Here is a 72,089-nt window from a genome sequence, read left to right on the forward strand (position 1 = left end):
AACATTGAACTAGTTATTAAGTAATGAATATTTCATCACAATGATGTCTCAAAATTGTTCGCAACTGTTATAATATTCTAGATTGAAATGTCAATAAAACTTATTTTCATGTTGGGTATATACTGCGCTTGATTCAACATTCTTATAGTGTTTTTACAGCTATTTTCGGATATCGGTACAATTATGGGCAATTTAAAACGGTGCATAAGCATAAGTAGCTTCAATGATTAGCGTTTAAAGTAAGCATTATGGTGTAAAGCTATGGAATGGAAAATACCATATTTGAATTGAAATTGCTGCTTCTGTTTAGTGAAAGTAGCAAACACAATCTATAATATACCGAAATCAACATTTTCCTCAACATTATCGACGTTATTATTTGAACAATATGTAAACGACATTACAATACCAATACACTATTATCGTTAAAGGAATATGCACGAACAACACATACATTTTACAACCTGACTAGAGTTAAAGATATTACCCCCATTTAAGGACGTATGCTACAGTTTTAATGAACATTTTGCTATACCTATAATATGATAAGTTTTGGTATTCAGCTAGAACAAACTGTTGTGGATAAAAAATAATAAAAATAATGGGTCACCGGTGTTGTTATTTTTTTATTCGCACTTGAACAACAAGCCTGTTTCAGCATAGGAACAATTCCCAAATACGGTAATATAATAAAAAGTTGAGTAAATTAATGAAAAACTGTTGAAAACTACATCAATTTCTCACACAATATATAATACTGATTTAGTTTGACTGCAAAAAAAAAAATAAACATGAATCGATTGATTCATGTTTTTTTAATCAATTTTTAAACAAAAACAAAAACAAAAACAACAGAAGTTCACATATGACAATTAATTAAGGTACCCCTAATGATTCCCCGCGATTTATTTACGATCATTGCCGATCTTCAATGATCGGTTTATTTCCGAGTGATGCATTTATTTTTTTTTCAAACTTCGAATTTTGATATATGTTTACGTAATTCCTTTAAAATACATTATTTTCACAATAAATATTGACTTTGATCCAAATATCATCTGAAAAATACGATTTCGCGATTACTTCAAAGATCGACGAGCCTTTTTACTTACCTGTTTACTTATGGATATCTAATTTAAGCTGGCACTAATGTGAAGTTGTCGTGGTCGAGTGGTTAAGGCGATGGACTAGAAATGTTTTGGGATCTTCCAGCGCAGGTTCGAATCCTGCCGACATCGCATACTTTTTGCGACGCGTTTCAGTTCTTTCCTAACGTAATTTGATTAATATAGCATATTAGCTATGTTTATTGTTAAATATGTTGAATATGTTTATGCACATCCTTCAATTTTTAAATATTAAACAACGTTATGGCTAAATTGGGTGATTTACTGCTGAAAATACGAATGATGCATGTGCATTTTTATTTTTATTTCAAAAGTAAACGGTAAATCTGTCTATTTCTTGGTATTTTCGCTGTATATAGTGTTTCTATAAAAACTAAGTTTAAAATATAACTTAAATGATACTATTTTGAATTTTATGACACTTTGTTTTCAACCGACCCATTTTTACTCGGCTGAAATCACTTACATTTCATGGCGCTCTTCCATAGATAAAAAAATGTAAAAAATAAACGTCTGTAAAAGAATACTTATTTCATCTTGTTTAAACTTTAAAGACCTTTACTGCATCTGTACACACCAACTGCATGCCCATATTTGGAAATTTGAATGAATTATGGAACTTTTATATACCCCAGGGGTGAAAATAAACTGGACAAAAGCCGAGCGTGGGGGTGGTTTTGAAAAATCGGTATTTTTTTTAAAAAGCATGGAAAGCCTACCTACAAATGTGCAGGTAGTTCAGTGAAATTATGCTGATTAAGAAAATAATTAGTTAGATTATATTTGGATATAATTGGTATTATATTTGGTGACCCCATTAGGGGTGCGCTACCTTAAGTACATAAAAGTCATTTTTATTTTTACATGCCTTCCTGTACCTAGATTTTTGTCCCAATTTACCCAAATGTTTAATGAGTTATCACTTAATAAAAATATAAAAAGAAAAACATAGGTCAACGTGGTCGTTTGTTCAAACAACAGTTTAACTGTATGTAGTAAAACACAATTTAACAACACAGTTGGAAACCATGTACATGGTGCAGGTCAAAACACATACTAGTACATGTTTTTGAAGTACAATGTATGTCAATGCCAAAGTAAATTTATATGTAAATAAAAACACAATGTATTTGTAGCAAGATCAGTAAAAGTAGGTTAATACAGCATACAACTTAAGACATGATGTAAAAAATTAAAGGGGCATATTGACGGTATTAGTTTTAATTCTTGACATGTCTTGACCGATGTTTTATGTATGCCCATGCAAAAGTAGATTTAAAGTTAAATGTAAACACTAATTATGTTGTAGCAAGATCAAACCAATATAAGATTATACGGAACCAAACAAAAAACAGATAATTGTATACAATTAAAGGGACATATCACTAGTTTTTGTTAGTCTTCACACGACTTAAACAATGTATCGTCGTATGCAAATGTAGATTTGAATATAATGAAAATACAAATTATAAATGATATGTATCGAGTTATTACATTAGGTTAATTAATTATTCAATTCAAAACAATATGTATACAATACAGTTAAAGGGGCATATCAACGGTATTAATCGTGATTCTTGACATGACTTTACCTATTCACGGCAAATCTTTTGTAAGCATTAATGTACATGTATATAAACGCAGTACCATACTATTGGAATTGCTAGGAAAATATATATGAAAAACAATGTTATCTTACAGTTCGTGAACGATAAATACCTAATCCAACTCAAGTATTGCATTATTGGGACCACGTTTACATATTACACACACGTTTGCATGTGAATAGAGATACTAAAGAAGTCAATTATGACGTATATGTAAAACAATCATTCACTATCTACATGAACTTCGTTATGTATAATAAGTTTTTAAAAATTATATAATTCAATTAGTTATTGATTACGCCACTGGTACAGTAATGTTATAATACTAAAATCAGTGTTTTGTTTATAAATCTACAATGACTCACATATTCTAAAGAACAGGATACATTTAAAGACCGTACGCGGGTAGTTTAAACTATTTTGTATTACATATAGCATAATGTTTGCTAGATCCATCATTTGCTGATACTAAAATGAATTGAAAATCGAGGGTGGCGGGGTTTTCTTATTTGTTTTATTGAGCTTTGAATTAAACGACTATTTCAACGTGTGAGTTCACATCGCAAATATGCCTTAAAGAACAAAATTTAGCAAACAAGTGAAAACTACTGTTGAAAATAAAAACATTGTCTGTGTCAATTTATATTATTTCAGATAATAAAACATCAAATGGATACCAACAAAGTTATTTGGAAAATTAAACAATGTATAATTTCTTACTTTCAACTTTTAATACCTTACCAATTAACCCAAATAGCTCGTGGGTTATCAACAAGAAATAAGAAAACAGTCAAACAAGCAAATTCGTTGAATTGATATCCCCGCCACATACATTTTGGTTGTGACAGAAGGGCGGACGAACTGACATACGGACGGACAAGGCCAATTCTATATCTCCCTCCGCTTTTAGAGAGGGATATTAACAAAGTCACTAGGCTCTCTGTTCACATTTAAAATTCAAAGTACAACTCACAGTCAAACAATAATGCTAAGTTCCAACACATCACGACTGAAAATGAACTAAATAAATACATACATATCCGATCTTGTTTGCTCAATATAATGCGGGGTATTGTTTGTGTCAACTGTAAGAAGAGTATATCTTATTGAGAATCCTGTATGTACTTTTATTTTAAATGCTGTTTCCTCCCCATTCCAGAATACGGGCCTTATCAATTATCCTTATGCTACACGTGACTGGTTGCATTTCAGCGCGTCACAAAAAAAAGAAATAAAAATTTAACAATATTTAGGTCGAAACATTTAGTTTGCATTGCATTCGTTTTATCTGATGTTATGTGTGAATTATCAATGGTTTGCACGTGCGGTACCAGCGTAGGTTCAAATACTTTGCTTAAGCAATTGACCAGCCTGAAAATGCCTTAGTGTACATCAATGTTTGTTTTTTTTCATCAATTGCTTACCAAATATAAACAAAATGTTTGATTTTTTTCGAATCATATTGGGCAGAGTGAAATAAATTAAGCGAAAAAAACATTTATATTATCGAAGTATTACTATATGCACGTTCGGCGAGATGCAATCACACCCGCATATGGTTCAGACGTATCAGAGCGTCGTGGATGAATAATTTTAAATCATCAGATATTCTTTGATGTAAATTATCTCAAACGACGCTACATAAAGTTGATATCTACAGTCCTTGTTTGAGGAATTAAAATGATAAAAGTGTTTCGATTTTTTTTATGGCATAACATGAAACGTACATAACGATTTTGATTATAGTTTTAATATAAACATATACTTTGATGGTATTTTTAAATATACGATGATTTAATAACATATTACTTAATTTTAGAAAAGCTATCCGTTTTAAACAAGTGATTTTGCGAAACAAACATTTACAGTCATAAGTTAGTATTGACTGTGTTTCCTTAATGAGATTCATGCTCGTTGTTACAATCACGCGATAAAAAAGGTTTGTGTGGACGTAGGGATTATTCTTATTGTGTAATTTAGGGGCTACACATTGTGTATCAATATTCTAAAAATTCATAATACTTTATTTCTTGGTATCATTCCCTTACTGAATATGCATCCCGTTTTTACTCGAAAAATCCGAAACAGCATACACTCATTGCGCAACCGGTGTAACAGTAAAAACAAATTTGCGTAAAACTAAACTGCCGCGTACGTCATTTAGTAAAACTGTTACATCGTGCGTGGGTTTATACCAATTAACCGCATCTAAGTAACACATGTATGACCAGATCTATTGCCTAGTTGTGTGTGACACATTAATAAACTAATTGTGTTTAAACGGAGTAGCCACTTGTAAGTAACACATTTATATAAAACTGGTTTAAACCCGATTTCAATTTGTAGGTGACATATGTATAGCCTCCCTGTGTAACGCCTATTAGCAACGTGTTACTCAGAAGTTACTTCGTGCACAATGACAACTGATATGAGTACATTCGTCATTAAAAGTTTACGTTTTAGCTGTCTTCATTTCATTTTTCGGGAATATGTTCTAATAACGGTAATTAACAGTCGGTACGATCATGTAAATGTTAACACACTGTCGCACTAAATATCATCATATGCATGCTGTGTATTTTGCATGTTTGTAATTATAAGGTAGTAGTCGAACAATAGCCGAGTTGATAATGGCATCTATGAACATATTTTTATTTTAGACGTCTTTAACATATATGCAGAAAACGTCACATACACAAGTTGTTTTGAAAATGTAAACTTTGTATGCGTTCTTCACAAAGTTAAATAACACACTGCCTTGTAGCACTCACGTGAGCTACGGAGTCAACGAACATTCCTGTAAACATACATGTAGTTTGGCTGAACCAATGATAAAGTCATTTAGATTCTGTGTACGTAGGTGAACGAATGTGTCGGCACATACTGGAATAATTATCTTTTTGAAAATGGGTCTTAAATGTGAGAGTTACATAGTTTTGCGTTATGAAAATATGACGAGTAGTATCGGCTGCCTCGGTTGATAAATTATGAACAAAAGTCAAATATGACGAGGTACTGTAGTATAAGTTCCATGTTTAAAATAGATTACCTCATGGAATGAATCAAAAGCTTTCCGGACATATAATGTAATGTAACATTTAAAGTTTTAAAATGAACGTAAGGTTTTACTGTATATTTCTGTAAAATGTTTTACCTTAAGGGATCAGATGTTTGCACAGTGACCTTTTAACGTAAGAAAGATTGGCGCAGCTCGTTGATTTAACTCTCTATCTTTCTCTCTCCCGTCACCATATATCAACAAGTCCTTGGGTCCAAGTACAACAATGCCACGAGGGGATGTTGGTCAGTGTCTAGGAAAACGGAGAGTCATCTGACCTTCTCCCAGTTACAAATGGGAACAAGCAAGAATGCGTCCTGGCCCCATACAGTATTCAGCTACATGTGTTCTAACCATGCTCAAAGACGCCTTCATGATGTTGGTGTTAATCTGAGATACCGCGTACATGGCAAACTGAGGCTCCAGGCAAACACCAAAGTTATGACAGACATCATCCGAGATCTGTTCTTTGTTGATGACTTGCCTCTAAATGCTGTTTCAGAAGCCGATATGCAACTCTATGTTGGCATGTCTTCCAGCGCCTGCACACACTTTGGTCTTACGATCTTAAGTCCAGCCCGCGCCTGGAAAGCATTCCATTGTTCCCAGCATCACTGTACATGGCCAGAGACTAAACACGGTGGACCGTTCGCGTATCTATGGTAGCACACTCTGACAGAAATGTCAACATCGATGAGAAAGTGAACATCCGCATAGCTAGAGCTACCTCCGCCTTTAGAAGACTATACCCGAATTTTTGGGACACCCAGACCAAGCTGAAAGTATTCAGTGCAGTAGTGCGTCCTACTACGCTGCTATATGCATATGAAACCGGGACAGTATATCAGCACCATGCATGGAAACTGAACCAAGTTTACACAACAAGTCTCAGGAAATACTCGACATTATGTAGCCGAACAAAACTATAGGCACATATTCGTTGGCTATGGCAGGACTTCCCTGCATAATCAACATCTTGCTCCATTCCCCTTACGATGGGTAGGTCGATGTCTGACGATAGGCTACCCAAAATAGTTTTCTATAGCGAGCTGCAGTATGGCCAGTGGTTCCACGGTTGGCAAAAGAAACGCTTCAAAGACACTTACTTTGAATGCCTAACTTTAAGCGTCTGCAATCACCAAAGACACTTGGAAACAATCCGTTATGAATCGCACCACATGAAGAAGCAGAGAAGAAGAGGCAAGCGCAAAAGGCCCGCGCTGCAAACCCAGCTTGAACATGCATTACATACAACTAAAGGTTGCGTTATATTAACTGATTTACAATCAAATAAAGTGTAATAAGTATGTGTGTTCAAACATGGCTGAAAACACATACTCAGCGACATAACGCTTGTGTAATAATATTGCCATTTTACAAAACATTTAAGTGTTTAATTAAGAGAATTTAAATCACGGTTTTGTGTTTATTAAAAACCGCGTACTCAACAGTTTAACAATTTTGTACTAATATTGCAATGTCCACTTTAAGTTTCTCTCATAAAAATGTTGTATTGTTTTAAGTAGATTTAGTAATTTGTAGGAACAATACGCTCCCGTATTTTATGATTATAATTAATAATACTGTTTTATTTGTGCACATAAAATATCAATACAATCAACAGTCACAATATTTAACAAATCAGATATATCACAGATATATATATGGTTCATACTCTATCACATTTTATCACAATTTTTGGTCAATATTACATTGTATTTAATTATAGAAATATAAGTGCACTGGATTACCCGTACAGTTTTGACGATAAATCGTACACAACTTATTTCCAACGGGGTCCAAATTATTTTCAACAAATTCGAATATTTAACACTCAGTTCTTATAACCCGGTTTCATACGAAATTGAAATCACATACAACACCAATACTTTTCTCAACTATAAATTAATTGATATAAGTCAAAGCTTTTAAATCATGCACGAATTTCAACGCAAAAAAAAACTACGCAAGCGAAAAGCAAATTTTGCTTATACCTGCGCAGTATTTAGTGATAATATTCACACATGAAACAATTTAAAGTTAATAAAACATTGAGCTATCGATTCCGAAACGTTGAACACAATTAAATTATGGGCTTTGAATGCTTTTACGTTTTTTACATGCCGATATACCTACCTTAGCAATTCAAAATTTTATACCACGGAACATCTATTATTCTTTGATATTTAATTGCATTTTAAGCATGATTAACAATTCCACAAATGTATATAACATGTGTATACATTACTTAAGAGCCAATATACAATGGACATCATTAAGTTTTGGCGTATCGTACTCAATATGTTCGAAAAATATTTCCGCTAAAGATATGTTTGCCGCCATTTTGTTATGCTTCCTGTTTATTCTTCCCGGTCGTGAGTTGGGGCCAAGGCATGAAGTCATTAATAAACGTGTTTACTGTATTCGCTATTACTGATTTCAAACACAATTTAAGTAAAAATAATCCGTCAAATATGCATGCCGTACAAGGATGAATTCAATGTATACAATACGTGTGGCATTTATTTGCTTCGATCAATACAACATCTTATTGTAATTTATTATCCTCAAAATAAATAAAAATGTTGATTCGTTCAAAAGATCAATCATCGCGTAGGTTTTGACCTCCCTCCTTTAAGGGAAGGTAACCACTGCGAAATGTACCACCGAAATCCACTGTTTATTAACTAAATATATATGGTAATGGACATCTTAATAAAAAAAATCGTCTAAAACTATTTATGGCCGTGCGACTCAACTTCTAAAGGATATAAACAATAGTCACTATTTGGTAATATTTACAATAAATACATTGTTTTCGAATTTCAAAGTTAAGATAGCCGATAGTTGTTTGTTCAAGGCTTCTTTAGAGTTTATTTGACGGAAGACACTTTTTATATGCAAGCTAAATGAAATGATAGTCGAAAGTTATTCGAGGTAATTTAAAATCATTGACTCGCTTAATAACAAATATATTGATAGTAAGAGCCTTATTTTTGTAGCAGATTTATTAGCATTTTGTATTTCCTTAATTTAGTTTTGCAGATGACTCACCTTTACACACATATACAATGTAAGTACAGTAAATGGATTCTTGAAGATGTACTAAGGTCGTTGCAATCCACACAATCAAGCGTTAATGTGTTGTGTTTATTATATTAATAAGTTTGCATGTTTATAGAAATACGGAAATAAGTTACGCATGTGCATGTTTTTTATTTAAAAAACGTGGTTTCTACTATTTCAATTTGAACGTAGATCCTACGATTCGGTTGTCGTTCCAATTGTTAATGGGTTTTTTATATCTAGTAATACCAGAATTGCGTTTACCACCTTTGCTTATTTGAAATTGTTACCACATGGCCTAAACAAAGTAGATTACTATCTGTAATGTATAATATTTTGTTTTAGAAACTACGGACAAATGTGTCTTAGTGTTCGTGGAACTCCCAAAACCAAAATATCAGATACACCCTTGCAAAGTGAACTCGTTCTTTCGTTAGTTAGAATATATACACGAAGTCAGTTTCGAAAGCAATAATTTACAATACCTCGCAAAATGTCATTTTCATTGCAAATTCTTCGCCTTTCGCTGCAAACGTCCGAGTAACATGCCATATTTTGATTACCTCATTAGTCATAGTGAAGGTACTTCGACATACACTCGTCACATGTTCAAGTCCGAAGTAGGTGGTTTGTTTGCACATTAGTAATCCTTTATTTCCGCAGACACATACATAAAAGAGCATATGCACGGAAGTATGAATACACACTGGTCGGACCGAACTAAGACTTACACAACTGTAAATTTTGTAGTATAATAACTATAACATGTACATACCTTTCGTTTAAATCCTCGTTCTCAACCAAGTGTTTCATTGATCCCAGTGGTCCTGTGTATCCTAATTCGATGCAACCATAGAAAAAGTCATAACACACTATACCATTATATAATATATTTTGAGCGATTTTACTTTTTCTCAGTATCTGCTTAATTGAAGAACCTTTCCTACGAACATGATGCAATGCAATTTGAATGTGGGTTGGTTGTAATATAATTGCGTTGTGCATTTCTTTTTGTAAAATATCCATTTGTAACGATGTCAGCAAATATCGTGTGTTTACATATTTGGGATGCCTAGCTATGAATATGTATATGATATATATGGCTTAATATGCAATTTATTGTGCAAATGATTTGTCCTGTTTGTAACTTTATAGAAACACAACGACGAAAATATTGATAACAAATGTGAAATTCACGTTACAACAGTTTTATTTTTCAGAAGTAGCCTTAATATTATCATTTCGAAAGTTATTTACTTACTTGTTTGCTGTATTATATATAGAAAGGTATTTACTAAATTCGTCGTCTGACTGGTTGTCGTTGCCACATCCCACATGACATATAATTCGAACCATATGAGAAAAAATAATAAACGGATGAGGAATAACTGGTCTCTCGTAAAATTCTCGCACAATACTGTAGAAATAAAATCTCCATATCTTTTCCGACCGCTCTTGAATAGTTTGGAACGTGTAGCTTGAAACAAATGACACACATGAAACCATAGTATTAAATCTTATATTTAAAATCAAATATTCAAAACGAACTATGCACTATTTAGATGCTGAAACAGTAATATGGTATTTGAGCGACACTTTATACATAACTGTAAATTAATTGTAAACTACAAACTCAAATTATTCACAAAAGATTTGCGTGCACTGATTATTACTGATATAAAAACTTACCTGAACATAGCTATCAGGAGGTTGATCAAAAGAATGTTTGTCAGAAACATGTATAATGCTCCCAGAACTGGGACCAGGAACTTGGATTCAGGGCATCTCATATCATCATTATCACGCCAAACACTTTCATTTCTAGTACAACCGTTCTCATCACCTGTAGAATAAAAATACTTGGTTTAGATTGTGTAAGCGTGTAATCTAATTGTTCGATTGCATAAATATTGTTTTTGTGTAAAATAAACATATACATTGCACACGCATGTCTTTCAATATTATTATATTTTCTGACGTGCGTTTCTTGTTTTATTTATTTTTTAGCAGTGACATAAATAACCAAGCTATGTAATATGGATCTTTTACACCCATTATATCTGCTTCTTCCTGTTTTTGCGCGATGATGATCTGAAATATTAACTTTATGATGCTATATTCTTAAATCTTTTTCTAAAAAGAAGGGATGTAGTTGACACTTGTTCGTAGTTTCATTTCATCGTTCCTCAAAAGGTTGTAACTCTGATGCTCTGGTCTCTTTCCTACCATTGAGTAATTAAATGGTAATTAAATTCAATGCGTTTTAATTCCCTTTTTATTATTGTTTAATTTGAGTTGCAATGCTATGATTTTACATTATATTTACACTTATATGTATCATGAATATTGCTTGGCCAAGTGTGAGGTTGAGCACTCTAAAACCGGTTTAAACCCCCAATGCTTTGCATTGACCCTTCAAGGCGGTGACCCAAGCTTTATTCTTGTATGTGTTTATGTTGCTAGCGGGGCTGTTTTCGGAGAAAACCCGAGCTATTGTCATAGCCAGCTCGTCGTCCGCCGTCCGCCATCCGACGTCCGCCGTCCGCTGTCCGCCGTCCGCCGTAGGCGTCGTGCTAAAACCTTAACATTGGCCATAACTTTTTAAATAGTGTAGACAGCACCTTGACATTTGGCATGCATGTGTATCTCATGGAGCTGCACATTTTGAGTGGTAAAATTTCAAGGTGAACATCATCCTTCAAGGTCTAGGGTCGAAAAAACAAAGTCAAGGGAAGAAATAAGCTTTAAATGGACATAGTTATCTGACCTGCCCACGTATATATTTTTGTTAAATAAATCAAAGCGGCGCAGTAGGCGGCATTGTGTTTCTGACAAACACATTGTGGTAAAAGGTCAAGGTCAAGGTCATCCTTTACGGTCTATGGTAAAAAATACAGATTTAAGGGAAGTAATAAGCTTTAAAAAGGGAAAAAATATTCAATATTGAACATAGCCACTTTATATATTTGGCATGCATGTTTATCTCATGGAGCTGCACATTTTGAGTGGTGAATCTACAGTCACGGTATTGGCTTTTAATTATTTGCTACTAAAAATAGAGATTTGTTACAGACAATTATTTTCAAGGGAAGTAATTCATATAATTATAAATCTCATATTATATATTTCCTTACCAAGAATTGAAGTTCTTTTCACAGTAACTGTACAGATTTATTATTTTTATTATTTATAACCCAAATGATTGATTTGCCAAAGTTTTTTTTAATTATATATTTTTAATTTCTTTGATGTTAATTACATACCTGTGGACTTATGACCATAGATTCATGATCATCTCTGGCTATGATCTCTTTTAAACCACAGGCCTTGGTTGTCAGTGATGTCTGACATGGTCATAATTGACTGTGAGACCCTTCCCACCTCCCCCCGGTTGGATTGGACAAAATTCAAGGGAAGTAATAACCTTTAAAGGCAGATGATTTCTATACCTGCCAAATGATAAATAGAAATGTTATTTAAATGCGGCGCAGTAGGGGGCATTGTGTTTCTGACAAACACATCTCTTGTTGGGTCACTAGGTCAAAGGTCAAAGTCACTGTTACCTCTAAAAAAAAAAAGTTCTCAAAAGCTTTCGCAGCCGAGCGTGGCACCCGTTATGCGGTGCTCTTGTTTTGTATTGTGCTGTTTTGAACCGTTTTGGCAATTGGTCACTTGCCTAAAATAAAGGACCAACTAATTGTATATAATGAGAATGAAATACTGCTCCAGAAGCTGGAGTTTAACTTCTTTATATTTATTCGTTATGTTCGTGTATAAGGGTATTAACATGCAATAATAAAAATAATATAAATAGGTAACTTTTTAACGGAATATTGACTAAATTACGTAGGCATCAGTGTATGCATTTTAAATTCATTAAATTATATTATTGTTTGCAAAAAAATACATCATGTCTACTCTCTACGGGATTTCAACAAAATGAATGGATTTAAATATTAAATATTCAAATTAAGACAATGCGATACATGTTTTGGCCATACTTTGCATAATGCAATAAAAAAAACAACTTCTGATAAATTGTCATATATGACTTTTATTTTAATTGGCATCAAGACGTGTTTTTATTAAACATAATTTCGAACGAAATATTATCTTGTACTGAGTATTTATTAATGGTTTCTAAACTGAAACTGAAATGTGTGTTAATATAGATTCTCAGTTGAAAAGTTGTTATGAAAATATCCAAAACATGTCCCTATGACACTTGCGATCGCTGGAGAAATATTTATTCCGTTACAAATTAAGTAAAGAGTACTACATGGGCAATATCAATAATGGGACGGTTATGTAGTAGCAGTTTATTTGAAGTTTGCATTTTTTTCTATGCAAAACAATTACTCCCAGTAGAAGAATTCGATAAGTAATTTATAGTATAATTAAGTACGGTATTTGTTTTGATAAACACTTCTACACAACATACACATTTTATCATGGCATTTAACACACTAATCTCAACATATATGAAGATATTTATGCAAGCCTAATTATTTTGAAGGGTTTTAAAAATAGTTAACACACCTGTCAAAACTTTCGATGTATATATTGGTATCTTTACCAATGAAGCAATTTTTGTAAAAACATGCCCATCTTTCACATATGAATTTTAAATGATATCAATTCGCTCTCGTAACGCCCTTCTGTATCATCAGCCGAATGTAATTGGTAAGAACATGTTTATTTATAAGCGCCATGCGAAAGATTAAATATAAACGTAAGTTCTGAGTTTTAACGTTAACATATTACCTGCACATAGTACCCGTATACGTCGAAGACAGAACCAAATGTTCAGAGGAGGATTTAATATATTTTCAATGAAATCTTTGGAAATGGTTAAAATGATAAATATGTTACTCGAAATCGTACCAATCCATTGCAATTTTACATAAGTGACCCTTGTATCCTTGATATATAATATACTTAGCTTTAATTCAATATTATGTGCTTGTCTTCATATAGACCATTAATGCAAGTAAAATGTGAACGCTTAATGTGAAAGCTTTTCAAACATAAATTCTTACGATTTTGAATGAACATGAAGGTAAGATAATAACGAAAGGGCGAAGACGGTATAGGACGAGACACAGTCATTACTATAAACTATATACCGATTGATACCGACGCATACCTATAACTTTATAAATAAACAAAACATGTATACCTTCAAGAATTTCTAAGAAATTTTCCCCATAAATCTGCCAGTATGGTACGTAGAAGATCCTTTTCAAAAGTTGTAGCGATGGTCGTGAGTTTGGATAAAGATTTGCAGTGTACATGATTCCGAAGCTTAGCAAAAATATCAGGAACACACGTACAAACACTATCAGATCGATAATCTGAAAACCATGTATATTTGCTTATAGTACATCGTCATACATAATGCCAAATATAACATGTGTGTTTTACAAAATGTATTCATTAGTTTTTTAAAATAAAACTTGCAGTACCATTTGTCCTAGCATGATAATTTTCGGCCCCAATTTCTCTTCTACGAGGAAGCCTTGCAGAGAGCGCACGTAAAACATTGCTACTGTGAGACTGAAATCAAATCGTTGGACAAATATAGTTAAAACTCGAATTTTGATCAGCGATTGTCTCTCGCTGTCTACAGGTTGTTAAAGAGAGTTTCATAATAAGAAAAATCCATATAATTCAAATATATAGTTTAAACGACTTTTCGATTAAAATAATAGCATTTTGCGATTTTACTTAATATGACACGTCTGTTTGAAATTTGATAATTTGAACAAATTAACATTAATTTTTTATCTGTAAGCAGCTGTCTCAAAAACACGATACGCACAGCTTCTTTATTTTAATTGATGCGTACCTATACAAATATCGAACAGAGTCGAATTCGTCATCCCCTTTTACAGTTAATCTCGCAATAATAGCAGCAATACCAACAATGAACATAGCCATGTCGTATTGGTTCCAGTAAGAAGCAAACCAATATCGGAGTTTCCTGATCGCTGTACTCCCATCACTGCTGATTAACTGAAGTGTAGATTCGCGTGGTAGAGTATATAATAATTCTAAGTTCTGAAATCTCGTCAACAAGAAAGTACTTAAATCACTTCATCGTGCATCAAACAGTATTTCTTAACTATGGAATAATTTAACAGTAATCTATTTTACTACGTGTTTTATTTTTATTGACAATTTTTTTGTTTTGTGGTTTATTCTGGGCTAGAAGTGATGTTAGATTAGCCATTACCTGGTTTAAACCAAATGCTTTGTACTGACCGTTCATAGGTACTAAAACAACATTGAATAACTGTTCTTGTTCAATTATTTATTTTTTTAACGTTACCTGCCTGAGCTCTTCGCACAGTAAGGTCAATGTCCAGACCCAAATGACATACTCTGAAGCAGTGACACGTACTTCTAACTCCACAAGCACAACGTATGAACACAGTCCCAAGAAAATCAGAAACGATATCTTAAATATAATTGATATATCTATTTGCCAATTAATTCACATTATACTTGTAATTTGGTCATGGTAAATATATTGCCTATTTGACAAGTATGATTAAGGCCGCCGTTGTGTAGTGGATATGGTGTCCGCCTAGCGACCGAGACGTCCCTGTTTCGATCCCCACTGATGGGGTGTTATTTAAATCTCCACCAACGACACCGAGTACTTACTGTACCCAAGAAACATACTCGAAAGTGTTCCATTAGCCTTAGGCTATCGATGCCATCAAGTTAAATGAAGAGGTTTAAACTAAATATAATTAAACGTTATGTTGTCGTTAATGTTAATTTAATCTAGCTACATATTGTGTTTGAAAAATAATGTTGATGCATCATGAATTTATCTAAACGTCTTAATACATTATAAATTTCATGTGTTTGATTTGTTTTTATATTTCGAGTTAATATACACCAGAGACACATCAAAACAAATGATACTCGTATATTAAATAAACACAAAGTTCATAACAAAACAAAGATAATCAAGAAAAAATTAACTATGCAATTATACAACTTACAGTATTTGTTGCATAAACCGATATAGGGGCAGTATACAAGTGATACAAAGCATCCAATGTACCCAAACTGTCACCTGCATTCCTTGAGTCGCTTTTGGTTTGATTCTTGTGTGATGCATCCTGAGATTTCAAGAAAACGAAACATGTTTATTTTAATACAGAGCGTAAATTAAATAGTGTATTAACGCGAGGAAAGGTAACTACTATAGCTTTGTTGATTGCTTATTGAATTGAGGTCAGTATGATTGAAATATATCAAAAAGCAATCAATAGATTCGTTTGAATCATTCTTTAAAAGAAACGCACGAGTCGCAAACTAGTCGCATTGACATTTTGCAGCAAAACATCTTAATCCGCGAACGCCAAAATGGTACTCTTTGTCGGCGAGTTTAGTTTCTTTCAAGTGATTTGCTAATGTTATATATGATCTTATTTGTCGATGTACTTATTTTTGTATTTTAACAAGTGCCATTTCATAACAATCTCGTACTGCCCTCACGTGATAATGCATATACATGTTTAGTTTGTACATTTTCAAATTTAATTTAAATATGAAACATATGAAAAATGAAAACGAACACATCCAAACAACTGTCAATGATTTGACCTGCTATAGCGCCTTTTCAATGATGGGATTTGGCAAAATACATTAATAATAAGATATTCGAGATCTCGTTGACGTGTTTGCGCGAAACGGTTCAACCATTACATTTATTCTAAATTGCAAGCTCATACTCAAGTTGCACTATCTGGATCTATAAATGATGAAGAAAAATATATATCCATGTTGATTATTAAAATATCATATTATATATTATATGAAAAGTGCAATCCTTGGCAGGCTACATAACATAATCCTCAAATACTCCGTCACTAAACACTGTTTTGAACGAACATCGCATTTAAATCTTAAAACAGAGGTAATATTGTACAGTAATATCATGTATATGCCGTTTAAAACAAATATTTAATTACGCTAGAAACACAGTGAAGACAACATGCTCGATATAAACATACTATGGGTGTATACCCCGTTTGCGCAAATAAGCCAAGTATTTATATATATTTTCAACCCCGAACGGCCACCGGAAAAACTTTGCGAAACCGAAATTTCGCAAACTTAAGTACCCTTTTTCTTAAAGAGTTGCTACTTTGAGACATAGTATGCGATAAAAGTCTTATCGTTGATTAATAATTGGTTATTTTCACTCAAAAAACGCGTTTTCTTCACTATGAAATTTATCAGCAAAGTTGGGGTTCCCATGGGATTTTTGCATTTTCCCATGGGATTTTCAATTTTCCCATGGGATTTTTTCTCCCATGGGATTTTTTTCTCCCATAATTTGCAAATGGGAGAAAAATCCCATGGGATTTTGAACATTTTAAAAAACGTGTTTTATTTGCGTTTGCAAGTATTTTAACGTTATTTAAGGACTGTATATTGGTTTTATGCCAATTATATATAAAAATATATAGTAATAAAAAAATCCCATTTTAAATTTTTTTTCTTATTTTGAGAGATTTATTCATGAAACTTTCAGAAACATCATATTTTATGAAATGATGAACAACTACGATATTTTAATGCGTTTAGTCGTGTTTAAAAAAAAAATCCCATGGGATTTTTAAATCCCATGGGATTTTTTTCACCCATGGGATTTTAAATCCCATGGGATTTTTTTCCAATGGGATTTTTCAGTTTCGTAAGCCGAATAAGTTTCTTAATGCGAAAAACAACAATAAAGGAAATACTAATTATAATTTTGAATAATAAATTGAATAATATAAATAACATGAATATTTTTAAAATGAGTTACAATTAAAGGTTTATGCTGGTAGAACTTATCATTTCTTGTTCGAGCAGATGGTTGAGTCCAATTGGTGAGTATGCCAGCTTAGAACCAGTATAAATGCATCGCAGACAGACAACGCTGTCATACTGTACACACCGCTGAGTAACAATCTTTATTGCATTTCATTTTGCAACAGAAAATGAACTCCGTAGTATAATTGATCTTATATATGCCCTCTGCTTTTGAAAGCGTGCAACACATTAACATAACAATAAGTCCATGCCAAAAACTATGTGCAAATTCCATTCAAAGCTATATACACATTATAAAGGTCAGATGACCCGCGTCATGCGAAAATGGGTCTTATGTCATATGCGGCCAAAGTTGGTCCATCCTAGCTTGTCCAACCGCGCAGTCTGGTCAGGTACTACGCTGACTGATATATAAAGTCAAGCCATGATTCGTGGTCTCATATCCAAACTCGGTAGCTCCTGTGCGAAACTTTCACCGGAAACGACGGCACCGAGACGGGCGCTCGAACTTTGCGGATGCGCGTTATATGTTATATATAATAGCGCGATGTGTTTTTTCTTGCCTCAAATTAGTAAGCCCAATCAGCGTTTTATTGTGTTCTTTGCTTCTACTATTAACAAGAACTTCAACTGATACGAACATGAATTTTATTTTAATATGTTTATTTAATGCTCGGAAAACTCATTGTATATTTAGACTACTACTTATAAAACAAAGTCGGGTTTTCAACATCTGTTTTCGGCATATAAATTGTTATTCCAAACCAGATTTTACGCACTTTACTGTACAAAATACCGTTAGGGCCACCGTGGTTACTCATTAAAATCCAGAGGGCGAGAATGCGAGAACGCGAAAGTACGATGACGACAGTGCGACAATACGATGGCGACAATGCGTTCGTACGATTGCGAAAACGCGCTAGTACGATGACGACAATGCGACAGTGCGACAATACAATGGCGGCAGTGCGATAGTACGGGGGCGACAATGCGATAGTCATATCGTACTGTCGCCGTGGTATCATCGCAATGTCGCCATCGTTCTATCGCATTGTCGCCATCGTATTGTCGCACTGTCGCCATCGCATTTTCGAATTGCCGCCATCATACTATCGCGTTATCGCATTGGCACCATCGTACTATCGCACTGTCGGCTATCGCCATCGTATTGTCGCACTGTCGTCATCGTATTTTCGCACTGTCGTCATCGTATTATCGCACTATCGAACTGTAGTATTGTCGCCATCGTACTATCTCACTGTCGCCATCGTATTGTCGCACTGTCGTCATCGCACTGTCTGATTGTCGTCATCGTATTATCGCGTTCTCGCATTGTCGCCATCGTACTATCGCATTGTCGCCATCGTATTGTCACCCTGTCATCATCGTATTGTCACATTGTCGCCATCGTACTATCGCGTTCTCGCGTTCTCGCCCTCTGGATTTTAATGTGTAACCACGATGGCTCTAACGGTATTCCGTAATACTGCTAAAGCACAGTATGATTAGGTCACTCCCAATGCTCAAATCTCTATGTCTATTTTAGTAACAACACATGTCTATGGAAGGATATTTAGGTAAAAGTTACATCATTCGTGGTGAATATTTACATTATGACTGATGCTTATTCTAATTTGCTTTATGACAATTCCAACATGCTTGTTGTCTATTCGTTTATACTTGATGATTGCTGCAACATTACATCATTCATGAATAATATTTACATTATGCGTGATGTTTATTCTAACATGCTTCATGACAGTTCCAACATGCTTGTTCTCTATCGGTTATACTTGATGATTGTTTCAACATGCTTGGTGACTATCCAATGTTTGTGTGTTCATTATTCCTGAAACCAGTCATAATCGGTTTTGCCACTAAGCGTCATTAACAACGGCAGTTAGCAACAGGCAGTAAGCAGAATGCAAGTTACTAAATTATGACATCAGGTGGCGCGCGTTTATTTTCCGTATGTTGAATAAATTACTTTTCGGAAAAAAAAGCGAAAACATCCGAATCATTTTGACTAGTAAACTGAATAAGCTGAATTAGTTCCCTTCGTTATATAATCTCCATTAAACTAAATACGTTCATTATTGCCATGAAGACCAGTAAGTTTACACAATGAATTGACTGCCGTGAATGTTTTTGATATTTGTAAGATGCAATTGGCACTCAAGAAATTATACATGTATTTTATTCAGAACATAACGGGGCTGATGAGTTGGAATTGTGGCCCTTCCCTAGTCCAAATAATTACAGTAGACGTAATCTACCGATGTGCATTGCATATCGACCTCATATTTATAAAGTAGCCCAAACCCCCATTGCCACAGACCTGTGCGTGAAACTTTCAGATTTCTCTAGTCTGTTTACCATGCTATAATTACAATTTCTATAAACACATATTTATCATTTTATGACTATATAATGTCTGTGGTATACAGAGAAACCTGAAAGTTACAAGTACTCGTGTCTAGTACTGTACAACTATTGTACTCCTCGTTGAGAAAACAACTACTTCATCTACATGTATTAAAATATCATAAAACATAATTTTCAATCAAGTTGGAAAAAATCAATAAATAAATGTCATATAAACAGGTTTGTCATGAACGTTGACGTCGCTCTTGGTTACCAGAAAAATTCCCACGCACGGATTTCAACCGTCATTGTTTACAATCAATTAAGTGCATAAGTACTTGAATTTGTATAGTGTTTTTTAAAAGTGTCCAGCTACAGGTGGTTAGCGTGTGGCTATAATACTAGTTAGTGAAAACATATTTTGGAATGATAAGTAATCATATTATAACGAAAAATCAACTTTTCCTTAAAAAAATAAGTTAAATATATATTCAACAAGGTATCCAACTCGAAATCATCCGAAAACGGGATGCATCGTTTTAAACAGCCATTACTTCATCAATTTTGCAGCGATTTTCACGATCTTGGTCTTATTCAACGCAGAAATAAATTTCCTTTCTGGAAATGTATATGTCTTGCAATATTTTTACAAATACTGGGTCAACTTTTAAGAAATAACACGATACACAACTCGCGTGATCCAGCTGTGATCGATCAGACACTATTCATGACTGAAATCTTCACGGGGAAATGGGCATTTTCCCTGCAAAGTTCACGAACCTCGATACCATAATTCAATAAAACGTATGAAAAAAACATTCTTACCGTGCTTGCCGTAGAATTATGCATCAAAACTAACTGTCCAGCGCATTTTCAAACCTTTGTTTACATACATTTCAACCAACTGACATTTTAAACACAAGAGTGATTTCATTGCTCCAATGCGGAGTTGTGTCTTTACAACTGGAGATTTAATTCATAAATACGGTCTGATCGATCACAACTGGGTCAAGCGAATTATGTATAGATTTATTTCTTAAAATTTGACCCAGCATGTGTAGAAATATAACAATATATATACATTTCCTAAAAGGAAATTCATTTCTGCGTTGAATAAGACCGGGTCATGAAAATCGCTGCAAAATAAATTTAGTAATGGCTGCTCAAAACGATGCACCCCGTTTTCGGATGATTTCGAGTTGGATACCTTGTTATATATAAAACGGTAGTGATTTATTTTATAGAAAATTTGATATTTCGTTTTAATATGATTATTTATCATTCAAAAAGATGTTTTCACTAATTATTATCATAGCCACACGCTAACCACCTGTGTGTCCAGCACGTGTGCCGGGAGAACAGGGCTTAATGTATTTTTTGTTAAGCTCTTTAATATTTATATCCAATCTGTATGACAAAATGTCGGTGAACATTATTCCGGTGTTAATTTTTGAAAATATTGAGGCATTCGTTAATTATGGATCTAAAACGGAACATTAATCCGCAAAAAAAAACACCGGGCATATTGCATATTAGATCGGACACATGAAATTATTTCGAAAGAAAGCAATAAGAGTTTCAATTCTACATGAGTAAGTCTCGCTGTGCACGATTACGCTCTTACTGCTCGTATATATTTGACTCTTGGCAAATACCTAGTGTTTTATTTTGCTTAATCTAAATTGTGTCATGCATCTATATGTACTTAAAGCAGCATGACCAACAGCTCTTTCATATGTGAAAGAGATTGACACGAAATACCTACCCATCTATAATAAAGTTTATATGTGCACTTCAATATTATAGTTTTAAAGCATTTTATGTGGTGCAATATAAAAGTACTCTAGTAAATTTGAAATTATGTAATCGATTTCCTCTCAACATACATGCAAAGTTCCAGATAACTTTTTCAGCAAAATCTTGGTTTACACTCTATAATAATCCAGCCTTAAAGTCTATTATTAATTCTTCTTTTTTTCAGGTAAATATAATTTTTGGCACATCCGCATTTAGGTTTATAGTCTAAGAAGAGCTCATGACAATTGCCAGGTTACAGCAGACTTTTTGCGATAAAAGGACCAGATAAAGGAAAACGTTCGGCTTTTCGACTGTTGTAAAGATGGTCTGTTATTCATAATAACGTTAAAGTGCTGTTGATTTCATAATTGTAATGAGGGCCTAGACGAGTGGGAACTCATTGATAAAATGTTTACATAATATGCATTGATATTGAGTTTTACGCATGATCACACATTTTGAATTCTTATTTTATTTTTCCAATGTGTAACCGTACGCACAGAATTTAAGTCTACTTTTTTACTAAATTTAATTCAATTTTTTACGACTTTAAGCGTCTTATCTGGAGCTCTGCATACATGCATTAGTAGCATATATTGAAATATATCCATAGACTTTCTTTGATTATTGAAGGTAAATTACTGTACAAAAATTATGGTTAGTCATTAACCAAAAAAAAGTTAAGTCTACAAACACGCGGTTAATTTCGGTTCAGTAGCAAATATCTTACAAAGGTGCGCAACTTCTCCTATAACATAAAATTTCCGTTATACGCAGTAAATTTCCGTAGTCCTCCGTAGCATTTCGGAATGACTGTCAATTGACATCATTGTATCATGCATGATAGTATGTTGCTTTGTGCTTGGGTGAAACTCACATCTTACCATCGCGTTAATTTATTAAACGCATTAATATTTGATTCCATTATGCACTGCGCCTATTGCACAAGTCTCTCTGCACAAACCAACATACACATATGCAGCATGCAATTAACGAACACGAATGTTGCATCTGTACACATGCATGATACCATTAAGCAGAATGTAAATAGACATTGGACATCAGGCAAGATGTAAGTGTCATCAAGCATGAAAAGGTGTCTACATACTAATTGAAAGTACCATCAAGAATCATGACACAGTCACAAAGAAGGATGTAATTTTTACCTAAATACCCTTCCATATTTGTCGGCACTGTGTGTTTGCTTAATTTTACTGAAGAACGTCTACTGGTAAATCTTACAAAAAAAGTGATAAATAAGACTGAGTAGCAATTTTTTCGGCGTTGCTGTTTAACGTCAAATTTGGCCTTTCAACGAACTTCTTAAAAGCCCATTGAATTTTAATGAAGAAGTTTCCCGCTTGTAGGTCCGAATGAATTAAATCAAATTTTGCAATTGGCAATTTGATAGAAATCCCCATAAAACATTGCACATAGCTTTCTGAAATAAACAGGCCACATTGAACGCATTCACGATATCCAACAGCTCTCTTTGCAAAGACCTATCTAGTGTTTCTTGGCCGTGTAAGATCTATAATTAGAACATCGTCACCTAAACATCTACTAATAAAAGAGCATATTTTGGGGAAACAAATTCAATAAGAGTATAAAACGTCCACGATCAATAATGTGTAGTTTGTTAAAGATATCACGGCAGTAAAAACATAGCACTTTAAAGAGACCACAATCTGGTACATTTGGTCAATTGTTGCGTCCGTGGCGGACAATACATTTTTAAAAAGAAAGCGTACAAAAAAGCAAACACAAAGTTCTTCGTAAGCTTGTTTTAATCTTAAAAACACATAATCGACAGTCATTCCAGTCAAATACAATACTAACAGTCAGCACTCTAGAGATCAAAATTGCGGATATAAATATTTAATTCAGGGATATTAAGTGTATCAAGTTCGAATTCCGGAAAAAATAGCCGGTAGTCTGGGGCATTAGGTCCCTTACAGGGATAAAAGGTAAATCCCCGCCCGAGCCGTAGCTAATTGATTTATTGTAGTCTTTCTAGTTGCAATTTCTGGTGAGTACAATGCGGAATATTACGGATATATGCAACATGTCGAAGATTTTCGGAAAGTAGCGAAGAGGTTTTCGTCAGTTAATATTCATGTCCGTGCCGGCCGCTAACTTATCAGAATCGATAAGAAAAGAACCAGGAAAAATCGGTACCGATCGCAAATTTCCGGAATTCCGATAAAGCTTCAACATTATTTGTTCTCAAATGATCGCGTACTCGAACGAATCTGTCCCTACGCCTCCAACTCCCTTTAAATCTCATCGGACGTACATTGATCTCAAAATCTATCCTTGACGACTCAAATCATATTTCCTGAATAGTTTGGCCTATTGACGTCCCTGTAATTATAACAATGGTCTTTTGGATAAACACCGCTAAGTTGTTGCAATATAATAACCGTTTAAAATAGTTACCGGTTTTCATTTAATAAAATGATTAAGTCATATTCGAGATTTCAGCGATTGCCAATATTTTGCTTTTGTTTCTCGTAAGCATATGGTGCTTGGTATCTGCTATTGACTCCTATGTAGATTGCAAGTATTACATAACCCTTACAGCGGCCGAGCGCAGATATCTGCACTTGGCCGCTAAAAAGAAAAATCTTTGCGCATTAATTTAATTCAAATCTCATTATCATAATCAAAATCATCATCATCGTCGTCGTCGTCACTACTACCACCACCACCATCATCATCATCATCATCATCATCATCTTCTTCTTCTTCTTCTTCTTCCTCCTCCTCCTCATCATCATCATTAACAACAACAGCAACACCAACTTAACATCATCATCAAACAACAATAAACATCGGTAGCATACAATGTGCTTCATCAACCATACATAATTATATGCGTTAAAACACCATAATAGAACAGCATGAATGAAGCTGTCTATTTCTCTTTTATATTTCCTATACCAATATTTTTTTTTCGTTAATTGAAGGACTAGTTGAAATCTTCTATAAAAGCCCCCCCCCCCAAATAAAATAAAATAAAACATAATAGTAATAACCCTAGCAAACAACAATAAACATAGGTTAGTTAGTATACACTGTGCTTTAGCAACCATGCATAATGAATGTTCATGACTTCGGACCGTTGTGATCAAATTTAAAAAAGCAAGATGGTATGTATGCGGCACACAACACATAGATAATTATAGTTTTATACCTTAAACGTAGTTCATCAAAATAAAGATAAGTTATTATCTATGTAATACTTAAATTAGGTTTATAACGTATGCATATTTGTCTAAAACTTGTGAAATGTGATTCGTAAGCCGACGACAACATTATCATTCGGACCCTTCTCCCCACCTAACAATCGAGATTAAACACCTGTGGAGATCCCGATCTTATCAATGAATAAACCGGTTCAATGATGTCAAGTCAAATAAAACATAATATTACTATCCAAATAAATATCTATCAAAAAATGTAAATTGATATACCTACTTAACTAAAACTAAACTTAAACGATTAGCAAGAAAAATATATAAAGAAGAAGCAGGCAAAGTAGACAAATTAATTGTAACATATGTTTTCTCAGTCTCCCACTGTTGAACAATATAAATAGTATTTATCGCCACCCCAAAAGGGATCTTTATCACACGTTTGGCTCAACTAATATATAATTGTGACAGGACAAACTGTCAACAAATACCTTGTTAATGTTTTATACATAACTCCAATCAAAGGTTAACTTCCAAGGAGACTGCGGCATGTTAAAACTGTTGATTATGACAAAATGTTGTTTAGTACAAATCAGTACAATAGCGTCTGTTATGTGGCCTATACTAATCCAGTTAAATAAAACTTTAATCGCAGAAAAGTTTAGATTCTTTACACCTTTAAAGGGGCCTTTTCACAGATTTTGGCATTTTTTTAACTTATTCATTAAATGCTTTATATTGATAAATGTAAACATTGGATCATAAAAGCTCCAGTAAAAAATCAAGAAAAAAAAATAAAAAAATAGGAAATGAACATTGCCCGGAGCAGGGTTCGAACCAGTGACCCCTGGAGTCCTGGCAGAGTCCTGTAGTATAAACGCTTAAGCCTACTGAGCTATTCCGCCGAGTACACATTCTCGACGTATTTTATACCTTATATAAGCAATCTTCGTAGTTTCACAAAATTTAACGACAAAAACAGAACCCTCCAAATTATTCAATCGTTTCGCGTTGCAACGCTTTATAATTTTTAGGTTTTAAAATCGTCAAAAGATGCATATAATGGCTATATTAGAGCATGGTTAATGTTCAGTATTACTGTTTCCTCACAAATATCATAACTAAAACGAAAACTTACGAATCTGAAACAACTTTTTTCAATTTACCAAAGCGTGAAAAGATCCCTTTAAGAAAATATATATAACAGTTCTTTCCTGTTTTAACAAAATGATACATTTAAAAATAAATTATGAAGCATCGCTAGCAATATTAGAAAGAGAAGTAGAAGGAGAATTATTATCAATAGTAGCAGTAGCAGCAGCAGCAGCAGTAGCAGCAGCACAGTAGCAGTAGCAGAATCAGTAGCAGTAGCAGTAGCAGTAGCACTAGCAGTAGCAGTAGAAGTAGCAGTATCAGTAGCCGTATCAGTAGCAGTAACAGTAGCAGTAGCAACAGCAGCAGAAGCAGCAGCAGCAGCAGTAGCAGTAGCACTATCAGTAGCAACAGCAGCAGCGGCAGTGGCAGTAGCAGTGGCAGTAGCAGTAGCAATATCAGTAGCAGCAGCAGCAGCACTGGCAGCGGCAGTGGCAGCGGCAGTGGCAGTGGAAGCGGCAGCGGCAGTGGCAGTGGCAGCGGCAGTGGCAGTGGCAGTGGCAGTGGCAGCGGCAGCGGCAGCAGTAGCAGTAGCAGTAGCAGTAGCAGTAAGAGTAGCCGAAGCAGTAGCAGTAGCGGCTTTTTGCTTTTTTGTTTTAGAAGTGTTTGTCGTATAAGAAGAACGCAAGGAAGACAAATTAATTGTAACATGTGTTATCTTAGTCTCCGTTGTAGTAGTATTTGTTGTATATACACAGCCATTTTTCAGTCACCTGAGAGACATGTTTTTATAAGAGATTTAATTGTGGACCAATACATCGTGTATTTATATCAGTGTGCCCACTGGGACACCACATGTGGCGAGGATTAACAGATAAACTAGGCCTTCAATTAATTATGCGCCTAGAGGCAAACAGTACTATAACTTACTGATAATTTTAGGATTGGGATGTGTTTGTATCTTATTTGAAATTAGCTAGCTTAATTCAAAAACTAATTATAGCCTCAATATTGTCACAAGAACATCATCACATATTCATTGTGCAATATATAATCATATCACCATCACAATATGCCAGAGCGTTAGTATTTATTGTGCATACATATCCTACAGCAACATTTACAAAACTTATTACAAACCAACCGCTCAAGCTTTAATTAAGATTGATTTCAATTTATATTATGACATACATTAAAGATCACTGTCAATTAATTAAAAAATAGCTTGATGCTTCGTACTCAGCGATTTAAATAAAAGAAACGTTGCGTACACATTAATTGGGGTTAATCAAAAAAGTCTGCAATTAAAATAATCAAATTTAAATAATACTAGATTTAGTTTCAAATTGTCGCTCAAAAAATGTATCAGTTATATCAGTTACTAGGGAATCGATTTGTTTAATCTCCGCAATCCAATAATAATTATGGTGTTTGTATGACAAATTAATAGCTATTCGTCATTGCATGTATGATACTCATAAAAATATTGAAACAATAACCACAACAACAACAACATATGTGATTATGTATATATCTTCTTCAGATACTCTGTGTCATACTTTCAAAATTATCCTCATAAGATTCATAATAATAAAATAAACACTATTGCAATCTTAGTAAAAACCAACTTAGCCGTTATGCTAATGATTTTATGTTCAGTATGCGTGTCCATTTCAATATTATATAACAACAAGTGTTCACAAATACCTATGTTTAATAAATATTAAAAACATGAGAACCAATGAAGGTATTTCATTTTAATAGACTAGTTTTACCGTGTGTGTACATTCATATAAAATCTTTTGAAAATCACACTTGAGATAATGTCTTTAGGTTTTGCTATTTCTAATCGATTTAAACACCATAAAACCACCGTATTTTCTCTTACATTCTAAATTTTCTTACATTTCCTTTTTAAGCCAAAATATTTATGTTTTCATGATTCTAAATTTTCGGACATACGGATTTTCGTACAGTCAGTTAAACAGCGCTATTTTATCAGATTTTGACCCTGTTTTTGCTTATCTGATGACCCTTCGGTCATGCATTTTTACAACCGGATTAAAGTTATAAAACAGAATCATGCCTAAGGGCAATCGACCATTACATTTGCGTACTTGGGTAAATTACCTTGTAAATCTCTAATAAGCAATGGTTCCTTCCAACAGCGTTTGAAATGATATCGTATTAAGAAAGCCAAACGTTTATTGTTTTTACTTTTTATATATTATTTCAGTTGATTGCAAAGCTGTTAAGTTGTATTTTTAAAGTAAAGAACGAAGGGAACAACACAATAAAATTATGTACACTGATGTATTATTTCTACTTCAATTAAATAATTGACAAACAAACATAACACACTTGTCTCTAAATATTTTTCGTATTTAAATTTTCCAACACGAAAAACAATATCTTTAAGTGAACGGAAACTTATAATTATTACGGCATATAGTAAAAGCAGAGTTGTCTGAACCATAAGTAAAATAAAAAATAAAAAATGACACAGCTTATTTTTCCCTCAAGTGTTAATGATAATATGGATAAACAATTAAAAATACATAAAGTCAATTGTGTTGATTACTCGTTATTGAAATATTGCAATGCCAATTATAAGACATCTGATTAAAAACAAAATGTATGGTGGAATACCTAATCTGGAAATACAAACTAATGATACTATTAATGCAACAACAACAATCACATCTTTTCAAGCGCAATCAGAAAACTGCTACAGCTTTGTATTAACAAACATAAATATGTTTGTGCTTATAGATTTAGATAAACTTCAAATCTTTAAGCGTGCTATGAATTGAATATAATTTATATTTAAAAGTTTTGCTACTCTGTTGATAACTAGCAACAGCAAAAAGGAAGATACCATTTTTTATCATCTAATTTTATTTATATTTCATTGTTTATTTGTTTATGATCACAAGGATTGTTTGGATAACAGAGTGTGTCTAGATATACCGGTACCCTTAAAAATATTTTTATGAATTGCAATTAAGCGTAGAAATTAAACAGGCCCTAATACAGACACCATTTTTATCGGAATTCGATTATAGTTTCAATAGCAACTCGTAACGCTTTTTGGATTGAATGTGTAATGACTACTTTTAGCGACAAATTGACTTGGTCAAATACTGCATCTTAAACGGATAAATAAAATTGAAACCATTTATTTTCAATATTATCAACATTATTATTTAGTTATTAATACATTAAGCAGCAAACTCTATTAATCAAAAAGATTTGATATAACATCCGAATTCACTGCAAAAATGAGCTGAGCGATAGGTTTTACGGTTGTTGAAATTGTTCATGATGAGAAGGACGATGACGACGATGATGACGATGACGACGACGAGGAGGAGAACAACGACGATAACAATGACGATGATGATGATGATGATGACACTGATGATGATGATCACGACGATGACGACCATAACGATGTTGTTGGTGATAGTGACGATAATGCTGCTGCTGTTGCTGATGACGATGCTGCTGCTGATGATGCGGTGGAGGCGGAGGAGCAGGACGAGGACGAGGACGAGGACGAGGGCGACGACGACGACGACGACGACGATGATGATGATGATGATGATGATGATGATGATGATGATGATGATGATGATGATGATGATGATGATGATGATGATGATGATGACGATGATGATGACGATGATGATGACGATGATGATGATGATGATGATGATGATGATGATGATGATGATGATGATGATGATAATGATGATGATGATGATAATGATGAGATGATGATTATGTTGATGATGATGATCATGATAACGTTGATAACGATGATGTTGATGAAAATAACGATACTGTAAGTAGTAAATTAACTCATTAATTGTTATTATAATACACAAGCACATGCTAATGGATCTGTATCCGCAAGGCGGTCAAATGAAAACTCACTTGGTATAAATATGAAAAATTGAATCAAAATATCATAATGCGGAGTGTTAAAATGTGTTCAAATCTAGCGAAATTGTTGCAGTACTTTTCTACCGAAACCAATGCTTAGCCCAGTTATTTTAAAAATAATTTCAAAATACCACGATACACGTCAATTGGCTAACAAATACATTTGTAAGTTTAACCTCACTCAAAAACAGTATTTATTGAAGACAGGGCGTCAACAATGTCCGAGTTTCTTCAACGTAGCTTAAGTACCTAAAGTACCTTTCCGTTTGATTTATCGCAGGATCCTGGGTCCGCACCCACAGTCTTTTAAAGTGTCTGCATTAAAAAAGATAATAATTGTTGTTTGTAATAATCTTTGACAGCTCATAAAAACATGTAAATCCTCAATTCGTAGAGTTTCAGTATGATTTCATTTATTTAAAAAATAAAGACGGTTAACATATTTTATACACACATATATTAGTAGCTATACGCCATATAACATAGGACATAATGTATATTATAAATCAAAGCGCTGAAGGCACTTTAGTTGTTCGCTGTTGTCGTCCTTGATTAGCTTGTTCGCATTGCATATGCTTATCATTGTGCACAGGCTAATCTTATTTGACGTGCATTAAGCCTCGTTTTCCATGAAAGCAGCCAATATGTGCATATTTTAATGATAAACACTAGACTGGCCAATGGCGTTTACAAGCTGGTATATACATTCACTGCTAGAACAGAATCATTTGTCGTCTGCTGCAGACAGGCAGTGGTAATCGTTCCTAGCAGAGTGAGTTGTGGTTCTTGCCGTACTTAAGTCTTCTAAGCACCTACTGATTTGCATTTATTACCCATTCTCTTGAAACGCCGACTAATAAAGTGCGATAAACCGCCTTTAAGCACTTGGCACATTAACAAATAAGAACATTCTACACCTAACCGAGAACCGACGTCTTTAATCGCGAAACTATTACCAGAAATTGAATACCGCCAGAAACAACAATGAGCTCACTCCGATTAAATATAAATACACTATATTCATTGCGTCCTAAGCAATCAAACATATCAACCGAAAATACCAGCGAATACAGTATTATATATGACATCGGTCTTATATATCGCCTCAGACATGCGAGAGCGCCACGATGAGTGAGGAGTGTGTGTATGAGAGTTTGTTTACAGGTCCTACTGGCCTTTTTTTTTTTTTTCTTTTTCATAAAAATATATATGGAGACTCGCATTCTATGGAATATCAAAATCTCAATATATCTTTCTCCGAAATTTTTTTCTGGTAAAAATCATCTTAAATTTAGCTGTATATTCGTATGTAATTAATTAAACAAGAGTTATAAAAAGGCATCGCAAAAAATATCGCGTTTCACTTGAATAAGTTACCTCCCTTAAGCCTATCGGAATATCAAAAATACGTATATAAACAAAACGCGTTCCTTGCATAAGTGATAATAAAGCGCGTGCCCGTGCCACTCGTCCTCCAAATACTTACTAAATATAGTACAACGTATCTACAATCATTGCGACTAACTCCTACCTCAGTAAATAAGTAACCAGGATAAATATACGTTTAGGTAATTAAGATATAAAACATACATATACAAATTTACATGTTCCTTGTCTGCCGTGTGTGTGTATTTGAGATTTATTTACAGGTCGTCCAGCGTCTTCTCGACTACAGATGTATCGACCTGCCCCTGTGATCCTTCAGGGGAGAAAATAAGGTCATATTATACATCATAGCACGATGGCCAATGAGACCTTAATGTGACTAGATGCTTTTTTTTTTTTTTTTTTTTTTTTTTTTTTTAATGGATTATGTAGTGGTTTGCCTTTTATCAAAATGGTTTTTGCAGTATTCCTATTATCTCTAGATTATCATTATCCTTATTGGCATTAATGTTAATTCCTTAAAGTTTGTGTGTGGTTTTTGTGCTCTCCGCCCCAAGAGGTGTTAGTGGGGGTTCGAGCGGGATACAGAGGGCGCCCCGATTCCAGAGGCGCCCCTGGTTCTTTTAAGTGCCCGGTGTACAGCACCGATACACTGCACCCCCGTTTAACGTCCCTCGCGGAGGACTTGTTATTACATAAACATAGATTAGTACAGATATTACTCTATTGCCCTGTGTCTTGGTGTAAATTCACATGGGCTCTCTCTGTTGTGCTGTTGGATATTGTCAGGTGTTTAATGGTGTTGCAAGGGTCAGAATAGTTTTGAAGTTTAATATAGTAGAAAAGGGGCTGCGTTTGTGTGGTTGGACCGAGATGACTGATTGGTTGTTGGTGGTACAGGGAGGACAATATCTGGTTCTACACTTTCTTTCTTTGGGAGACAATTTTCACGCGCCTTTTTTTGTTTTTGAGAGAGAGAGAGAGAGAGCGCGCACGTTCTTCTTCCTGTTTATATTGCTAGTGGTTACACAGATGGTTATTATATGTATTAGTGCACTTGTTCAGGAGGGAATATATCTGGGATGTTAATGCTGACCATCCCTCTAATTCGATCTGATCCTCATAGTGACAAGGGTAATACGTGCAGGTTAGCAATACAAGGTTTACAATTCAACGTCAAACGTAACAAGGCACAGGCATGCAAGGAAAAAACTTACACTACTCTACAAGAAAACATCACCTACGCTAAGTAGGAGAAACAACAACAACAAATACCGTCACCATTTTCTTTTTATTTTTATTTTTGTCATGTTGGGTATGTCATGTCAACGGGGCCAGAGTGCACGGATGTCATGTCAACGGAGCCAGAGTGCACGGGCGAGAGATATCTCTTCAGGCGCGCCCTCTGGCCCAGCCGACACGCTCTACTCAACATGTTTAAGTCTTGTACATATGGGAAAAATTTTAACTAATCACATTTAATTACAACAATATTTACACCTATAGGGCCTTTATAATAAATCATGGTCTGAAGGTACTCTTCCTGATGAATGGCACGAGGCCACAATAATTCCGATCCTTAAAATCAATAAGCCTAAAGACTCTCCAGCCTCATATCGGCCGATCTCTTTAACCTCTACGTTCACCAAACTAATGCAGAAAATGATAAAACCGAGACTCTGCGCGTATCTAGAAAAACATAACAAAATCTCAGAAGTCCAATCGGGCTGTAGATCTAACCACTCTTGCGAAGATCATTTAGTACGCCTTGAAGCTGATATTAAAAGAGCCCAAAATCTCGGTCAAACCGTAGCAGCCGTATTTTTAGACCTCACAGCCGCATTCGATAAACTATTGAACGAAAACGCCATTAAAACACTTAATACGTTAGGAATAGAGGGTAAAATGCTCAACTGGCTTGCAGCTTTTCTTACAACGCGTAAAATAAAAGTGAGACTGCATGACGCGACATCAGAATCAGTTGAGACTATAAACGGCTGTCCCCAAGGTAGTGTCCTATCTCCAATATTATTTTCCGTGACTATGAACACCCTAGACAGAGAAATTAAGGCACATAATTCACAAAATAACACTGATCTAATCAATTTATCACTTTTTGTAGACGATAGTGCAATATGGACCACATCTAAATCACCGAATCTAGCAATTACTAAAATCCAAAAAGCCCTAACTGCAATAGAAAACTGGAGCGCATCGTATGGCTTCCAAATAAATCCCACAAAAACCCAAGCAATCTTATTCCCTGCGAGTGCACAAAAAGCAACTCGATCTAAGAAAACCCCTAACCCCCCACAACTTACTCTATGTGGTGCTCCTCTTCCGCTTCTTGACAACATTACTTTTTTGGGTATGACATTTGACAAATATTTAACATGGAAAGACCACATCCTTAAACTAGTTGTACGCTGCCAAAAGGACCTCAACTTTCTAAAATGCATCCAAAGAAACAACTGGGGTACGGATAAAAAAGCCCTTATGTGTATTTATAAAGCCACTATCTGGGCAAAAATAAACTACGGAAGCATTGCGTACAATTCAGCCAGTGAAACATTACTCAATAAATTACAAGTAATCCAAAATACGGCACTTAAAATTATAACTGGTACACGTAAATCTACAAGCACCGTTATGCTGCACGCTGAATGTGGAATGATAGAACTGGGTCATCAAAGGCAAATTAACCAACTAAAATACCGCGCGCGCACGCTATCTATGGGACCACACCTCCCAATTAACCTTAGTCTTACTGAAGACCCGGCCTACCAAAAAAGGAAAAAGAAGAGTGGTCTGCCGTACGCGCAGAACGTGCTCGAGCTAGGCAAATATTATGAGACTATTGACATTAAAACTCAGGAACCTACATACTTTAGCTTAAGAAATCTATCAAAACCAAATATTGACTTACATCTAACAACATTAATTAAAAAATCCGACCACGACCCAAACAGTGGCTCTATAGCTCAAAACTATGTAACAGATAAATATGGGGATTACACCCAGATTTTCACTGACGGTAGCAAAAATGAGGAACTTGAAATAGCAGGCGCGGCTTTTGTAGTGTATCAACCCAAAAATGTCATTATACATCAGTGCAAGGTAAAATACAATAAAGAACTGTCTATATTTGCTTGCGAACTAGCTATAATAAACAGCGCCATAAAGTGGCTTAATGAACTTGAAACCCACGAACGCTCAAACTACGCGATATTAACCGATTCTCTCAGCGCCTTACAAGCACTTAATGCAGGATCATCGAAAACGCGTCCCGACCTTATATGTGCAACATTAAAGGGAATCACAAAACTAGCAAACAACAATATCACTCTCCAATTCGTATGGACCCCGAGTCACGTAGGCATTCCGGGTAACGAACACGCTGACCAACTTGCCAGAATAGGTTCCCATGAAGGTCTACCCTCTGATTTAAAGCCTAGCGCGCGCGAACTAATTGCAATCATAAACCAAAAAGGGTATAATGAACAGGATCACAAATGGTCAATTTACTGCGCCGATCATAATTTACCGATATTAACCAACCCTAGCCATAAGATTAACATCTATAGTCCCATTAAAAGGGAGGACAGGGCTTACTCGCGCATGCGCCTAAGGGTGACTAGATTGCACGGCGACTATTACAAAACTGTCCTCTGCCCCCAGTGCAACATTCATAACACGTTTGAACATCTTTTCTTTATATGCCCTAAACACGCTGAACAGAGACTAGAACTAAGTGCAGGGGTAATAGCGGCCTACAAAAACCCACTTATCATTAATCGCGACTCACTGTTGATGCCTCCAAGCGGAATCGCTCCTGTTGTGCGACTGCACGTGTTTAAATTTTTGCGCGACACGGGCTACTTAGATAAAATATAATATTCCGTTGGACTATTAGCGGTAGATAGAAATAACAACACATACCGTCAGTTATATACTGCTTCATTTATTCAAATTAATAATAGCAATCTTATGTACTAATGACGGGCGGGACTCGGACGATGGTCACTTCGGTGTGCACCATATGGCCACTCGTCTGGGCCCGAACTGAAACTAACCCTATTATCCCGGCCCTATAGGAAAATTAAAATAAATAAATAAATAAAAACTCACATCAATAATGGCAACTTTATGTACTAATGACGGGTGGGTCTCGGACGATGGTCACTCCGGTGTTGTCCATATGGCCATTCGTCTGGGCCCGGCTCGAACTTATATACTATTATTAATTAATTTGGTTCTAAAACTGTACCGTAAAACAATCCATGATATATGTAATTTTAAAGATTCCAATTAATAATGACTTATGACAAGAGGAAAATTGCATCAACATATAAATATATATAGAAACACTGCATGTAATGTGCACGCCGAGAACCTATAATTGTATTTGGGGTCCAAATGTACTTTGGATTGGTAGTACATTACAATGCAGTGTCCAATAACACCTTGTTGACGTCAATACATAAATAAACAATACTATAAACAAGGCAAAGATGAGGGAGCTGTCTATAACGAACGTTCGCGGTTTCCTCGTCTGCGCTTTATGATATATAGGAAAATTACACCAATAAATAAATAGATAAAGACTAATAATACTAAAACGACGGAAGGGTACGACCCCCCCCCCCCCCAATACATATGTCACTTGGCCCCTTTCGACCACTATGGATAAGCTCTAAGCCTTCTTTTACAGCCAAATAGCGCTCTAGGTAACAAAACCCAGGGTTCCGCGAGACCCTCGCTTTCCTTCTCTTAAGCTGTAATAAGCAACAACGACGAAGGTAGGGGACACAGACAACATACTTCCACGCAGGATCGGAAGACGCAGTAAGTGCGTACGTGGGCAAATTTACCCACAGTGCAACCCCTATAGGTGTAAATATTGTTGCTGCCGAACCCGATCAATGGACTATAGCCACAAGAGGTTTCTATGTATCTATGTAGCCGGATTGCGCCCTCAGAGCGCCCAACACCGACACAGATCACGCTACTCTCCGGCAAACACAATACTACATAGGACTGCTGCCTTTGTCACCATATTATCAGAATCATTAACGTGCAAAATGGAAACTTTCAACTGTCCTTTCACTTCATACATAAGCCATTGCCGATCTTCAATGATCGCTTATTTCCGAGAGATGCATTTTATTTTTTTCAAACTTCGAATTTTGATATATGTTTATCTTATTCATTTAGATTACATTATTTTCACTATAAATATTGACTTTGATCCAATTATCATCTGAAAAATACGATTTCGGGATTTCTTCAAAGATCGAGCGAGCCTTTTTACCTGTTTACTTATATATATCTAATTTAAGGTTACACAGATGTAAAGTTGTCGTGGCCGAGTGGGTAAGGCGATGAAATTGAAATCTTTTGGGATTTTCCCGCGCAGGTTCGATTCCTGCCGACATCGCATACTTTTTGCGACGCGTTTTATTTCTTTTCTAACGTAATTTGATTTAATATAGCACATAAGCTATGTTTATTGTTAAATATGTTGAAAATTGTATGCACATCCTTCAATTTAAAAATAAAACAACGTTATGGCTAAATTGATTAATTTACTGCTGAAAATACGAATGATGCATGTTGCATTTTTATTTTTATTTCAAAAAGTAAACGGTAAATCTGTCTATTTTTTGGTATTTTTGCTGTATATAGTGTTTCTATAAAAACTTAGTTTAAAATATAACTTAAATGATACTATTTTGAATTTTATGACACTTTGTTTTTAACCGACCCAATTTTTACTTGGCTGAAATCACTTACATTTCATGGCGCTATTCCATAGATTAAAATTTGTAAAAAATAAATGTCTGTAAAAGAATACTTATTTCATATTGTTTAAACTTTAAACACCTTTACTGCATCTGTACACACCAACTGCATGCCCATATTTGGAAATTTGAATGAATTATGGAACTTTTATATACCCCAGGGGTGAAAATAAACTGGACAAAAGCCGAGCGTGAGGGAGGTTTTGAAAAAATCGGTTTATTTTTTTTTTAAGCATGGAAAGCTACCTACAAATTTGCATGTAATTTAGTGAAATGATGCTGATTAGGAAAATAATTAATTAAATTATATTTGGATATGTGCCCATTAGAGGTGCGCAAGCTTAAAAAGGTAGAATTACCGAAATTCCCGTTCTTACACGTTGTAGCATGGATCGGGTATTGAACACGATACACGTGTGTATTAGCACCCTACTGTAGTCCCGGCGGGGTTATCAACTGCACCAATACACCGGTAAGCAACCAGGGGAATATCATATGAAAAAAGAACTATCATGCATGTTTGATTTGTTAAAGTGTGTCACAAAATTTCCCTAACTGCCGATGTCGGCTATAATTTCGGTATAAACATGCAAAGAAATTAACATATATATAATGTTAATGACGATATTTTATTGGACATTTTGTATGTCAAATGTTCATTATTTGTATTAAAATTAAGACGATTGTATTGAACACGATACACGTGTGTATTGGCACCCTACTGTAGTCCCGGCGGGGTTATCAACTGCACCAATACACCGGTAAGCAACCAGGGGAATATCATATGAAAAAAGAACTATCATGCATGTTTGATGTGTTAAAGTGTGTCACTAAATTTCCCTAACTGCCGATGTCGGCTATAATTTCGGTATAAACATGCACAGAAATTAACATATATATAATGTTATTGCCGGTATGTTATTGGACATTTTGTATGTCAAATGTTCATTATTTGTATTAAAATTAAGACGATGCTTATTTGCCAGAAAGCGTTTATTTCAAATTCAAAACAAGCAATAATCATACACAATACCAAAATATAAAACTAACAAAATGACAACACTCTCGCTTTACGCAACGTTCAGAAGCACGCGCACTTAACAAAATTATTGCAACTAATGCAAGCTGTAATTAATATGTGACTACTTGCTATACAACCAGTATCATGCGAAAATTGATCTTATTTAATTGTGGTTCCCTCTTTGAATTTATGTTGCCTGTCGACTTTTAGAATAATGTGTCAGTAAGAAATGTATTGCTTGCTCTACAACCAGCATCATGCGAAAATGGATCTTATTTAATTGTAAATCCCTCTTTGAACTTAAGTTGTCAGTCGACTTTTAGAATAATGTGTCAGTAATAAATGTTTTTCTTCAGTTTCACATGTTTTTTTAAGAAAATTTAGTGAAAGATGCAAATGTGTCTTATTTATTTTTTTCTGTGTCTTCAATGTATCTTATTTATATGTGACTGCGTGCTTATTTTTTTTCAAGAAATGAAAGATGCAAATGTGTCTTATTTTAATTTTATCCATGTCTTAAATGTGGCTTATTTATATAAGATAAAATGATATACTGCCAGTGTCATGCAAAAAAGGATCTAATTTCTTAATATCCACATTCACGCTTTGTTCTTTATTAGCGCCGTCTTTAATTAGGCTATCTATTTAAAGTACCGATTACTGTGAACTTAATAATTGTGCAACGGTGATGTTGATACATTATCGTTGTTAATTTAAAATGTAGACAACAAGTTAGCAATTAATGAAATCAGTTATTTTGGAAGTAAATCTAATTTTTTCTGTACAGTAGCCAGGTGGATGTGTATTGAGCGGATAAGATAGGGATCACCACAACAAGTTTCTAATACACAGTATAGACTTCCCCTATTATTGTATTTGTTATTAACCTGATTGGAATAAATAAAGTGTTAAAGATCATTTCATGTGAAAAGCAGGATTTCTGACATAATTTCAATCGTTTTGCTTTTATACACAATTTCATGGAACAATGAATATATTGGCGCGATGGAACACAATTTATAAATCAAGCTGACAGTATAGTATCATTTTTTAATTATGTGTAATTTAATTCGCATCTCTCCCTTAACTCGTTCAATGACACGTGAACTTATATCAATTATAAAACATCACGTGCATCATTAAATATTTTTTTTTAATTATGAAAACATATATGTTCTACATGGTTTTGTTTAGTTTTTTTTCTCAACCAGAGAGACATTATAAAACATTGTTATATATAAAGCGCTTTACTTTTCTACATTACATAAAGATATATCGATTTTTTTTGTTAAGTGTACGTGCTTGACATATTTATAAAAAGGCAGTGTTTATTTTTGTAATAAAATCGAAAATTGACATTTAATTTGATGCAATCCACATTGTTTAGCGGCCAAGCGCAGTATTCCGCTCTCGGCGGCCGATGGTGTATTGCAATATATACAATGTAAAGCTGGGTTTCTGACATAATTTCAATCGTTTTGTTGACGCGGAAGTGCTTTTTGGTGGCCAAAAATACTATTGTTCCCTTTATTTAAACCTAAATCAGTATTTTTTTACACTTGAAGGTTTGTACAGCGGGGATTTCGGTACCGGCGCGGGTTTATGTGCTTGTTAAGAATTACCGAAATCCCCGCTAAGAGGCAACATATTATCCTGATTTATGCTTTGATTAAACATTGATAACTAAATTGCAAAAGTGTATAGCATATTGTAAATAAGGTAGTACGATATCATTTGTTTCATCAGATTTGTTTGGAAAATACTTTCTGAAGACTTATTTATTACTATGTCATGTTATATTTACATATACTTTTGTGTAACCAATGTTTTAAATGTACATTTTACCTTTTTTACATTCGTTTACACATTTTTCACATTAATAAACTATTTAATAATGGAAAAAATATTCTGATAAGAGTGTTTAAATGATTAACACTAATATGATTGTGTACAAATCAACATTAATGCAAAGCCAAAACCCAAACATAATGACATATAGACCCTTTAAGGCGTAATATGGTGGATTGGCGTAAACATGGGTGATTTCGGCTCTGGGCGTACGAATGTAGCAGTACCGAAATCCCCGCTAATTATTTTCCAAAAGAAGTAACCGAATGGGAGATAATACATGTCACTGGTTGCTAATGAAAAAAACACTATAATAATTTTGTTGACACTTGAAGGTTTGTACAGCAGGATTTCGGTACCGGCGCGCGTTTAAGTTCTAGTGTAGAATTACCGAAATCCCCACTGAGAGGCAACTTAATGCTGTCAAGAGTGCTTAATAATTAAAATTAATATCATTTTTTTTGCACCTTAACATTCATGTGAAGTCAAAAACCATTCATACCGATGACCTATTGACCCTTTAAGGCGTAAATATGGGGATTTCGGTACTAGGCGGGCGAATGTAGAATTACCGAAATCCCCTTTTCATCATCGCACATTAGTGTAACATAAATTTTAACACAATATATGTAGGGAAACTCATATGATTCGCGTAATGTGAAAATGATTATTATGCTATAATTCGACCACGAAACTTGACGTGACTTAATACCGGACATTATGGAATGGAGCTACGCTGGCCGTATTTGACATAAGACCCATTTTCGCATATTATCTTATCAATGCTTATATGAATTTGATTGCTATAATCTAATGCGTATTCGACACGGAATTATTGTCAAGGTTTTTCATTTTGTCAATATTTATCATAGCAGGGGACATTGCTGACATCAATATGGATACTGTTTTCATTTTCTGTCGAGAAATGATATAACTTATTATCAAGATTATTTTATAGTACGGTAGCGTTCTCTTCACAAGTGAGATTTATTTGTACTGGTAAATTGCTCTTATACTCACCATTCGGACTCGACGATCCGCTCGAATAAAAATGTTAGTCGCTTAAAAGTACAAATTCATCATATTGAGCACGATTATTATTATTATTATTATTATTATTATTATTATTATTATTATTATTATTATAATTATTATAATTATTATTATTATATAGCTTTTAGAAACTTATACATTAAAAAAAATCCCATTGGAAAAAAAAATCCCATGGGAAACAAAATCCCATGGGACAAAAAAATCCCATGGGAAAAAAATCCCATGGGATTTTTTCATTATTTTAAAACACGATTTAACGCGTTGAAATCGCGAGAAATGCTCATCATTTGTTAAAAGGTAGTGTTTCTGAAGGTTACATGAATAAATCTCTAAAAATCAGAAAAAAATTCCATGGGATTTTTTTTTCCCATAAAAAAATGGGATTTTTTTTCTATCAAAGTAAATTGAACGAAAATAAGCACAAATGCTTTAACAATGCTTAAAATCGATAACTAAGCACAAACGAACGTGTTTTATGTTTTTGAAAATCCCATGGGATTTTTTCTCCCATAAAAAAAGCTGGATAAAAATCCCATGGGAGAAACCAAAATTCCCATGGGATAATGAACAATCCCATGGGATAATGAAAAATCCCATGGGATATTACAAAAATCCCATGGGAACCCCAACTTTGCAAATAAAGTTCATAGTGAAGAAAACGCATTTAACAAGCAAAAGCAACCAATTATTAATCACAAGTTAGACTTTTATCTTATACTTTATCACAAATAAGCAAACCTTCAAGAAAAAGGGTACTTAAGTTTGCGAAATTTCGGTTTCGCAAAGTTTTTCCGGTGGCCGTTCCCGTAAAAATACAACACACTCATCACTATTGATATTTACCTTAGCCGTAAACTTGATTGTTTTCACAAAGATAGGAACACAAAGAGCGATCACGATCTGAAACAAAGAACACGTTGTACAAATGTAAACATGTTTTCGAAAGGTAAGCTATATTTAACAATATTTAAAACTACTGGAAATGGATGGTTATGGTTAATTGAGCTTCACTTATTTTGCAATTATATCAAACTGATAGTGAAATTTATCCTTTATTCTGAGGCATAGACCTTTTGGCGTAAAGTATCTTTTTAACATAGTGAATTATGTTATAAGTTCAACTGAGCACAACATGTTTACAATTAGCTATTGTGATAGTTGGCTGTTCGGCGACATGCGTCGTCTTTCCATTGTCAACAAATTGCAGACCACATGTCCTGCGTTAGCTGTTATAATACAAAGTAAAATTGATACTCTTCCAATAACATGATGATAGTTTAAAAAATGATTACAATTTAAAGCTGGATAAAAGTCTAGATATTGGACATTGAGCATCATGTAAAACAATGTTTAATTAAAATCCACCCAAAGGGGATCACATGGTATAAATATACTTAGCTGAATTTGAATATTTCCGGTAACACCACTCAGGGAAGAACATGGGCATTATGTTTGTGGCATGAGAAACTGGTTTTTATCAATGTTATTCAATGTTCCCTGATCTACTCGAAATTCTCCCCGCCATATTGGTAACACAGTTTCCCTAATGTGCATTACTAAAATCATCTTCCCCAGTGAAATCACTTTATATTGATAATTCAGGTGATACAGGGACACCATTGCCGTCTAGTGTGTATATTGCTGTGGATAGTTGATTTCCTCAAACAAAATGTATAATGTTAATTTTGTAAAGTTAGACCTTGCACCTTAACCTAGAGGCTAAGAAAGTGTAATGTTAGCAATTTAAAAGTAATGTGAAATAGTCGCTCATGGTTTGATATTGGTTTCAAATAGAATAGTTGATAAAACACATGTACTTTGAGGAAAAAACTCAAATTTTTAATATCACAATACCTATATAAACTGTATAAATCCTACTCACTCAAGAGTTGTAACACAATTTGTAATTTGAATATGGATGTTTTAAGTCGGTATTTAAAAGGGTGTATTGTTTTTAGAATATATATTTCCATTGTAATTGCATACATAGTTATTGAAGTTGTTGTTGTGCTATTTGAATTATGCAACAAATCAATAGTACACATTTATTTTATTTTAATTTTGTATTAAAATATGTTATTAAAACAAGAGCGTCTGGGTTTAAAAACATATAAATGAAATGAGAATGGATGAGAAAGCTATTCACCGAACAAAGCGGCACAACATAATTAAAATCAGGAACACATTATTTTTAGTAGTTCGTTGTTGACGAGAATTCCTCTGACAAATATCCAAAATGAAAAAAATCATATATGACAACATTATGTTAAATAATTCAATAAAGACAATTTTTATGCTTGAGAACATTTTAAGCTTAACACCATAATTGTATCAATGATGTTAAACCACGGGCATAGTGTCGCGTAACAATTATTTTACATATACATACACAAAATTATTTTGCTAAAACGGTCGCCATACACAATGCTTTTATGGACAGCTAAGTCCATATAAGCGATTGTTCAGTAACATGTAGATAACATGCATAAAAGAAATGCAAGAATAGCAATTATTTTATGTCAATTGAAACCCCAAAGTATAAGTTTTGATTGAACTTGGATTCGGATTCATAAATCCCGAACTGAAAGTTCAGCAATCTACCATCTGAAACAAGACGTTTTATATATACGGACAAGTTCTTGCTTCCTTGATACGTTGATTGTGTTAACTTGTTATCGTATTATATAACTGGAAAACCAATGTCCTTATAATTATGTATCGATTTAACAAACTACGTTTATTATACCTGCCACCACGGAGTATATGTAGCCATTTTTCCTTTCCAGACCGCGTTGAGTTTCGTTTGACAGCATGTGTGTTCCATAAAGGTCTTCAAGTGATTTGCGTTTGCCAATTCCAATGCGTTGATTGAGCTAAACGGTTCCTGAAACTTGTGAATAAGGAACGTGTAGGCACCTGTCCGATTGCGATGGAAATATGTACTCAACATGTCGCACGCTTTTTGTTCGTATTCCCTACAAGTAGAAACAATATGTTGACATACGGAATGATAAGAATACATACGTGCACACACAATGGTTATCTTATCAAACGAATTCGTATTTTTACTAATGTATATATTCCTAATAAGAACTAAACTTGTCCAAGTATTCGAAACGTTTTGAATTCCCGTATTAATATTTCCAAAAAAGTTCATATGTTATACAAAAACTTTGTTATATTGCGCAAACAACAAAATCCGGACTTGAAAGTTTGTGTACACACATGTTCAAATCAATAATGTCATGTGTATTTTCGTTTGGTCAAACACTCGGTGACACCATCATAAAGGTATATGTTCCAGTCTACCACGTGCGAAAATGCGATGTCGCATACGTGACTACACTGAAGGTAAATATCTCTAGTTATGCTTTTGACACAAGCAGAATAAAGAAAACTGTGTCCGACCTGGCGTTTTTCAGCACATTGGTTGCCAAGTCCAATTCCGCCTCCCTGTTTGCCATTTTGGAAACTGTTTTTAGCAGAGAACTTGCAATCAATGCTGCGCCTAAGCAATAAAGTGTACAATTAGGCAATCATGATTGATATTACTGCCATCAAATAATTTATTCATTCAATTATTTTTTTACAAAAACAAACTCAGTCTTAAACCATCCGCTTTTAATTGAGTTAAATTGCAAATAACATAGATTGCATTTTTACAATCGCTAAACATGTAAACATCGCATTATTTACATCATGTATTTTCACAGAAAACTATTAATACTATACGTATTCCATACCTATCGGATCATCGCAGTAACTCAACCTCGTTTGTGCCTCCTCTTCACTTTCAAACAAAATTGCAAATATGAAAACATGCAAGGCGTTCTTTGGACTCTTGATGTCGACGTCATTCTTTTCGCTGCCTGAAAATAGTATTTATTCGCATTTATGAAATGCAAGAGAAACACAGAATTAGACAACAATAATTATGTCCAAAAACATTATTAACACATGTTTGTGAAAAGTCGGTAGTAATGTCGGTGCGTAATCCCCTCCTACTGGATCATTTAGTCAAAACAAGTGACTTTAAGAATCTCAATTGCATGACAATGACATCTGCATGGACGCCTTTAAAACCACACGATAACGTTTGACACATCTAGATAATTATTTTGAAGATTGTTTCCACCTGATGTGAATATTTTGTCTGAACTGATGTCTCTGTTTTGTGTTAAGGTTTGTACCTAGGCAAACAATAAACTCAATATTTCCATTTACATCTCCCGAACCAGGTAGTTGGTTGTTTATATCTATTATGTTTGATACAATATAGAAAATATCATATCAACCAGAGCATTTCACATACTATTCAATAATTACACGCATTTTGGCTCGACATGTTACCGCGAGACATCTAGTTGTTTCAATACATGATTTTGCTAAAATCTTCCCTCAGTAGTTTCAACAATTATTATAATAATGTATTATTGAAACCAAGCATGTTACGTTTTGTTAAGAAACGATGAAAAATGGCGGTTGAACTCCCGTTTATCTTTTTATTCCATTTGTTAACTACCGAATACCATTTTGAATAAATCCTGCCATTCAACGGGAATTTAGTTGATAAATTGATTGTACACACATAACGGATACAAGTGCACATTTGTATAAACATGAGATGACTTATTTATGTTTCAGTAAAGAAAAACGTATTAACATGACAACCCAAGCGACACCGAAATGATTGGTTATATTTCATATAATTGTCAATAATACTTCTTGGTCTACGTAATTGAACGAATTTTGTAAGACAATGCAATTCAATGACAATTACAATTGATTAATAAATGAACTGCACTTTATTAAAAAAAATTGAGACGTTCATCAATCTGTTCTTAAACGACATAAACGTGACAAAAATACAGAAACTAACACATTTTAATCGTTTAAAAAAATAACGATTCGGTCAAGTTGAATCGCATCATTTATATAAATCTAATAGCTAATATGCGATTGCTTTGATTTTGCCTGGATACTCGATTGGCAATTTGTGTGTTCGACTATAAACAGTACAGTCTGGGATTCTTTGAAGGGGATGACTCTTAGTTAAAGACAATGTCATTTACTTTGATCAAAGTCAATACCAGTTTGAACTTGTTATTGCATTTGAACTCTGTGAACTCGGATATTACATTTCACGTTTACGGTCTAACCATGCGCCTTATCTGCATAACTACGTGTCCTTGTTTAAAGTACCTGCATGCCTATCGTGGGAATATGGATTTTCCTGGTCAATATTTATACTCTCGTTGATAAACCTGCCCACTCGTCGGAGAATGCATTGATCATCAACGCAGTCTGCAGAGGAAAGGTCTGTATGCATATTCTGAAAAAAAGTATTAACAGTCATTTTGGGTTTTGTCAATAATCTAGAATATTCTAAACTATATCAAATTGTCATACAATTGTAAAGGACTCGGTTACATCGATCTAAGAAGGATTTTTTTATTTGTGCAAACAAGGTCGGCACAAAAAAACACGTAATGAAATACTAGGCAATCTGGTTTATTGAATATTGTCGAGTTATTGTGCTCAAACGCAGTGTCGCGTAATTTGATGAAAAAACTGTTCAATAAATAAAAGTGGGTCAGGTAATAATTTTTGATTATTTCAGGGCCATTCATACACATGAATGAGATGATCTTATTCATCATTGAAATAGGCCAAGACAAACACAAACCAAGTGTAAACATAATAGGATAACAACTGCTTGATTTTAAAAACGTACCATTAGGGAATATTTCGAGGATGATTCGCACATTGTTGATAATTCAAGGCCCGTTATAACACATGTCTTTAGACGTTTAAGAAGGTTATCGAACTGGGTTAGAAAATAATGAAACTATGAGAACTTCAGTTTGACTGAGTAAATCCTCCTGCATGACATGCACCTGTTTGTCCGCTGTAGGTGTAGGTGTTTTAATAGGTGTTCTCACTCTTTTGAGAACATCATATGAATACGGATTATGGAGATCGTGCATTTCTATAAATGTTTGTCTTTAATAAACACCTAATCTTATTCGTAATATAAGTGCAAACAAGGGCTCCAGCCCCGACTGGGATGTTAATGTTAATGCTTTTATACTTGTATAAACATAAGAAATTCGGACATATTTGCACAACTTCGTAAAAACGTAATACCATTTATCGGAAAAATCAAGGCGGTACAAACCTTCGACTGAAGAATTTTCTTCATAAAAACGCCCATGTCATCACAGCCTTCGTTCTTTCTCTCCAGAGCCTGAAAGTTATTATTAATCAGTACTAAAATATTATTATTACCTACAGTTTTAAATAGTTGAATACGCGAAAAGCAAAACTAGTAAGCTATTCTTTTCTTAAATTGACTTTCTTTCCACACATATTGGCAACATATGCCTTGGGCGTTTGGGTTCATCATTTTTAGTTGGCAGGAATACGTGGTCATAGAAAGTGTTCGTTTTGCGTGTTGAAATCGAACGAAATTAACACGTAACTTTGGCGTTTGTTGTTTTGCTTTGAAAATAAAAGATGCTATTTAATACGAACTATAGTTAAATATGGATTCTTTGAATAAATAAGTGATTTCAATCGCTTTCAAATGATCCTAATAATCAATTCATAATCAAAGGTGAATAATTATGTATTTCTTTACTGCCTGGTCGTCTTTCCTGAAGATGAAGACATCATGAGTGCTAGTTAAAAAATATTTGAAATTCTCACCTTGGTATAACATTCCAGTAAATAATTTGTATCCATATTTTAAAAACGCCTCTGTGGTTCTGAAACATAAAACATTTAAAATCACTGTAATAACAATGAATATGTGTACGGCTATGCAATAGATTGAAGTTATAACAAGGTCTTTAAAAAAATCAAATATTTTTGGAAATGTGTTAACGATGCGATATTGCAAAACGTTTTTTTATGATGTATATCATGCGACTCCGTCACATAATATTTGATTTACAATTAGACAGAAAAATAAAATACAGCTACGTCATGTGTTTTTTCCTAAGTGTTAATACAGACGTTTGGGTAAAACAGTAATCTATTTATGTTAGCCACGTAAATGATTGTCCAATGCTGCACCATTTGTATCTTTCATAAACTTTAAACGTAAGAAGACCAACATAATGGATGTATGTCTACACAATAGTAATATCCACATTTTAACAGGAATATATGACATCTTATTTACTTATTTTCGGACATGAAGCAATTACGAATGAGTGTTCACTTACTTTCTAGTTGCGTATGGTATCCACACAATGCTATCTGAAAAAGAACTTGCAATTGAACGAATTGAATTGATAATTTCGAAATGATATTGTTCACCTTCTCAACGCGCAAATAAGCAATATTTTAAACAGTGGCTCACATCGCAACATGAATAACACAGTTAGCTTATTTGTAGTAATCCTTGCTAAACAAGTTAAATATAAAAAATCTAAAGAGTTCGCTCAGTATACTGTATTGAAATTCGTCAGCAGATTTTCATAATGACATTGCTTTTCAAATTAACGAGCACATTGGACTATGACACTTGATACCTTAGCTTTGATCGTAAAGGCGATCAAAACAAACACAATTCACCAGAGTAGATTGTTTGAACGCTTGAATTACAAAGACTCATTACGAGGAGAAATCAACAATAGGAGTGTTTTGTTTTATGTATAATTAACGGCTTTGTTTTAACATGATACAATTTCATTGCAGACTATAAAGTGCACGGTAAGTAGGTTTGTGTTGATTTCTTGCCTTTAATTTGAAAAGCCTGATAAATGTTTGCTCCTTGCCTATTTCTTGTTAATGAAATGTGAAATTAAAATAAAAGCAAAAACCGTATAAGATCTTTATATCTTAAACAAATGTATGCTGTAGAACCACATCAAAGTAGAAGTTATAAAGCAAGATGCGTAACTAACATCATCATAGCAAAACACGCCTAGTTCTACCGCTACTCCAACAATTAAATGTGCTTATAAATTATCTTGATTGTTAAACGACTCAAGCAATATGCATAATGGTCTAGTAGATTTACCACACATACGACCACATGTATATTATATGCGCTTACAAAACATTACCACTCACAAACTTGAAAACGTGGTTCTTTAGTAATAACACATCTTGCCGATTCTGTCAACTCAGGACCCATGTGGATCGATAATATATTCGTATTTAACAGAACGCTTTACAAGTCCATACAATATTCTAATCAACTAGATATGTAAGATATGTAAGACTAAGGAATGTATAAGGATTCCCGTTATGGAGTCCTTTTACTTTAACAAATAAATCCTTTCTGCCCGGCTTTTCGGGTGTGTATTCTAACTGCTTGATTTCAACCAGGACGTATACCAATATACTCAACGGATATGTAATGAATACAACCGGAGAGTTACGGAGGCAACGGAAATACGAAGGATACACAAGGAATAAATTCTTGTTATGCAACACATCCGTCAAAACATGCCTTAAGGCAAAAGTTGACCGCTTACATAAGCCAGGTATGCTTGTTTGGGAAATATAAACACAATTAAACACGTAGGGGTAAACACTAATTTACATTTGAGCATGTGAATTTACTTTTTATTACACTTACGAAGATATCGTCAAGTTGAATAAACTTTCAATGGCAAAGATGTATGCATGTTTATGCGTACAATGTGTACTTTACAATTAGTATGATAATATGTAAAAACTCTTTATATGATCGCCAATTATTCACGGTGATAGGGCGGATACCACAACTTTTCCGCTCACCGTCGAAATGTTATACTTTTGACAAGAGTACCGTATCCTTCTGTCAAAACACGGCCGCAAACTTTTTGGCGAGCCCAGAAATGAAAGAAAAATTCGAGAAAAAAAGGTAAGTTGGTAATAAAAAAAGATATTCCATCGAACGAAGTATATATTTTACATCTGATTGCCGTTTACCGCATCAAAATTGAGTCGATATAAACTTCAAAATAGTGAAAACAATTTGAGCATGTCGTGAAAGAAGTGACTTTCATGACGTGAACAATTCTAGTTGTTGCAGATTTTAAACATTTAAAACATGTTTTTGTTTACCAGTATTTTAATGGTAGAAGAATCAATTTACAACACATTATGGCATGTTTCATTGAATATAACTGTGATTTTTACATTTACACGTGTTAGCAAGTATGCACCGCTCAACACTGACATTATAGAAATATAAACACCGCTCAACAATGTCCGTAAAAGCACCGCGTCTTTATGATTTGTTGGCACCGCTTTATTCTGATATTTTTTCTTTCAGAAGGAAGAGACGTTCAAATTTATGTTTGAACATTACAAACCAAAAAACAAGAAAAGGAGACATTTGCCTTCCGGTGTTGATACCAGTGCCGCCCAGCCTTCCATGACAATATTGTAAATTCTCCACAGAAACGAAAAAAAACAACAACAAAAAAAAACAAGGTCGTCAAGAAAGAAATTATTTCAAATTAGCAGTTAAGAAAACATGACTGAAAAAGTGACACAGCTATTACCAGGTTTTCTTCAAAAATTACACTCGGCAAATTTATGCTATTACTTTTGTATCTTTATTCATTTGGTATGTAACAACAAGTTTCCGCTGACAAATATTGCTCTGCTATTGTTTCTGGATGCTGTCAGGTGGTAAAGTATACCGATAACCTCAATGATGACATACAAAGAAGACACCATGAACTCCTGGAGAGTTGTGTATAGAGTATTCCACGGAAAAGTGCTGAGATTCATTTCCGGAATGAAATCAATCGGAGTTTCGATTGGACAGTTTTTGAAAAGAGGGAATATAATGAAAGATACCACGTCAATTAATTTCGCGGAACCTAGTCAGGGGGGTTATAAATGACTATAATCCCCAAGAAATGGACTTTCCCCGAGAAGTAGGTCCTGGAATAATTGACGACACCATTAAAATGAACCTGTGTTGGTGCAAGCATGCCGTCATTTTGAAGATCAATTCTGGGACATGTAACTTTGACATGATTGCGTGTAATTGTCAGATGGTGTAAATAACGTCATCAGTTAGTTAAATAGTATATTAATAGTAGTAAATACTAATTAGTATTACTATTAGCTGTCGCATTAGTATGACTATACTTAAATATTGTATATTTTGTTACAGGGATCTAAAATGCAATCCTATACAAAATTATTAATTAAAGAACCGCGACTTGCTGTCAATTTATCGAGCCGCAATATGCGTAGCTTAGTCCGACGACACCATGTTTAAAGTGTATGTGTTTAAACAGAAGACGGTATTCTTGACTTGAAGAGGAAATGTTCCGCTGCTTCTGACTGTACAATCACACTACCAATGTCGATATTTGCTTAAACAACTATATCGAGGGTAAAGTCACCTGTACAACAAACACCATGGATACAGCCTTCATAGGAACGTATGGATATATTTAAGCTAAGGGTTGTTATTTTTTATACATGGCTCGATTCCATTTTGTTTCTAAATACGTTCATTATATAGAATCAATAGTACATCTATTTACATGCAATTTTGTGCATACAGTAAGCACTTCAAATATAAAAGCTGTGTTTGCAAACAACAAGATAATAATTCATTGATGAGAGTGTGTTTTCGCCAACCGAAGAAAGACTTTTATGGCAGAAGATCAACTAATTCTTATATAATTATTATCTCGCCGCCTTTACGTGTTAAGTGTTTTGATCAAGGTTGCTAAATATTTTGCTTTTTTTTCTCAAGTTTAAACCAATAAATTTAATATTTGTATTCCCTTAAAACTATCAATTATACCAAAAATGTCAGGCGAGCATAGCACATGTGCATTTAGATTACATGATATCATTACATAGTTTGTTGTAGGTGTAATGACTATGGCTTTAACATTGATGATCGTTATGTTGGTAATTACAGCTTCAATGAGCAAGCCGTAGACGGAACACAGCAACACAGAACACATGCCAGATATTTAGACAGACATGATACATTTACTAATTATATACATCTTAACAATTAATGTCGTACAAGTAAAATAATAACTAACTTAAGTGTTGCATCAATAGTGTTTGTTAAATAAATGTTAACATTTTGTTATGAAACATACAACTTACGAATGAACTCAGAAGCTTCCAATTGTACTTGTTGAATTTTCATTTTGTTTGGCATACGCATTCAAAATGGTCTACATAGTATATGTATGCAAATCAAAATTTAAGGAGTCCTATGTAATGCCGTCATTTAATCAGGATTTATACTTTTCTAAGAAGGTTTGTATATATAGTATTAACATTTACTTCGTATTCAATGTTCCAATTGTATCATCGAATGCACGGCTATCCAATAGTGGTGTTTTGTATTTTATTTTAACATGTCAAACTTTATCGCTCGTTTTGCAAATATTAGTTTTTATACAAATAACAATTACACATGTAAACCATTTCTCGATCCACTTGACACCCTTGTCGCTACATCGAATGATAACATTAAGGTTTGTACACTGTCAACTAGTTTTGCCCAGTTTATATACTAGAAGTAACTTTAGCCAACGTTGTTTTCCGGAAGCTTCTGATAGAAAACCCTGACGAATACGTACATTAAAGTCCCGTAAAATTGAAAACGATGTCATTACTATTGTATTTGTAAATGACAAATCACAAGAATATTAAAATATTTAAATATGTTCACCTTTATATATAGTAGTTTTACATATAAATAACAACAAGTAAGAATAAACAGGTGTTTTGCAGTTGTGCAAAACGGTACATCATATACATGAGATTTACCATTACTCATTTAAGAATATATCAAACAAAACGTTTGCATTTTTAAATTGATTATCTAATGACTTCCATAAGTACTCAACGTGAATGTACATTAATATACAACTATCGGTGGAAAGATATTGGGATACACATGCGACAACAAAATAAAAAAGAAGCCAATTTTGCATCCATAAAGTAACTGTATATAACGTGTATGTGTATATAGTCTTAAGAGCTAATCAGCTTTACAAAAATTGTATACATGTGTATGATAATCGTGTCTGCATTTATTCGAGTCTTACGAACATCTCATAAAAACCTTGAATAGGGTGTATGCCTTAAACATATGAACATCTCGGTCATTTGGATTTTACTTATTAAAGAAATACACGCCTCGACGTATTAAACATGCAACATAATTACTATTTTCGACACCCACCCTTGATAAATTGCAACTAATTAAGGTATCATATTGACAGAGTACTCGTTTGTTTAAGATATACGTGTATGTTCATGTTTGTCTTAGGCTTGGGAGGGGATAACGTGTTTTTATACATATATAATAACAGCATAAACACACAACATACAGACAGAGCAGTTGAAGCAGCAGTCAAGCAATATCTACTAAAATATTTAGACACGATGCAGAAATTGTATGTAGTAAATACCCTTGTGGATACAAATATGAACACAAATATAATAACAGCAGAAATGAATAAGGTTATATGTGTATCTCTGGTATTTTGTTTGTCGGTGATGCATCAGTAAATACAAAAAATTACGGGTTATACTAAAATGCATTCATGCCAAAAACATAGAAAAGGGCATAATATGTTTGTTTGTTACTCGGAAAAACTTAATTATACGTATGATTTCCACAACATGTATAAAGACCATTGAAATGATTCAAACACAAATGCAATTACCACTATCTGCGCTTCCAGAGAGCTATAATCTTGATTGGAAAAAAAAGTCTAAACTGATGAGAGTGTACTGCATAAACGTCAGTAGAATACATACTCATCGTGACAATGATGCATAATAAACAAATTATGACAAAATATTACGAGTAAGAAGAGTCAAAGTCAAGAACATATGCATATGACTATTTATGTACGTATTCATAAATACTTTAAAAACCAACATTATCAAATCCTTACACGTTTGTTAAGTACCGCCAACAGTCTAATTGTATCCTTGAAATCAGAGTGTCCCTTTTCTAAGCTGGCGTTTTTTACCTGCATGTGCATTTTAGCATTTGACTTGATAATGGATCAATATTACTATTTCGTGATAATTACGACTCGATTGACATTTAAAAAACATAACGAGGTCACAGAAGATATGGTTTCCGCCAAGCGACCGGGAGGTTGCCGTTTCGATCTCCACTATGAGGGCGTTCTTTAAATGTCCCCCAGACACAACAAGTACTGGTTCTTGTCCCAGGAAACGAACTCGAGAGCGCTCCAAATAAGCCTTAGTCTTTCTGTTCAATCGAGCTAATATAAAAAGGTTTAAAATAATATAATGTGTACAGGTTTATTAAAACATTCAGTTTCGGTATCAGAGTTTCGCGAAGTCTTCGAATATATTTAATATTCTTGAAAATCTTTACAGATGTCAATACGGAAGTTATGAAGTTCTGAGCGGATTATTTTGTTTGGTTTTAGGAACAAAGCGCTTTAGATCTTACCACCGCATTTCATAGTTTGTGTGGAGACTCTCGTGCAATTCGACAGACAACCTTTATGACTTCAATAAAAAATACAAATGATTGAACAAATCAGTGAATCTATGTTAAAATTGTACAAAACAAGCTTTAGAAACCGACAATAACATGCTGTTCCATATCTTGATAAAATGAGCTTGCGTATTTGCCTTTCTCGTTATTAAATTATTGCAAGCATTGATATCTCATTTACGAGCCTTTTGCTGCGATACACTTTAATAACACTTCATGATATGAGCTTTGAAAGAAGGTTGTAAACCTCGCAAGATGAAACATGAGATAGAACAATAAATTGTACCCATATCATTGAAAGGTTACATGTACAACAAACAATAACCGTGATTGTGCAATCGAGACTTTGTTAAACAATAATAATCATGAGTTAAATAAAAGTGTCAATTACATCCTCGCTAATAGCCCCCACTCCCCGCAGTTTGCTAGCTAAATTTTCGCGAATAAAATAACACAATAACGACAATTATCAAAACGTATTCCCCGTTTAAAACCACAAAGGTACTGATTTGTTGCTTCATTACTTTGTTTTTGTCACGTTATTTTACACCGTCGATGACGCGGCATGTTTTTTTAACTGGTCACCAGCGCAAGATTGCAACATGTCGTACGCAAAACGTAAAATCGCACGAATTATTCAATGAAAAAAAAATCAGGTTAACTTTTTCCCGAAAATATAACCGGTTAACTGATCGTTTCAGTAGATTAACTGGTTAACCGGTTTAATCTCTTGCATTCCTAGTTTTTAAGACATCGCGTACGAGTGTGTACATACCGTACGTTCTTATAAAACGTGTTTAAGATACTGTGATGGCTAGAAATTGAATAGATTAATTCATCGGTCATTCCCCAATAAGCATTTGTCGGTTTTGTATTTGATTGTTTTTAGTTAGGTACGCCTAATTGTTCGTGTTTTAAGCAAAATCTATTGAAATAAGACATTGGGTAGTTTGCCTCATGTTTCATTAACCGCTATGCCATTTGCTGATTATTTTACTGTTTAACATTGTCAGCTAAATTACGCGAGGACTGTCTTTACCTACGTTGCTTGTATAAAGATTTTATATGCGCAAATACCGCTAGTTTGTATCTTGAAACATATTACATTATCTGCAACGCATCAAGTTATATTAAATGTGACAAGATGGAGTGAGCGTCTAGCGCTCTGCCACCCTCAGCTTAGTATCATCTATACAATTATTCTTATGCGTTATTATAATATTGAATGAAACATGAGACTCATTACGTGAAACCTTGTTTGCGATCGTTTGCGTTTGGATCAGAAAGATTAAACCACTTAAGTCACATGCTTTTTTGCCCCTAAGTTTATAAACCTGCACCAGGTGTGTGTAAAATGCCATACACAAGGTTCATCCCTTTTATTTTGTAAAAGATGTTTTGTTTACGTGAGATGACCCTTAATCACATGAAGTCGTTTAACAAATGGCAGCTAAAACTGTCTTTAGAAAAACAAGCTTGAAATGTTCACACAACAGTCGCAAATTCACTTTTAAATTTGACACAGGTTTGAAGAATTACAGGGATTAAACCTATACACATAATATTTAAAAAGTCCTTAAGTAGTATATAAACCTTTGTAACATTCATCATGAAATTTAACTTCTGAAGGTTTAGAAGTAAGCCTTATATTGAAGTAAAGTAGGTCAGAACACAAATAATTTATGCACAACATAATCTGTTTTATCAACATTCTGAGCAGCAGATATAAATGATATTTTTAGTTTCAAAAGAAAAATAAACCAAGGCATGCCAAATTTACTCAATTAAGAAACAAAGTATAATGTTGCCGTTTCTGAAATTTAAACGTATTTCATTTTGACATATTTTAATTTCGTTCCACGCTGGTTGTTCCCACAATTCTCTTGGTTATTTTATTTGAGTGGAGTAATGAAGCCGTTAAGATTTAGTCTCATCCTTGAATCATTTGTTTTCAAACAGAAGAGCCACCATGATATTGTATGTCTCGTTCAACTATATATTTTTGGAACTGTTTATCACTATAACACATAAATCAAGCGCCTTTCAATAGATTTGGTTTTTGTTATTTTGCTGTCCTAGTGTAAAAAAAGCAATCAGGATTGCTTATCGCCACAGGGCAAAAACATGGGAATTTTTATGAAAACAGAAATATGGTTTATCATTACTTTTAACACCTAAAAGAGTTTGTTGTTGTTTTTTTTCTTCTGTTTTTGTTTTTCGCTGAAGAAAGAAACATCCTCTCTTTTAGCAAGGCATTCTTCCTTTATATAAAAAAAACAGTGGCCGTGCTGCATCTTTTATGAAAAAAAAAGATGTGTGCCTAGGCCTTACTGTATTTCTTTGTGTTTTTTTAAATTCTAATAATAACACATTCTCTCGTCACTACACACTAAGCAAACATAAGCAACCAAAATACATATTTTTATATCTTCATGTACAAACACTTCAATATAAGTATGCTTAATTGCCCAAGCATAAATGATATTTACTAGTGATGGATGTTTTATATAATCCTTAGCTTCGTTTTCTTGCCTAGACTTATGTCCATCTCTACTATTAATTGCAGTAATTGCCTTAAAGAATATCGGGCGAAAATATCCGGAAAATAAATCAAATCATATCGTTAGCATTGCTCTGTACTTTTAATTGTTTAACGTATTTGCAAAACAGTCTTTACCAAAACAGCATTACGGTATAACTTATACTGCAACTAATACATCTCCTTACTCGATCTTATATTTAAAAATGTACATATATTGTGAGCTAATGATGTTCATTTACATAGTTTCCTAATCGCTATGCATAATGTAAACCTGATATGGTATAAACTTAGCGATGTTCACTATACATGTACTTCTTTTATTCTAAAAAAACCTCATCATGATCTAATGTGTCATTGTGTTGTACATCTATAACATATTATTATATGCTAGCCTGTTGATTACCAACCCCACTACTTTATACGCAATTCACGATGGGGTTTGTTTCGAAGCAAATTAATTGAAAGTTAATTTACGTGGTAACACTTGAAAAACTGTAGTCACACCAAATAATTAGAAAAATGATAGAAATATAGTCAAATTGTCTTATTGTGAAATTGTGTACATATCTCATCGAAGAAAATTTCTAAGCATCCTCAATTATATAGAGATACTAAACGAAATAGTGTTTCCCTTTTTTATTTAAATACAAGTAAGTCTATTAAATAATTATATCTGAAAATAACCGTTAAAGGGCCACAACAGAGTAAAATCTTAAAAGGTTTAAAAATGGCGAATATAACATTACGGTTCTTTTTTATTAAGCTTATTAAGCATATTACACGGACAATGTATTCATGAGTTGAAATAGAAAAAACAATAAATCTAATGTATCGTCTGTTTTGTTTGTTTCCTTTCGTGATTACATCTAGACGTTTGTTGTTTGAATGTTGACGTCATAATATGTACAATGTCTGTGTAATAAGAGCCTTTTCTCGTTGCGAAATTTGTTGTCATAATATGTTCAATGTAAATATTATAAAAGCTTGTTCTTGTTTGAATTTTGACGCCATGATATGTTTAATGTCAGTGTATTGTCGTGAATTGAAATAGAAAACAATAATTCATCTAGTGTATCGATTGTTTTGTTTTGTTTGTTTTCCTTTCTTGTTTACATTTTGACGTTTCGTTTTTGAATTTTGACGTCATAATATGTTACATGTCTGTAAAATAAGAGCTTTTTCTTGTAGTGAATATTGTCCTTATAATATGCTCAATGTCAGTATTATAAAATCTTTTTCTAGTTTGAATTTGACGTCATAAAATGTTCAATGTCAGTGTAACAAAACCTTCTTCTTCGTCTAAAATTTGACGTCATAATATTTTTTAATGTCAGTGTATTAATAGCTTTGTCTTCTTTGAATTTCGACGTCATAATATGTTCAAGGTCAGTGTTATTAGAGCTTTCTCTTATTTTGATTTTTTGTTCAATGTCTGTGTAATAAGAGCCTTTTTCTTGTTGTGAATTTTGTCGTCATAATATGCTCAATGTCAGAATAATAAGATCATTTTCTTGTTTGAATTGTGACGTCATTATATGGTTAATGTCAGAGTAATAAAAGCTTCTTATTCGTTTAAAATCATAATATGTTTAATGTCAGTGTAAAAAGAGTTTTTTCTTGTAAGAAATTTTACGTCATAATCTGTTCAATATCAGTGTAATCAGAGCTCTCTCTTGTTTAAATTTCGACGTCATAATATGTTCAATGTCAGTGTAATGAAAGCATTTTGCTTGTTTTCAATTTTAACGTCATAATATGTTCAATGTCTGTAATAAGAGTCATAATATGTTTAATATCAGTGTAATAAGAGCTTTCTCTTGTTTGAATTTTGACATCATAATATGTTCAATGTCAGTGTAATTAGAGCTTTCTCTTGTTTTGAATTTTGACGTCATAAATATTTTATTTAATGTCAGTGTAATTAGAACTTTCTCTTGTTTTGAATGTTGACGTCATCATATGTCCAATGTCAGTGTAACTAGAGCTTTCCCTTGTTTTTATTTTTGGCGTCATAATATGTTCAATGTCAGTGTAATTAGAGTTTTTTTTCTCCGTAACAGGTATAGTGGCTCGGTTTAAAAAGACGCCACTGTTACTTTTGCTATTGTTGTTGTTTTTGTTTGTGTCTTTTGTTGTTTACATTTTGCTGATGTAAAATCCTGGTACTTGCCTACCTAACCCTCTTTCTTATGTTAGCTTTTTTTCTTTTTCAATCCATATTACTTTCGTTCTGTACTAAAGTATGTTATTGTTTTTATAGTAGTATTGCAAACTATAAATTTTTGTCTCCTGTTTTTACCAAATATACTAACAACCAACTGGACTGGCGCGCAAACACTTACCATTACCTTACTATCATCTGGTATGAATATTAAAATATGTACTCTAAATGTAAAAGGGCTTAATAGCAAGGACAAACGCACTAAAATTTTCAAATGGTTAGACGAAAAAAAACAACATATGTCTTTTACAGGAAAGTCACCTAACACTTACCATAGCACAAACCTTGAAAAATGAATGGGACGGAGATATCTATCTTAGTGGACAACATACAAATAAACAAGACATTGCTTTTCTGATCAAAAGCAATATAGGAATAACAGTGGATAACTTTAACGAAATAATAATTGGCAGACTAGCAAGTATAGATATAAAAATACACGAAACCCAATAAACATTAATAAACGTTTACGGCCCTAACATAGATGAATCTAAATTTTACGAAACGCTTCAATCCTATATAATAAGTAACCAAGATAAAAACATTATAATCGGAGGCGATTTCAATATTGTTCTTAACCCGTTATTAGATAAAAGAAATGGAAACCTTTGTACTCACTAAAAAAATAGACACATTTTGAATAACATAATTGAAAACTACAATTTAATAGATATCTGGAGTACAGTTGATCCGGATGAGAAAAAATTCACCTGGCACTCAAACACAAAACCAACAATATTTTGTAGATTAGACTACTTTTTAATATCTGAGTCACTTTGCAATATTATTGACACATGCAACATAAAACCAGGATTTATGACTGACCACTCGCTAGTTGAACTAAATCTGCATAAAATACAACCTGAAAGAGGCACAGGGTACTTTAAACTTAATAATAGCATATATCAAACACAAATAAAACAAGAATTAATCAATACAGTTGAAAATGACATAGATGCAAACCCAAACACATTATGGGAAATTATTAAAGGTAATATACGTAACACAACAATAAAAAACACATCATTTAAACAAAAAGAAACACACAAACTTGAAAAAGAAACCATTAGAGTCATTGAAACACTTGAAAAACAGTTGCATGAAACAACCACAAATGATCCCACCGCCATTGAAAATGAAATTCCTTCAAAAACTAATATTAGAAGGAATCTATCATACATACCTCAATGGCATAATACTTCGAGCGCGGGCACAACATGTTGAACACAATGAAAAAAATACACAATACTTTGCAAACATTGAAAAACGTAGAAGCGAACAAAAAACTATACACAAACTAGTAGTCGATGGCAAAGACATAACAAACAGAAATCAAATACTAGAAGAACAACGTCTTTTTTTCGAAACCCTTTATAAACGAAAAAATGTGGCAAATAACACCCTTTTTAGAAATACGCATCATGCTTTAAATGAAGCGGAACAATAATTATGTTACGGATTACTAACCGAATATGAATGTGGATTAGCTCTTAAAAAAATGCAAAACAATAAAAGTCCGGGATCTGATGACATCACTATCGAGTTTTATAAAATATTTTGGAACGATATTAAAACGAATTTAACTAATTCACTAAATTATTCATTTAACAACGGAAGTTTAACCACACTTCAAAAACAAAGTATAATATCACTCATTCCAAAACCCGGAAAAAACTTAGAATCCTTGTCAAACTGGCGCCCGATTAGTCTACTAAACAATGATTATAAAATTGCAACAAAAAGTATAGCAAACAGAATTAAAAAAGTATTACCATCAATCATTTCAACATCTCAATCCGGCTTCATAAAAGGACGTTACATTGGTGAAAACGTCCGTCTTATACAAGAATGCATAAACTATTTCAACAATTCAAATAAATCCGGGCTAATATTCTTTGCAGACTTTGAAAAAGCATTCGATTCACTTGATCATTCGTTTATGTTCGCTTGCTTAGAAAATATGAACTTTGGTGAAAGTCTCATTAAATGGGTTAAACTGTTCTATACCGACATAAATAGTATAATTACTAACAATGGCTTCTTCTCAAACAGCTTTAACATTGAACGAGGGGTTCGACAAGGGTGTCCACTCTCATCATCAATATTTATTATATGCATCGAGTATCTATCACATCACATCCAATCAAATACACATATAAATGGCATATCACTAGAAAATAACGAAGAAATCAAACAGACCTATTTGCTGATGATGCAACTTATTTCTTAAATGACAATTACGAGTCTTTCCATAACCTAATAGAGTCGTTAACCCTTTTCGGAATAACATCAGGTCTTTAACTAAACAAAAGTAAATGTACTGTGCTAAGAGTAGGTAAATTAAAACAAAGTCATGCCCATTATAAAAAAGAAATGAAATTTAATTGGACATCAGATGAAGCTACCACGTTAGGAATTACATTTACAAATAATAAAAATGATACAATTCTAAAAAACATACTGCCTAAATTACAGAATTTTAAAAACTGCTTAAAACAATGGCAACACCGAAAACTTACACTAATCGGAAAAAATACTGTATTAAAAACGTTTGCACTTCCTAAACTAATCTATGTACTAACAGTTCTCCCAAATCCACCAAATGATATTATTAACGATATAAAATCGACAATATTTGATTTCATATGGGACGGTAAACAAGATAAAATTAAACGAACTTAGTTAATTCAATCCGTAGAAAATGGAGGTATCCAAATAACGAACATTGATGCATTCTTGAATGCAATAAAATGCAGCTGGGTAAAAAGATACTTAGATAATACCAATACGAGTAAATGGAAACTATTCTACCAGAAAATTTTAAAAAAATATGGTGATTCCGTAATTTTTTAATGTAACATCAGCAATAATATCTTACATGAAATTGAAAACGAAAACATTTTTCTATCTTATGTTCTATCAGCATGGAGTAATGTTACTCATAATCTAGGAATCCAAACCAATAATAACATCATTTTATGGAACAATAAAGACATAACTTCAAACAATAAAACTTTTTTCTATAAACATTGGTTTGAACAAAATATTAAATATGTCGACCAATTATACGATTACAGAATTAAAGACTTCTATTCTTTAGATAATATATGCTACATATACGGAATACCTTCAAGTAATTTCCTGATGTACTACACATTAATCAAAAGCATACCCATGCATATTAAATCTATAACGAATACTAATAACACACCATGCTCTCAAACAACATTCGTAGAAAACATACTTACAAGATAAAACAAAACAAACAAAATATTGTACATGTTACAAATTAAAAAACCTGTAGAGATTTCTAAAACTCAAAATAAATGGCAAAGCCTTTTTCGAGAACATGAACTTAATTGGAAAGACATATTTATCATGCCATATAAAGCAACTATCGATAGCACACTGAGAAATGTTCAATATAAATACATCCATAGAATAATAGCAACAAATAAATATCTTTTTAAGTGCAACCTATCCAACACAAATTTATGTGATATATACTGCGAACACATTGAAACAATAGATCACTTTTTCTGGGAATGTAAACATATTCAAACTCTATGAAACCAACTGGCAACATTTCTTGAGAAACAACAAATAAAAGTCAAACTGTCACTCTTAAATATTAGTTTCGGTGTAAATACCTTCACAATACCAGAAATTAATAACACTGTGAACTACATTATTATACTAATGAAATATTTCATATTCAGCATGAAAAACAAACAACTAATACCAACTTTTAACTGTTTTATAAACTATTTAAAGCTAAAGATCCAAATCGAAAAAGAAATAGCCCTCAACAACGATACACTTAATATTTTTGAACAAAAATGGAAACACATTAAAATCTCATAAACCCAGTCCAGTTGTCTTCTATCCCACCTTACGCAACTCATCTATTATTCTTATTACTATATTAAAAAACATATATCACTAACAATTTAAAAAAAAACCTGTAAATACTAGCATATCATGTATTATATGTTTGACATTACTACTGTTGTATAATATAACTTTGTTCTTGACCATGCACATATATACATTGTATGTTTTACATTGAATAAAAAAAAAGGATTGCTTATCTCAAAATGCAGTCTGCGACTGGCGGTGTCAATCAGAGCAGTTTAAAATATATTGTATAATATATAATTATATTTACATTTATGAGTCACTTGCGTATAAAATGTCCATGCTCGCTTTTATTTAAAATTGAAAACATGTTTTAACATTCGGTAAATATACCTTATATTAAAATGCCGACAATGTTCATGAAAATAAACATCACAAATACATGTTCCTACAACGATAAAATGAAGAACAATATAATTTAATGCTTTATTATCAACTCAAAGTGGGTATTCGCTTTTTAAATTTAGGATCCAAAGCTAAGATATAGACACTTTCGTAAGATCCTGATAATTTTCAGTTTCGTCCAACGGCAGGTCGTACACTTTTTCTCCGATCAATAATGTCATTTTTCTATTGACGAATACGTTTACTTAATTATGTTAAAGGTTCGCGCGAAAATTTACGAACGTCATTTTGCAACTAGTTAATACAAATATACTTCGGCCATTAATATTTTAACGAGTTAATTTGCGTAATTAGTTGGATCGTCGATGCATTTAAAACTAGTCACATGCCTGGACAGAATGTAGCATTAACACGAAATGATAAAACGATAACTGCTAAACTTGAATACTGTAGGTACTTGTTACAAACATGAATCATTGGGACAAATTGTCGACCATTTCAAAATGAAATAGTTGTATAATGCATTATTCGAACGTCTATGTGAACCGTCATCACACCATGCAATCGACTAACGCATCGTCTGCGGTTCATCCATCGGCTGCGAAAGTGTATACATGTCGGGTAAAAGCGGAGTGTTAGTATTTCCTATTATTTATATTTTACGTATTTTTTGAACAGATTTGCGTGTGTTCTTGCAGAGCCGAAGTAAGAATGACTTTGTGAACGTAATCCTTACCTTCTTAGCTGCTTACTTTTAAAGAAATCCGTTAGAATGTGGTCAAAAATCAAACAAAATTCACCACTCTTTCTGCCAAACTCTAATTACACAGGATTTAGATCAAAGATAAATATGAACAACATTTTATTGAAATATTTAATCATTTCTCTTCCGTTTATCCAAATTACAGCATCCAACATGAACACACAACATTTTTATCAACGTTTATCAACGAGTGGGGTTGAAAAAACGGCTCAAGACAAGGGCCGTGGCTACTTATTAGATGGTCATGACATCGGCTGCGAAAATAAAGTTATGCTCAATCCATCGGCTGCGGCAATGAAAATTGGCATGATGAGATGCAGACCTTACTCATTGACCATATTCGATAGAACTATCAGATATTTTGATCACAAAAACAGTTTTAAGATTTTCATTCGTATTTTGGAATAAAATGGGATGGGTGAGTGGATTTCGTTTTAAATAATTAATTACTTGAAATTATTTAGTCATTTACACGTAATATGTCTCCACATCATGTAGAGTACACCTGACTCTCGCTTTGCCGAAGACGGATATATCGAAGTAATGGAAACTTCGAACATAAATGTTCATTCCCTTCTCAAATTTGAGATACAAGGTTTTCCTTAATTGAAATGCATGCATGAATTTACAAATTAAAAGACAGCTACATGAAGGTTGAGAGTAATGTTGGAATTTCCTACTGGAGAGCTTTGTTACAACCCGTTTTGCAATAAACCCGTTTTGCAATAAAATTATTGCAAAACGGGTTGGAGTGTCTTATTGCAATTTTTTTTTTAAACAACCCGTTTTGCAATAAACCCGTTTTGCAATAAAATTATTGCAAAACGGGTTGGAGTGTTTTATTGCATTTTTTTTTAACAACCCGTTTTGCAATAAACCCGTTTTGCAATAAAATCACCACACATTTATTTGCAATAATTTCATTGCAAAACGGGTTGGAGTGTCTTATTGCAATGAGAATTTTGTATAACAACCCGTTTTGCAATAAACCCGTTTTGCAATAAAATCATCACTCTTGTATTTATTCAAATGGATTGGAATAGTTAAAAGTGATGTTCAAATTTTGTATTTAAATAATATTGTTTTAAAATAGACAAAACTGTGAGTTAAAACTTAAAATTAAAAAGCATGGAAGGTGGTGAATTTCGAGATTTAATACGATAAAACAAAACAGAATGTGTGTCGAAACGTGTTGAAGTGTCTTCATGCAACGTCAGTTGTGAGTTACAAACCGTTTCGCAATACAATCATCACATATATACTATTTGTTTCAAATTGATTTGAAACGGCATAAAGGAAGTTTAAAATGTCGCCTGCAAGGTAAATATGATACAACTAAACTGAATGTATATATGAAGTGATTTTCACCAATTGGGAAATTAAGTGAAAACAACCCAGAAGTGCAATAACTTTATTGCAAAACGGGTTGGAGTGTTTTATTGCAATTTGTAATTTTTATAACAACCTGTTTAGCAATTAACCCGTTTTTCAAAAATTTTATTGCAAAACGGGTTGGAGCGTCTTATTGCAATTTGAAATTTTTATAACAACCCATTTTGCAATAATAACATGACACATGCATTAACTAATTCAAATGGAATGGAAAGATTAACTGAGGAGCTGCGCCATGAGCGCATGATACGCCCGTCGTTCGCCAATGAAGTAGTAAGGTAATAAATAACCCTTTGAATCATTTTTTTACTTCAGTTGGCAGAAGACATCTGGAATATTTGTCAAAAAAATATGTTCAACTCACCCATTTGAGTATGTGTGTATGGAATTCCAATGTTCCAGTCAAATCTCATCCAGTTGAATATGTGAATACTTGATAATTTAACATTGTAACATGGTAAATCCGATACGGTAGGACAGTCAATGAAATCACGAAATTTTGACGAACAAAGTCGCATAACTCTGGAACGACAATTCAGAATTCCGTCAAAAATGAAAGGGGATCAGGGTTTATGAATATTAAGATTGTGTTAAAATTTGAAAAAAATCCATCGAAGGATATTTGAGCTACGGTAGGACATTCAATGAAATCACGAAATTTTGACGAACAAAGTCCCATAACTCTGGAACAACAATTCAGAATTCCGTCAAAAACGAAAGGGGATCAGGGTTTATCAATATTAAGATTGTGTTGAAATTTGAAAAAAATCCATCGAAGGATATTTGAGCTACGGTAGGACATTCAATGAAATCACGAAATTTTGACGAACAAAGTCCCATAACTCTGGAACAACAATTCAGAATTCCGTCAAAAACGAAAGGGGATCAGGGTTTATCAATATTAAGATTGTGTTGAAATTTGAAAAAAATCCATCGAAGGATATTTGAGCTACGGTAGGACATTCAATGAAATCACGAAATTTTGACGAACAAAGTCCCATAACTCTGGAACGACAATTCAGAATTCCGTCAAAAACGAAAGGGGATCAGGGTTTATCAATATTAAGATTGTGTTGAAATTTGAAAAAAATCCATCGAAGGATATTTGAGCTACAGTAGGACATTCAATGAAATCACGAAATTTTGACGAACAAAGTCCCGTAACTCTGGAACGACAATTCAGAATTCCGTCAAAAACGAAAGGGGATCAGGGTTTATCAATATTAAGATTGTGTTAAAATTTGAAGAAAATCTGTCAAAGGATATTTGACGTAGCGTACGACATTAACAGACGGACGGACGGACAGACGGACGGACGGACGGACAGACGCGGGGTATACCATAATACGTCCCGTCATAGACGGGCGTATACAAAGGAAATTTAAAATATCGTATTGAAATAATATTATTTCCAAATATAGACAAAACTGTTAGTTTCCACTAAAAAGTAAAAAGCATTGAAGGCGATGCATTTCGAGATTGAATGCGATAAAACAATACAAAATGTAAATAGAAAGTGTTTCAACCTATTAAGTACTGAAGTGAAGATAACGCCGAAATGCAATAATTTACTTAAAAAACGTGTTGAAGTGTCTTCATGCAATGTGAGTTGTGTGTAACAAACCGTTTCGCAATAAAATCATCACATATATACTATTTTTTTCAAATTTCTTTGAAACGGAATAAAGTAAGTTTAAAATGTCGCCTTCAAGGTAAATATGATAAAACTAGAGTGAATGTATATATGTATGAAGTGATTTTCACCAATTGGGGAATTAAATGAAGACAACCCAGAAGTGCAATAATTTTATTGCAAAACGGGTTGGAGTGTTTTATTGCAATTTGTAATTTGTATAACAACCCGTTTTGCAATAAACCCGTTTTGCAAAAATTTTATTGCAAAACGGGTTGGAGCGTTTTATTGCAATTTGATTTTTTTTATAACAACCCGTTTTGCAATAAACCCGTTTTGCAATAATACAATGACACGTGTATTAATTAATTCAAATTGATTGTAAACATTAAAAAGGAAATTTAAAATATCGTTTTTTTTTATTTCCAAATATGGACAAAACTGTTAGTTTCCACTGAGTACAATGTTTCAACCCATGTGATAATCATAGACAGGGATTTCGTGGGCATTTTCATTATTGTAGATTGGTAATTGGGTTATATTCCTAATGGCAAAAAGTATACAAAAAGTGTATATTTATAAATGAAAATCCAAAACATAAAATTAATATCCAATTAATATCCAATAAATAAATTATTTTTCACTCACAGCAAAAAAAAACGCGGCCGAAATCCCAGTTATAAAACGCTTGTTCGTGTCAGATGCATGTGCATACAATGTTCTGTTTATATTTTTCGTAAATAACATCGGTAAATACAATTGCATAGGTGTTATTTATTAATAATACCACCATTAAACCTAGTAACATGGGGGGATTTCGGTACCAGCGCAAGCGTCTGTGAGCGTGTTTAACTTACTGAAATACCCATTATATATAGCTAATGTTATTTAAAAAAAAAAATGTGCATTTTCAAAGCAATAAATGATACAAAACAATTAAACCACTGTTATAAGGGATAACATTTTTATTACAATCATCCAGAATGTCGCGTAATCTCTGAGAATATACGTCACTTCGGTGTTAGCTTGTCTGTTTTCTGACCGCAATATCACGTGATAAAGTGGACGGAGTGATCGTCTTCCAGCCGATATGTTAATTTAAACCCAAAGCGGGGATCAAGCTCACGAATTCGAGCTCAAATGAAGAAATATCAAATACCGATTTCTGCGCTACTGTTAATCGTATACATTATATAAAACAGTATAACTTTACCAACAGAATAAAGACACTCCAACCCGTTTTGCAATAAAATTATTGCAGAACGGGTTTATTGCAAAACGGGTTGTTATAAAAATTCAAATAGCAATAAGACAATCCAACCCGTTTTGCAATAAAATCATTGCAAAACGGGTTTACAATTGTATTCCAAAACGGGTTGTTATAAAATATCAAATTGCAATAAAACACTCCAGCCCGTTTTGCAATAAAATAATTGCACTTCTGGGTTGTCTTAATTTAATTCCCCAATTGGTGAAAATCACTTCATAAATATATACATTCAGCCTAGTTTTATCATATTTACATTGCAGGCGACATTTTAAACTTACTTTATGCCGTTTCAAAGAAATTTGAAAAAAATAGTATATATGTGATGATTTTATTGCGAAACGGTTTGTTACACACAACTCACATTGCATGAAGACACTTCAACACGTTTTTTCAGTAAATTATTGCATTTCGGCGTTATCTTCACTTCAGTACTAAATAGGTTGAAACACTTTCTATATACATTTTGTATTGTTTTATCGCATTAAATCTCGAAATGCATCGCCTTCAATGCTTTTTACTTTTTAGTGGAAACTAACAGTTTTGTCCATATTTGGAAATATAAAAAAAACGCTATTTTAAATTTCCTTTTAAATGTTTACAATCAATTTGAATTAATTAATACACGTGTCATTGTATTATTGCAAAACGGGTTTATTGCAAAACGGGTTGTTATAAAAAATTCGAATTGCAATAAGACGCTCCAACCCGTTTTGCAATAAAATTATTGCAAAACGGGTTTATTGCAAAACGGGTTGTTATACAAATTACAAATTGCAATAAAACACCCCAACCCGTTTTGCAATAAAATTATTGCACTTCTGGGTTGTCTTAATTTAATTCCCCAATTGGTGAAAATCACTTCATAAATATATACATTCAGCCTAGTTTTATCATATTTACCTTGCAGGCGACATTTTAAACTTACTTTATGCCGTTTCAAAGAAATTTGAAAAAAATAGTATATATGTGATGATTTTATTGCGAAACGGTTTGTTACACACAACTCACATTGCATGAAGACACTTCAACACGTTTTTTCAGTAAATTATTGCATTTCGGCGTTATCTTCACTTCAGTACTAAATAGGTTGAAACACTTTCTATATACATTTTGTATTGTTTTATCGCATTAAATCTCGAAATGCATCGCCTTAAATGCTTTTTACTTTTTAGTGGAAACTAACAGTTTTGTCCATATTTGGAAATATAAAAAAAACGATATTTTAAATTTCCTTTTTAATGTTTACAATCAATTTGAATTAATTAATACACGTGTCATTGTATTATTGCAAAACGGGTTTATTGCAAAACGGGTTGTTATAAAAAAAATCAAATTGCAATAAGACGCTCCAACCCGTTTTGCAATAAAATTATTGCAAAACGGGTTTATTGCAAAACGGGTTGTTATACAAATTACAAATTGCAATAAAACACTCCAACCCGTTTTGCAATAAAATTATTGCACTTCTGGGTTGTCTTAATTTAATTCCCCAATTGGTGAAAATCACTTCATAAATATATACATTCAGTCTAGTTTTATCATATTTACCTTGCAGGCGACATTTTAAACTTACTTTATGCCGTTTCAAAGAAATTTGAAAAAAATAGTATATATGTGATTATTTTATTGCGAAACGGTTTGTTACACACAACTCACATTGCATGAAGACACTTCAACACGTTTTTTCAGTAAATTATTGCATTTCGGCGTTATCTTCACTTCAGTACTAAATAGGTTGAAACACTTTCTATATAAATTTTGTATTGTTTTATCGCATTAAATCTCGAAATGCATCGCCTTCAATGCTTTTTACTTTTTAGTGGAAACTAACAGTTTTGTCCATATTTGGAAATAAAAAAAACGATATTTTAAATATCCTTTTTAATGTTTACAATCAATTTGAATTAATTAATACACGTGTCATTGTATTATTGCAAAACGGGTTTATTGCAAAACGGGTTGTTATAAAAAAAATCAAATTGCAATAAAACGCTCCAACCCGTTTTGCAATAAAATTATTGCAAAACGGGTTTATTGCAAAACGGGTTGTTATACAAATTACAAATTGCAATAAAACACTCCAACCCGTTTTGCAATAAAATTATTGCACTTCTGGGTTGTCTTCATTTAATTCCCCAATTGGTGAAAATCTCTTCATAAATATATACATTCACTCTAGTTTTATCATATTTACCTTGAAGGCGACATTTTAAACTTACTTTATGCCGTTTCAAAGAAATTTGAAAAAAATAGTATATATGTGATGATTTTATTGCGAAACGGTTTGTTACACACAACTCACATTGCATGAAGACACTTCAACACGTTTTTTAAGTAAATTATTGCATTTCGGCGTTATCTTCACTTCAGTACTTAATAGGTTGAAACACTTTCTATTTACATTTTGTATTGTTTTATCGCATTCAATCTCGAAATGCATCGCCTTCAATGCTTTTTACTTTTTAGTGGAAACTAACAGTTTTGTCTATATTTGGAAATAATATTATTTCAATACGATATTTTAAATTTCCTTTTTAATCTTTCCATTCCATTTGAATTAGTTAATGCATGTGTCATGTTATTATTGCAAAATGGGTTGTTATAAAAATTTCTAATTGCAATAAGACGCTCCAACCCGTTTTGCAATAAAATTTTTGAAAAACGGGTTAATTGCTAAACAGGTTGTTATAAAAATTACAAATTGCAATAAAACACTCCAACCCGTTTTGCAATAAAGTTATTGCACTTCTGGGTTGTTTTCACTTAATTTCCCAATTGGTGAAAATCACTTCATATATACATTCAGTTTAGTTGTATCATATTTACCTTGCAGGCGACATTTTAAACTTCCTTTATGCCGTTTCAAATCAATTTGAAACAAATAGTATATATGTGATGATTGTATTGCGAAACGGTTTGTAACTCACAACTGACGTTGCATGAAGACACTTCAACACGTTTCGACACACATTCTGTTTTGTTTTATCGTATTAAATCTCGAAATTCACCACCTTCCATGCTTTTTAATTTGAAGTTTTAACTCACAGTTTTGTCTATTTTAAAACAATATTATTTAAATACAAAATTTGAACATCACTTTTAACTATTCCAATCCATTTGAATAAATACAAGAGTGATGATTTTATTGCAAAACGGGTTTATTGCAAAACGGGTTGTTATACAAAATTCTCATTGCAATAAGACACTCCAACCCGTTTTGCAATGAAATTATTGCAAATAAATGTGTGGTGATTTTATTGCAAAACGGGTTTATTGCAAAACGGGTTGTTAAAAAAAATGCAATAAAACACTCCAA

At 33.4% G+C, this 72,089-nt stretch overlaps 1 long non-coding RNA gene across 1 annotated transcript; it reads right to left on the reverse strand.

Annotated features, from left to right (window-relative positions):
- Positions 1-15,948: 15,948 nt before the first annotated feature.
- Positions 15,949-43,999, reverse strand: LOC127871346 (uncharacterized). The gene is made up of 3 exons (XR_008045299.1): positions 43,953-43,999; positions 42,050-42,106; positions 15,949-15,994 (listed from the first exon to the last, which is right to left on the reverse strand). It is a non-coding gene; the product is annotated as an uncharacterized LOC127871346 (long non-coding RNA).
- Positions 44,000-72,089: the final 28,090 nt, after the last annotated feature.

Source organism: Dreissena polymorpha, chromosome 3 (genome assembly GCF_020536995.1).
Source record: "Dreissena polymorpha isolate Duluth1 chromosome 3, UMN_Dpol_1.0, whole genome shotgun sequence".
NCBI classification, from domain to species: domain Eukaryota; kingdom Metazoa; phylum Mollusca; class Bivalvia; order Myida; family Dreissenidae; genus Dreissena; species Dreissena polymorpha.